Here is a 72,089-nt window from a genome sequence, read left to right on the forward strand (position 1 = left end):
TATAAAGCTAGAATTCAGTTGTAGCATTACATATATTACTAGCATTCAGTTGGACCATAACATATATCTCTAGAATTTGGTTGGACTATTGCATATATCACTAGCATTCAGTTGGGCCATTACATATATTTCTTGCATTCAGTAGGACCACTGCATATATCACTAGCATTCAGTTGGACCAGGACTTATATCACTAGCATTCAGTTAGACCATTGCATATGTCAATAGCATTCAGCTGGACTATTATATAAATCACTAAAATTCAGTTGGACCATTTCAAATATTGCTAGCATTCAGTGGGACCATTACATATATCACTAGTATTTAGTTGGACCATTGCATTTATCACTAGCATTCAGGTGGGCAATTAAATGTTTCACTTGCATTCAATAGGACCATTGCACATATCACTAGCGTTCAGTTGGACAATTGCATATATCACTATAATTCAGTTGGACAATTACACATATCACTAGCATTCAGTGTGACTATTACCAATATCACTAGCATTCAGTGTGACAATTACACAATACTAGCATTTAGTTGGACCCTACATATATAACTAGCATTCGGTTGGGCAATTACATAAATAACTAGCATTTAGTTGGACCATTGCACATATCACTAGCATTCAGTTGGACCATAACATGTATCACTAGCATTCAGTTGGACCATAACATATATCACTAGCATTTAGTTGGACCATTGCACACATCACTATCATTCAGTTGGACAATTACATATATCACTAGCATTCAGTTGGACAATTACATATATCACTAGTATTTAGTGTGACTATTAACAATATCTTAAGCATTCAGTTGGACGATTACATATATCACTAGCATTCAGTGGGACAATTACATATATAACACTAGCATTCAGTTGGACAATTACATATATTACTAGTATTTAGTGTGACCATTAACAATATCACTATCATTTAGTGAGACATTTACATATATCACTAGCATTTAGTTGGACCCTACATATATAACTAGCACTCGGTTGGGCAAATACGTACATAACTAGCATTTAGTTGGACCATTGCACATATTACTAGCATTCAATGAGAAATTTACATATAAAATATAATTAGCTATCAGTTGAACAATTGCACACATCACTAGCATTCAGTAGGACAATTGCATACATTAATAGCGTTCAGTTGGACCATTGCGTATATCACTAGCATTCAGTTGGACCATTGCGTATATCACTAAAATTCAGTTGGGCACTCACGTATATCAATAGCTTTCAGTTGAACAATTGCATATATCACTAGCACTCAGTAGGACGATTGCATATATCACTAGCATTCAGTTGGGCATTTACATATATCATTAGCTTTCAGATGAACAAGGGCATGTATCACTAGCATTCAGTAGGACGATTGCATACATTGTAAAACCGAAAGGGCGTCATCATTTACAAGAAATAAAAATAAAAATTGGCATACCGGGTGAAAATACCCGCTACTTCTTTACAAAAAAAACTACACGAAAACGACGCCATTTTGGAACCAACCTAACTTAAAACCGGTAAGCTCTCGTACACGCATGCCGAAGGGAGATGTCCGAGTAGATCCGACTAATTCAGATTTTCAAAAAATACCTACATATTGAACCAATAATAGCAGTTAAAAGTGTTGTTTTTTTTACAAGTAGAATTTGATTACATTATTTGTAGAATCGATGAAATGTTGCATAAGCGGTTTTCAAAATGTTGCATCCCGACCCCAACAATCATCTTTAGAATTAGACAATTAGAATAAAATCTCATTTCACCATTTCCACGTGCAAAAGTCGTATTCGATATATTTTAAGATTATATGGGTAATAAATGTATGCACATTATCATAAAATAACATTTCTAAATGTTAAACATAACATTATGACATTGAGCAAAACAATAAAATACAATTTGTTTTGATAAATTAATTACAAATTAATGTCAGAAGTAAGGCTTCGGCTTGGGCTTCCCGTGCCATTTTTTCTTCTTTTTCTCTTTTGCTTCAGGTATATCGTCTTCGAAAGCAGATCTAGCATGCTGCAGACGGAATTGAAAAAAACAACAAACAACAACATATATTTATTGGCAGGTTCGGACGCACGTATTAAAGGACGTGACAACGATAAGTGAAAAACTAACAGTACGTCCTTTTTTATCGGGACCGAATTTGATGCGTTATTAAAGTGATATTATAGGCATTTTGCATTGTTGAATTGAGCTAAAAAGAATTAACAGGTCAAAAGAGTTACTTAAAATGTGGTAACTGGGTAACTGACCAATTATATGCAACTCATCTTGCTACCAGTTTTTTCTTATATATATATATATATATATTCACAATCTGGATTATTACATTTTACTTATATAACTATATATATATATATATATATATATATATATATATATATATATAATATTAGATATATATATATATATATAGGATCTGGCACGAGTTGTCATATCATACCATATTTTATTAAACGAGTTCAGGAATTTTGTTAGTAAGCGAACCTTTGGCGAGCTTACTAACGAATTTTCTGGGCGAGTTTATTAAAATATGGTATTATATGACAACGAATGTCAGATCTTTTTTATCACATGCTATGAGCAAATTAAATATATATTAACGCAAACATAATTATAAATCCCGAATGTTGTTTACATTTCGTGACGTCATTTGACGTCATTTCAGCAAAATAACAAAATGCGATTGGTCGGTAAACGAAAACTAAGCCAATGAAAACGCTTAACAATATTGTATTACACATGTGTAATAAAAAAAAATATGTAATGGTTGTATTACATGCGAAACAGGGTATAGCATGTGATAAATTACATTACTGTCCCAGTCCTCTAAGCCGGGCGGACCTGTCTTTTACTTTGGATCGGAGTTAGTATTCGTGTGTCGTATGTATAGATATCGTTGCAGGAAATTAAAATGATCCGTAAAACACAATTGTGTCTTTGTGTCGTTTGAACGAATCTGCACTAAAACTAAATTTAGATTCACCTCGTACATCGAATCCTTTCCGTCGTCAGTTGTCAAAACGAAAGTACCGTTGATATTCAACTGCATTATTTTACTCTGTCCGAGATATTGTTTTAGTATGTTGATGATGCATAAACAAATATAAGTGTATTTAAAGTGAAAACACCAAAAATAAACAACGGTTGCGATAGACACCTAAAAACATAGCTTTTATACTGTTAGATGCGCATACTATCACTTAAATATACAACTCAAAATATATTAACCTTTTAAACTGTCTAATGTCATTTGATAATATATAACAGAGTTTTAATGCGTCTGACTCCTTTTAATTAATGATCTAACATACGAATAGCAAATACCTCAATCTATAACAGTTTTAATCAATTTTAAACCGACAACGTTACATTAATTGGTTACAGCTCGTAAAACGATGGTGGTGTTTAATTAAATGATTTTAATCAATTATACAGAAGCAAACTAAAGTAATATTCAACGAATGAACCGATACTTTATAACAGCTTTAATTAATTCTAAGCCGACACAGTTACATGAATTGGTTACCATTAAAAAATATAATGCTGTTCTATACAATTTAAAAATATCTATGAATAAACAAATGGCCGAATAAGCCCCGTTGATTTGGGACCGAATACGCTAGGGCCGAGTAGACCCAGGTTTGCTTTCGTCTAAGCATGCCAAAATCAATACATTTTTTTTTTTACAAAACATGCATTTTCTAAGTTATGGTCAACAGCAAAGGAAATTATTTCTAAATATTCAAAATATTTACACTATATTAATGCAACCGTTTTTATTGAGCTTGACACTATGCATGGATGTCATAAATAGATACACCCAATTATATCAGACACATGCATTAATTAATGATCAACCCAGACATTATTTTGATTTACTTTTTACCTGTCATCAAAATTATTTTAAGCCAGTACTACAATCGGCGATTATAGTCTGAATTGCATAAATATTTCATCGTCTATGATTGATTCGCTTCCTCAAAAGGAAAACAAATATTTAGTGTTTACAATGCGAAATGTAATGCATCCAGAGGGTATGGGCCGGGGGGTCGGTGTATATTGGATGCACTCTAAGGTAATTCGGTCCCAAGATATCGCTTATTTTCGCAACAGGTCTGCCCCGACGTACTTGTCCCAATCAAGTAAATTGTTTCCGTCATGTATTTATGTCGCCGGATACACAATTAGGGCAATTGACCTCTGATAAAGCGCGTTTTACTGGTTATATCAGACCACAGATGCCCTCGAGCCTCATGAATTTCCCGCGTGAAATCGAAGTCAATTGCAAGATCCATGTAAATTGCTCATGATTTCCTCGATTTCCTGTCATAACAAAAACTCACTATAATCGGTCTGTTTTGATGGAATTGCCTCATATTTTTAACAAAGGCAATGTGCATGATCAATGTAAACATAACTTGAGTAAACATCCAGATTGTTTTTCCAAAATTGCTCTAGTCATTTACTAGTATATGCCGTCACTTTAACGGTAGGCGACATTATAGACTTGCTTTGCACATTCAGTAAAACTGGTGCGTAAAGTTTCAAAACATTTCGACAAATGAATTGCCCGTGGCAACGAAAATGCCGCTCCCATGATAAGAAATTGGAAGTCCCGTCTACGGTTTACATGGGCGCATTCAATCGATGCCTACGTGCGAAATGTTTCTTTACATTAAATTAAAATTAATCAGGATTGGAATTAGTATTATATTGCGACACACAAAGCGAGATAGGCAAAAGTCTCCCGACGTCAACTTGCGTGTTCTGGCGAATAAGACTTCAGCGAAATTCGTTCTCATTAGTATATGTACGTTGCACATCGTTGGTGGTGTTCGTATGGATGCGTTTGTGAGCTTTTGCGTCCGTTGCGATTAGTTCTGTTCGTCGGAAAATTTTAAACATGTTCAAAAATTGTTGGAGAATAAAAGTTTCGTCTATCGTTCGTAAAAATTCGTTTCAATACGTTAGCCGATCGGAAAGTCTTCGCATAGCGTTCGTCAACTGGCGTTAGAGGTCGCAGCTCTCAGCTAATTTGCATATCATGATTACTTGATTTGCATATCAAGCGAAAGAGGACGATCCGAAAACAAATCTTAGCGATAGCTTGCGAACTTTTGCGAACTATAGCGAGGATTTGCGTATTGTAACGAATTGAATCCGACGCATTTAAGCGATTTATAACGATAAGTTAACGTTCAGAAAACGAACGGTATACGCTCGTATACGAATAAATCCGAAGGGTAACTACGATAGGCGAATCTATGCGAATCCATCCGAATAATAGCGCTCCTTATTGGTTAGTAGTGTGTGCAGACATATGCCTATATTTCATATATATATAATTTTGAAGGTATCATTATTTCTTCGTCGAATGGAAGATATACAACGCCTGAAACTTCAGTATGTTGCTGCTATTGCCAATCAAGAAGTAAAACTAAACATACACCGCTTTCTCAGAGGCCAATTAAGGTGGAGAATAGGAGCCTGAGCACGCAATATCTATAGAAGACCATGGTTGCATTCCGGGAGACGACGCCAATTTGGCATCTATGATCCGCTCATGGTTGAGCTCAGAAGTGAAGATCCTGGAACATTTAAGAAATTCCTCCGCATGCCTACTGCAATTAACGATACAATTTTGGGAAGGTTCGTCATCGCCTCGTGAAGCAACACACTCGGTACAGGGAGCCCTTGGATCCAGGGCAAAAGTTAGCTGTCACACTACGTCACCTGGTTTCTGGTGTCAAGTACTCAGACATGTAGCATTCCAGGCGGGTCGCTGAGAATACCCTCTCTGTAGTGGTCAGAGACGTGTGTCATGTTATATGTGAAGAATATGTTGATGGGGTTATGACAGCCCCTCCACACCTGAAGAATGGAGACATCTGGCTGATGGTTTCCTCAAGAATTGGAACTTTTCTAATTGCGTTGCTGCTATTGATGGCACGCACATAGCTATCAGAAAGCCTGCCAGCTCTGGTTCCTTATATGATAATTATAAGGGATTCTTCAGCATCATCTTACTGGCCATTGTCGACTCGGACTACAAGTTTGTATGATGTGATCTGGGTTGCGAGTATTAGTCTACATTAATTTACCTGCATTATTTTTTAATTACATAAATTATATACATTTAGTGCTGTTTTCAATATACAGTTGTATACTGACGATTTCTTATCCTTTTGTATTTTCAGGATAAGGTTCAAGTGGAGATGCCAAGATTTATAATGAATCAGAATTCCTTTAGATGGTGCAGGATGGTTCCATTGGATTTCCAGACCCACATCCCTTTCCAAATGACACTGTCGACATGCCCTATTTCTTGGTTGGAAATGACGCTTTCAGCCTTAGCGAGAACATGTAGAAACCCAATGGACATAGAGTCCTGACAAGAGACGATAGAATCCTGAACTACCGGTTATCCAGAGCTGGGCGAGTGTCAGAAAATGCATTTGGGATTTTGGCCAACCGATTCAAGGTACAGTAAAGTTCCGCTGTTAAGACCAGGCAAAATAGTGATCTCAATACCGAAATGGTCTTAATATCGGACCAGTTTCCTTCGTAAATTAACCATTTGGGACTTGAATATTGTCAAAAAAACACGCATATTTTTTTTTAATCTTCAAAGTGGTCTTAATAGCGGAACTTTACTGCAATACCATTTTTCAAAACACAATTTCATTTATAAAAGAAATGTTCATGTTAAATTTTAACACATACCAATACTTGCCATCTGTAATTTCAGATACTTCTCACAAAGATGAACCACAACCCATCCACAGTAAGGCTGATTGTAAAGTCATGCTGCATTCTCCACAACTTGATTAGGATCAGGTACGCCACCATGCAGAATGCACTGGTTGACCATGATGATATTAGAGGCGATCTGGTTCCTGGGAAATGGAGAAGAGGTCGCAACTTGGAGGATACCAGGAATGTCAATATTAGGGGCCACAACACAGCAATAAAAAAGGCAAGATCGTGAGAAACACTCTGAAGCCCTGGGTCAACTCTCCAGCGGGATGTGTGTCATAGCAAGACAGGATGGTGCCACATTAAAGATTGAAATAAACTGTAACATATAAGTGGAATACATTAATAAAGAGTATTGTTGTTTTAGTATTGGCCTTATAAAGGGAAGTAATAGTAAAAGTAAGACACGAAATTTACGCAAAATCTTTAATGAAAAAGACTTCATGCATAATCAACATGCATAGTCGAGTCGGAAAAAAAGTTAGTCTATATCAAAACGCCCGGATGCAGAAACACCGTTTCGGATATATTCGGCGGTATGCGCAATTATGCGCAAGGTTGCGCTTACATTCGTATCTTTACGCTCTTAATAGCTCATAATCGCTAACCGAAAGAACGAATATTATTTGCGCGTTCTAACGCATTCTAGTGAATTGAAGTAACTGTTCGTCAAACTTCGTAAATCATTCGCAACAAATAGTTCCTCTACGTTCACCTTTCGTTATAATATTACACAAAGCAACAAATTTTCAACCAATTTCGGTAAGAATTCGCTAGAATTCATAAATTTTCCCTTTTCGCCAGGCTTCGTCATTTAGATTCGTCTATGTGTGAGGAGGCTTTTAATTGTTAGAACATCAACGCGTCAAAGCGATGCCATGCAAATTCATCGAATATACCGCGACACTCAGCTTAGTCGTCATCTTGGTTGGTGTCTGTACAATTCAGCTCGTAATAAGCTTCATTTGGGATTCTGGCATGCAGTATACGTTGTATGTCTCGACTGGTCATCTTCGGTTGGTTACTTCTTAAAAGTACCCCCGGCACTATAAAGTTTCCTAAAAATATTCTAAAACGTACCCTGAAATACAAACGCTAAATTGGTCGTTGTCGGATCATTGGTTAAAATTAGTTATGTTCTTATTGATGTCAATGTTCTGTAAGATGAACTCTAAATTATAGAAACTCAACAAAAAAGCATACTAGGGCATGTTTTTTCAAAGAGAATTTTGTTTTGTAATTCGCGACATCGGATTTTTAGCGGCAATAAGACTCGGGTACAGTGTACTATTGGTCGGTGCATTTGCGCAATTTCCTAACCCTGGGTACATTGTAGTGCATGTATACTTAAGAGTACCCGGGGTACTTCAAAGTCGTACCCGAGCCGACAATGACAAATCGAGCCGTAGTATTCTAACGAGGTTGGAATCATCCTTTCATGTACCCTTTCGAATTATTGCTCACAGCGCCGTTGAATTATTACGCACGGACTTTGATTGAATGGCTTTATATGAACTTGATATTTTTTGCGTATATATTATAGACCAAAAACGAATTCGACACACATGGTAAATATCGTTTACACGTGGACTATTTTGCAGTTATGTTGATATACTTTTTGGGTTTGAAAACTTACCTCGACATTTTTATTCGATTTTTTAGATAGTGTATTTTACTTCAAAATGATCACAGGAACCCCACAGAACAGTGCTCGTAGCATCATTAAATGAATGTATCATCACAGGAACCCCACAGAACAGTGCTCGTAGCATCATTAAATGAATGTATCATCACAGGAACCCCACAGAACAGTGCTCGTAGCATCATTAAATGAATGTATCATCAATCTTTTATAAATTAAATCTCTTCTATTTCACAACCACTTGCGTATTTTCAATTTCTCGAATCTACCAATAATTTTGACTTTGTAAATGTTGTACTAAGGTGTACCATTTTCAATTGTGAGGCCTCTTTCGTATAAATATAGGATGTTAGAAACGCACTTTTCAGAACTACACAGTTCCAATGAGATCTCTTGAGGTAAAATCGAAACTTAACATTGATTCTTACTGAGCGCTATTTACGATATTTATCGTTGAGCAATTCGTTCAATTATAAAGCGATGCTTTTATTGCTGAAACTTGTACATACTTTTCACACCGGTCATTCAAATGATTTTCCACTTTAAAAAACATATGATTTTCAGTTGAGCTCAATTTCTGACTATATGAGTGCACACTTTGCTCTCCATAATTGTCATTTTAGCAAATAGTTTTACATTCGTGTAAATTTTGTATAGTTAGTTCATTTTAAATGAAACAATTGTTTGTGTATACTGAATGAAAAAAGAGTGTTTATGATTTTGTTGTACGAACTTTGGTAAATGAATGTAAAGGTCGGCAACGGTTTATCATTTATTTAACTGGCAGAAAAAATTATGTTGTACACATCGTTCATTATATTATTTCATGCTGCAATTCACACAGCTTGGTATTAGGTATGGTGAATGTCGAGCCAGAGTCGTATACCCAGCTGACAATCTTTTTGTCGAACGTGTCGAATATCGAACCAGGGACGAGTATTCAGATTGGTATCGGGTATTCAACAAAATATCGGACAAGGTTGGAATACACAGCTGGTTGTTGTGTATGCAAGCTTTTACAAATAGCGAGCTTATTCCGAATACCTAACTTGATATTGCTAAGCATGCAACAAATATTGAGCCATGGTCGAATATCAAGCTTTGTATTGGGTATCCGAACATAAGGAATTATCTTTGAATTGCGAATTTCAAGGTACGGTATTGGTTGTGGGTATTTGTAGTATTGCAAATATCGAGCTAATGATGAAAACATAGCTGGGTTTTGGGTATTCGAACGCAAATATCGAACCGAGGTCGAATACCAAGCTGACTATTGGGTATTCTAGCTGATGCGAATTTCGAGCCAATGAATAATATCCAACTGATAATAGGTAATAAGAATTATTTCAAATCTCGAGCTGGGGACGAATAACCTGCTAGGTATTGGGCATTCGAACATTATCAAAGTTTGATATAGGATCGCATACTCAGCTGGGTATGTGTATTCTAACTATTTAAAATATCAAACGAGAGTCTAATCGGGTTTCGATCTTTATCGAATATCCTTAAAAGAATATCAATGCTCGGATAATATGTAACCGCAATATTGCGACAATTAAATCTCGCACTTTTTCTTAAATTGTCGCTTGTCGTTTAAACCGTAACTTATTGTGACGTGGATCATTTTGTGAGTCGAGTGTTTATCTTTAAGGTCAGCAGGCGAAACCGCAGAAACCGGTTTCGCCTGGCTGTGCTAACATATTTCTTACAATTTAACCATGATTAAACATGATTAAACACAATTTCGAGCATCTTCCCCATTTTCTCCCAGTTTACCAAATAGGTCGTTGAAAAGCGCCGGTAACTGGTATCCATCATGCTGCAGGCACGGAAGGACGGGAAGGAAGCATATATCAGGGTGGACAAACATTACATATGAAAAGTTTTCGATCAGCTGAAACGTTTCGTATTTTAGTAAAAGATAGTCAACTACACTTGCACCCCTTGAGTTACAAAAAGTGAACTCTCCTTTTTTATCGTTGCCTAAGCCCATTGACTATTACAAATCCCGTAGCACGACATAACTGTAACAAATGTTTACCATTCGCATCAATGACTGGGTCTTTACTACTACGCCGTTGAATACCATTATGTTTACAAAAAAATGGCTGGTGAGAATTGGGAAGAGTGCCATTATCAGTTCACCGTAAATATATTATGATAAAATATTGGAGAAAAATTATAACTTTGCCAGAAAGCAGTCCTGTAAAAAAAGACATATTATCTACTTAAAACAGATGATTTGAATAACAAAACATAAAAAAATAAAAATTGGGCTACACAAATTAAACAATATTAGATGAACATGGTCTGAGTTCAATATGGATCTCTGAGGAAATCGATGACAACTGTTTAACTCTTGTAAGACAAAGGATATATGATTATTAAAAAAATATTTTCAAAAAAGGTACTCTGACATAAATAATTCATCCAAACTAACAACTTACTCAAAATTTAAACATACATTTACCCGTGAAAAATACTTACACGTAGTCAAAAAAAATTACCTTAAGCGATCACTTGCTTAACTGCGAACGTCATCACACCAGTTTGCTTTAGATACTGGGCGATATTCAAATACTCCGCAAAATGAACGGCTTTGCATTTTTTGCAATATGAACGCGGTAGAATCGGAATATCACTTTCTGTTAGTTTGCCCAAAATACAAGGATCTCAGCAAAAAATGCTTCAAACCTTATTTTTGACGATGGCCAACTGTAAATAAATTTATCGCACTTATAAATTCAGAATTAAAAATTGTACTGAATAATTTAGCAAAATTCATATTTTTGCAAATAAGTCCAGAACATTGCAGAGTGATTAAAACACAATTATTACAATTGTTAACATCATTTTATACACCATTGTTTGCATATGTACTGACTATGCTCTTGTTAATCATTGCTGTTAATTGTATGTCTTACCCACTGTATATTTGTTCTATATACTGTTTGCTATAAAATTGTATATTTTTTATGCAATAAAGAATATGGTATTTTTTTGTTTTTAATTTGTCCTTTGTATAGAGATTTAAGAAAACTAGTGTTACCTAAATATTATCTACGCTGGTCTACTATTATAAAATTTAAGCAACTGATGTCTACTTCGAATAAAAAAACATTAATTAACTTGGCTAAATTTACTAGAATGGCATTTAATTTAAGATCTAGTCACAATTAGTATTATGTATGTATAAATGTATATTGTTTATTGTTGTTTTGTGGTTTTGTCAACATTCGCACAACCATTAATCATTATTTCATGTCCATCATATACACCATACTTTTCATCACAATTGTTGTATATGCATTTATTCACACCGTCATTACATGTATTATGTATGTTGTTTGGCTATGTACAAATGTATTTGCCAATAAATTGACTTGACTTGACTTGACTTGGTATGGTATGGTATATAAGTATATATGAATATTTACGCGTGAATATGTTAAAGTGTAAGTATATGTGTACGTTTGTAGGGGTGTATATGTGAAAAGATATGTACATATGTATTTGTATATACATAGAGATATATGGAGATAATATATTTTGAATTAAAAATTATCTTCCTCAACCTTATGTGAGCATTTAATATTCGTTTAGGAAACAAATCCCTATGATCAACTATATTTTCGCTTTTCGTATAGGTGCTCAATCAAAGGGATAATACAAAGCATAAAACTTAATCTTAAACGAGGTGTAGCATAGATATAGTAAATATTTATATGATATCGTCTTAACAGAATCAACAGTTCCCAACTCTAAATATATATTAACCTATTTAACTACGATTGATTTTCTGACAGCTTTTTGAATCGTTATTTCACACGAGCTTTGCTCCATTTTATTTAATTAAAAAGAGACGTAAGGAGCATATATATTATCCAAGCACTGAACCTGTTTGTATTTATTAGTAGATATAGTATACAATTATAATAGTTCTCTTGCAAAAACATAGGTTCATGATATTGTAATATATAATATTCTTTGCAATTTTAAAACTATGTTGGGCATTATGTGGTTATTAGGTATTAACTACCATGTGACACTCTCACGAAAACAGTTTTATTTGTTGTATATTTAAATTGATCTTTGTTCGAAATGATGTATTTGATATTTACTTCAAACGCATGCTATTAAGGTATGTTTGTTTATGACGATGGGCTTTATATGCTTAAGTCAAATAAAATATTCTGTTCTGTTTAATTCACATAAGTACGCATCTTTCATTTGAATGTCGAATGTTGTGTTAATTTGAACTTATTACAGTCCAAACAACGTGTTTCACACATTATCCTTACAATGCATGGGTCTGTTGATCCTGTCCCCAAGCACTGAGCAGTGTTAAGTGCTCTGTTGTAAGCGGACAACTAATCCGGCTATTCCAAGAACAGTAACATGATAACAAAAACGGCCGTGTATGTAGTAACTGAAGCGGGACGGAAATAATTGCAATCAGTGAAGTAAACGAACCGACTGATATCCGTTCAGACTGAATATACAATGATACTAAATCAAGTTTCAATCATTACAATTGTCGTTGTACTTTGTATTTGGAATCATCATGGCGACTCGAACGAACAGAAAAAAATTGCAGGAGCAATTTAAAAAAGAAGGAAAAAGGTAATGTTTTTAATTATTTGATTGATTTACGTTTATATGCATATTATTATACGCAATACGAACTGAGTAATAAAACTGCAATCCAAAACCATAAACATCAAAGTAAAATATATATTAGAAGTGATACATTTTGAAGATGCTGCTGTGCTTCTTCGTCTTGTCGTTCTGTAATAATAATGATAATGATACTATTATTATTATACTTAAATATATGTATTAATCGTATGAAAATGACAAATGTTATGTAATTATTTTATAGTTGAGTGATATTTACATATGCTGTGTTTTTGAAGACCACATTGTAAGAAAGAAATGCTATTTCTTAATGTGTTATCTTCGTGAAATAACATCATTATTATTATTTTCATTATTATTATTATTATTATAATTATTATTATTATTATTATTATTATTATTATTATCATTATTATTATTATATTACATCATACGCCAGGGCTGGTAACTCTATTTGAAATTTATCTAACATATTAACAATTTTACACTTAGAAATTTAAGTAAGAAATAAATAGACAGATGTCATTTTTTCGGTCAGTTAGTTTCTCATAAATAACTTCAAGGATTTCATTTAAACTTAAAACATATATGCCCCCATATTAAAATGACCACAGAGGCATCGTTTGGTATAAAGTAATGAATTATTCAGAATAAGGGGCAATTTAAATGTTAGAACTTTAAATGTGCATTATATGGGCAGGTTTAAGGTTTTCGGCTAGCTTGTTTATCAGAAATGGCCCTGGGATTATATTCAAACTTAAGGCATGTATTACTCATATTAATATGACCACACAAACACACACACACGCGCACGCACGCACGCACGCGCGCGCACGCACGCACGCACGCACACACACACACACACACACACACACGCGCGCGCGCGCGCACGCGTGTGTGTGTGTTATATGACATTCTGATTTTAATTAATTATTTTTGATATATGAAAATTATGTTAGATATGCTTACTTTTCTTCTTCTACGCATCTTATTCACAAGTTAACAACCACTAAATATATATCCTTAATTCGTGCGTATAAATGACAACTGCATTCAAACTTTCGGGATTTGTATTCATTATATTTCTTATTGTTCCTATTGCATTCTTTGTTTTACCATGTGCGTTTAACTTTGTTGTTACTGGATGAAACAAGCTGTTAATGACTTTGTAGATGTATACATGTATTACTACTTACGTCGGTTGCTATTGCACTTCAGAATAACAAATATTCCGCTGCATACACCGCAATTTTGAATATTTCACGTTTTTTAAAAAGAAACCAGTGTTAAAACAACAAATGATAGCGCAAATTACTATAAACGGGAGATCACTATCAGTCGCAAAATCAGTCCTCCGGTATTTTCCGTACTTTCAGTTGAAAACTTCCCCGTCCATTTCGTGTCTATTGATTTGATGAATACTTTCAAACTCTCAACACCTCACTAATGAAATCGCTTTGAAAGTTCTACTTTTCATGATTTATTTACGTCGTGTTACATGAATATTTGTGTGCACATGCATTGTATGGAGCTGACCTCCGCACACGTGATCATGGTGAGTTTTTTTTTAAGCATTGTGTTCGTCGTGTGTCGTTAGTCGTAAGTCGTCAACATTTACCCTTTTAACGCTAGAGGCCACATTTATTGTCCAATCTTCCTGAAACCTTGTCAGAACACGTGTCCCAATAATATCTTTTATTATTTCGAAATCGGATAACTTGAGGTCAAAAACTAGGTTACTACCCAGTAAGTCAAATTGAAAGAAAAGCTAGTGATGTCTTGCATGTATTCGAATACAATCTAATTTGAAATTACTAATAAGATTATATTCGAATACAGGCTAAAAATTGTGGCAACATTTATTTTGCAGAATATTACTGGCGTTGTATCGATTGTCCAACATTTAAAAATCCAATACCCCGTTCAAGAAGGTGTGGAGTAAAAGTTATAAGTCGGTTCACGAACCTCATTCGAAGTATTGGACAAACTTGCATGAGTAATAAACATTACACAGATCATAACTGGGCTTTAATTTGATTAAAGTATAAAGCGATAATTATATATTGTTTGTTTGTTATATAAATACAATATAAATAAAAAAGGAAACCAATGAAAAGAACAAACTATTATTTTAATTAAAAAACGGTCGAAAATCTAAAACATTCATTATTAAATAAATCGATAAATCGGGAGCGACCTGTCCGCCATTTTGCAGACAAGCCAAATGTCTATATAGTTCTCTTCTTTTAAACTAGATTCATTATAACTGTTCGAAAAAAAAGGGAAATGAAATCTGGTAAAACGTTGTAAATAGGGTTTACGTAACTCGGACAGTCGGTAAAAAGAATTAAATCAATACCATTTCCAACGCGAATATGTATTCTTGACTAGTGCAAGTGGAAATCTTCACTGTGTAGAACAATAGAAAATTAATATATTTCAGAAACTGAAAAAGTCATATAAGCAATATGAAGTATGAATTAAATCACGTGCATATAGAAAATAATTGGGAATTTTTGTTTCCGATGTGCGTAACTTAACGAAATATCCGTTAAAAATCGTTCGTGTGTTTGTGTCTGACACAAGTGAAAACAATTCATGTTACTTTTTTAATAAAAACGTATCGATAACTGCCATCGTTGAATAGTTATTACTGATATCACCAATATACAAGGTAACTTGGGGAAAGTCGGTACTCGCGCGAGCGTCTGATACTGGTAGCATATTAAGTAGGCTGACCGAAATCCCCTTGATAGAACCTTAATGTAAATCAGAACATGACCAAATTGATTTTGTTGCTGTGCATTTTCATTTATAATGATTGATAAACGTTCCATAAGCAATCTTTAATATTATTAATATAACTTTTATATGTAATCACATGGGAGATTTCGGTATCCGCTCGGCGTCAGAAAGCGTGTTAAACTTAAAAGACAACCCAGTTATAAAGCTATTTCGTGTCAAATACAGATGGAAAATTTTTCATTAATAACATTGCAGTGTACAAGTTTTAGTTTATTACTAATACATGTAATACTACCATTACACGTTGTAACAGGTAAGATTTCGATAAGCGCGCAAGCATTTGAGAGCGTGTTTAACGTACCGCAATACCCGTTTTAGATAGCTACTGTTTTTTAAAAACTATTATTTTTACATTTGCATAAGAAACATATTACATACATACTTTTTCCAGTGTTATAGGCAAAAGAGCCACTTTGGTTTTAGCTTGTCTTGTTTTTCTTAAACGGTAAGTCACGTGATTAAGTTGGTGGAGCGATCATCGTCTAGGCGAGATGTAAATCGTGTTTGACCCCTAACCATGAATGAATTTCTTGTCAGGAGTCAACTCTTATCTCTCCACCAACCAATTTCCACCCGATCATGTAAAATTAGCTACTACCACTAGAAATTTATTAGACTTTTTAGTGTACTACTACTACTAATAAAAGGTGCCTTTTGTACCGCGGTAAACTTTTATTAGTAGTGCCAACACTAAAAAAGGCAATGAGGACACCTCGGACAATTCCGCCATATCGGCGATCGACGGTGTGGTGTAGCCCACTGTCCGATGCGTTCAGATTGTAAACAAGGGCTGTTTGTAAAACATGCATGCCCCCCATATGGGCTGTCCGTTGTAGTGGCAGCCATTGTGTGAATACGATTTTGTCACTGTGACCTTGACCTTTGACCTAGTGACCTGAAAATCAATAGGGGTCATCTACGGGTCACAATCAATTTACCTATGAAGTGTCATGATCCTAGGAAAAAGCGTTCTTGAGTTATCATCCGAAAATCATTTTACTATTTCGGGTCACCGTGACCTTGACCTTTGACCTTGTGACCTCAAAATCAATAGGGGTCATCTGCGGGTCACGATCAATGTACCTATGAAGTGTCATGATCCTAGGCAAATGCGTTCTTGAGTTATCATCCGAAAATCATTTTACTATTTCGGGTCACCGTGACCTTGACCTTTGACCTTGTGACCTCAAAATTAATAGGGGTCATCTGCAATTCATGATCAATCTACCTATGAAGTTTCATGATCCTAGGCGTATGCGTTCTTGAGTTATCATCCGAAAACCATTTTACTATTTTGGGTCACCGTGACCTTGACCTTTGACCTAGTGACCTCAAAATCAATAGGGGTCATCTGCGAGTCATGATCAATCTACCCACGAAGTTTCATGATCCTATGCGTATGCGTTCTTGAATCATCATCCGGAAACCATTTTACTATTTCGGGTCACCGTGACCTTGACCTTTGACCTAGTGACCTCAAAATCAATCTGCAAGTCATGATCAATCTACCCATGAAGTTTCATGATCCTAGGCGTATGCGTTCTTGAGTTATCATTCAAAAACCATTTTACTATTTCTGGTCACCGTGACCTTGACCTTTGACCTAGTGACCTCAAAATCAATAGGGGTCATCTGCGAGTCATGATCAATGTACCTGTGAAGTTTCATGATCCTAGGCCCAAGCGTTCTTGAGTTATCATCTGACAACCACCTGGTGGACGGACCGAATGACCGACCGACAGACCGACATAAGCAAAGCAATATACCCCCTCTTCTTCGAAGGGGGGCATAAAAAGGATTCTGTCGCTAAAAGGTGCATGTTCATTTTGCAGACAATGTTCTGCCAGGTGTAGGGAATTACGCCGTAATTGCATAGCTGGTTTTACTTTCTACCTTTAAAATGTACACGTGAATATGCACTCTGGATGTTGGGTTTCAATAAATTCACTCGATTTAAGCAACATCTGAACATTACTTATGATGAGAATTCTGTTTGGTGTTCCTTATAGAATAATCATATTAATATATATAGTTTCCTGATATGTATTATTATGAATACACTTTCTTGAAATATCGCTGTATTTTATTTATATTATAAATAACTTTATTTTTCATAAAATTTGTCTGAGCATTGATAAGCGTTTAAAAGCTATTCGTTCTATTACGCATCAGCTTTACTTTTAGTCTTAATCTCTCCGCAAATTGAACCTTTTTAAAGGCGCATACACAGCCAATCGTCTGATAATGCTGAAGTTGGTAGTTTTCGCGGGAGATGTTTGTTTTTTTTTTATTATAGAGTACCACGGACTCTAGATTACATACACTCCGTGAGAGTACTCAGTACTTATATTTATAGATAAAAAAGTGATCAGCCTAAATTTATATCATGCCAATGATCCGGAGGCGAAAGCGTCATTCTATCCGAATTGTGTATGTGGGGAACACTCGGCGAACTGTACATGGTCACTACCTGTCAGTGAGACGTGGGGCAGTAGCCTGAGTAGGCAAACGCTGCCGCAAGTACAAAAAGAAGTTCAGATTGAGTATCCAGAAACTAACTTAACTGCTGACTGTGCACCAAGTACCAGTTCAGTATCAGACGTGGATACTTCGACTACATTTGGTCAGTAAACGATAAATGGTGCATTCAGATTTATTCCAAGGCCGGATCTAGACACGTTCAGGGCTCTCGATCTGCATTTTCCCCGCCGAATAATGTGGCCCACATCAAAAGTGTCGTGTAGTATTCAAGAGCATAACTTGGAAGAGCTTTGTGATGAGTTCAAGGGTCTTAAGCAGTGAGCAATTTTGCTAAGACTGCGATGTTTGAGGTCTTATTATTTGTCAATTATTGAAAATATTTACTATCAACTCGCAATTCCCAAAATATAAAAGAAAGATACTTATGCATTGCAGATGGAAATACCGGTAGAAAATATGATACTGAGAAGGCTAAACGTTTTGAGGATTGGAAAAATATATCTCCAGAGATTTGGTCTGCTTATGTGCAAATGCAGACACCAAATAAGCGCCAATGTGCTGATTGTCATCTCTCCACAGATGAACTGTACAGGTGTTGTGATTGCAGTTCATGGGAGACAACGTGCCTCACATGCTTGCGGTTGAGGCATAAACATCCGCATCTGCATATGTTTGAAATTTGGAAGGTACAATTTTATTTAATACAAGAAAGGCCAGGGCTTTTTTCCTTCTTTGGGACCCGCCAAAAATCGGCCCTTTCCCCTCAGATTTTATTTCCCCTCAGCAGTTAAATTTTCCCCCAGACTTCATTTTTTTCCCCTAAAAAAAAACAATTTTTTTGTTAAACTTTTAATACATAAGTTAACCTGATCCAGTGTAGAAAATATAACATATTGCATAATTAAATTATCTGTTGCCTTGATTTTGTTTAAAAAAACAGCAAAATATGTTGAATTGATTATTTAAGACTTTCCTTATTATCCCCAAAATCCGGCGTTTCGCGTGATTTTTTCCCCCAAAATTCGTCATTTTGCGCGATTTTTTTCCCCTAAAAAAAGGCCAGGCCCTTTCCCCAAAATCAGATTAAAACCCCTGAAGGCATGTATCATATTCAATTTGAATGTAAATCATCTAGGTGCACATTTTATTAATATGCTCCCCCAAAAATATTGGGGGAGCATATGTCGCCGCTTCGTTGTCTGTCCGCTTCGTCTGTCCGTCCGGAAATTTGTCCGGGCTATTTCTCAGTAACTAATTACCCGAATTCAATGAAACTTTATGGGAAGCTTCACTCCCAAGAGGAGATGTGCATATAATCAGCGGGTTCTGGTCAGATGATTTTTCACAGAGTTATAGCTCTTTAAAATTTTCCATTAACTGTACATATAGTGCAATTCTTGTCCGGGCTATTTCTTGGCAACTAATGACCAGAATTCAATGAAACTTTATGGAAACCTTCCCTACCAAGAGGAGATGTGCATATTATCAGCCGATTTTGGTTGGATAATTTTTCACTGAGTTATGGCCCTTTGAAATTTTCCATTGAAGTACATATAGTGCAATTCTTGTCCGGGCTATTTCTCAGCAACTTATGACCGGAATTCAATGAAACTCTCTGGGAAGCTTCACTGCCAAGAGAAAAAATGCATATTATCAGCTGGTTATGGTCGTATGATTTTTCACAGAGTTATCAATATGGCCCTTTGAAATTTTCCATTGTACATATAGCGCAATTCTTGTCGGAGCTATTTCTCAGCAACTTATTACGGGAATTCAATGAAACTTTATGGGAAGCTTCACTACCAACAGGAGATAGTATAATCAGCCGGTTATTGTCGGATGATTTTTCACAGAGTTATGGCCCTTTGAAATTTTCCATTGTACAAATAGCGCAATTCTTGTCGGAGCTATTTCTCAGCAACTTATTACGGGAATTCAATGAACCTTTATGGGAAGCTTCACTACCAACAGGAGATGTGCATAAAATCAGCCGGTATTGGTCGGATGATTTTTCACAGAGTTATGGCCCTTTGAAATTTTCCATTGTACATATAGTGCAATTCTTGTCCGAGCTATTTCTCAGCAGCTTATTACGGGAATTCAATGAAACTTTATGGGAAGCTTTACTACCAACAGGCATACATGCCAGAATTTTTCAGGTCCAAATCGGGACATTCCATAAAAAATTGTCGGGAAATTTGACCAAAAAGCAGGACACCTAAAACGATCAATCATTCCACCTTTACTTTAGTAAGCAGTCAGTATATTACTTACAAAAACTCTTAATTTCTGCCCAATTTTGACAATACATGTGAAATTCATGAACACAGCGTTCGCCATTATCCGTAAGTAAACACAATCCATAAACTGATTTGTGGGGTTTCCCCGTATGCCTCGATTTGACATCCAATCGGTACAGGGATATCCCCTTGAACATATGCAAATTGTGTGACGCAATGTTAGCGCATCGAGCACTTTTCTTATTCAACCAATCCTTAATTAACTCTATATTTAGATTGATGAAATAGGTTACAAATTATTTTTTGAAAATCAGTCAAAAAACGAAAGTTAATGTATGTTAAACATCAATGCGTATGGGTCAGCATCCAATTTGTTTGATGTACAAAATCTATGTTTTGACAGGTTTTATAGCCTTAGGTGGTATAATACACCGGATAATAGTGTCATTGGCGTTTATTTCTGTATCATACATCTTTCGAGAGACCCCTATCATAAAAACACTGCGGTGTGAATGCCTGATAAAAATCAATAATGTGCCGATAAATCGCCGATAAGTTGTGAAAAACAACACTGTTGCACTCGAGTAGCAGAAGCGGGTTGTTAATTGGGGGCAATAAAGGGATAAGCAATGGTAAGTTTTAGCCAGACCGAGCTTGAATAGCGAATTTTATTGGGAACTTATAGACTTTACATCGTTTTTTACGAATGTCGGGACAAATCGTCTCATATTGGGATGCCGGGACAAAGGGCCCTGAAGCAGGACTGTCCCGCCGAGATCGGGACGTCTGGCATGTATGCCAACAGGAGATGTGCATATTATCAGCAGGTTATGGTCGGATAATTTTTCACAGAGTTATGACCCTTTGAAATTTTCTATAAACTGTACATATAGTCCAATTCTTGTACGGGCTATTTCTCCCCAACTACTGACTGGAATTCAATGAAGCTTTATGGGAAGCTTAACTACCTTGAGGAGATGCGCATGTTATTAATGGGTTCTGGTTAGATGATTTATTTAGAGAGTTATATGGCCCTTTGAAATTGTTACTAAACCATCCATCGTATTATTTTGTCGAAAGTTATGCCCCTCAAGACGTTTCCTTTTATCTAATATAGTGCAATATTGTGACAAAAAAAAACTTTGGGGAGCATCACCTGTCTCCCACGGTTTCTTGTTTTTATTTCTGAAAGTGTTATGACTTCATGCATTTTTTAAAATAACTGAATGTTTTTAGAGCTATTCAAAGTGCAATTATAGTAAATTATTGTTGCATTAGCTTCATACAAATAGGAGCATTTAATTATGGTCTTTTACAATATAAGGTTTCAAAACCAACCAGTTCCAACTGCCAACAAACTCAGAAGCAGTACCTTACCTTGAACTTTTAAACTGCCAAGTTATTTGTAAATGCTTATTTTTCCTGGCCAAAGGGGGGTGGATATAGAATTGGCATCCGTCCGTCTGTCCAAAATTTTGTAAGGGCTTTATCTCACAAACTATACAAGATATCAACACAAAACTTCATGGGTGTGTAGATATCAACGAGGAGAGGTGCCATGCACAAGAAGCATAACCCTAGACTTTCTTTAATACAAGTTATTGCACTTTGTTTTTTGTGTGTGATGTAACTTTTCAGGGCTATATCTCAGATACCATACACGATTCTAACATAAAACTTCTTGGGTGCTTTGACGGTGTATTGATATCAATTAGTTATTACCATAACTCTACACTTTATTGAATTGACCTTATCGCGATGACGTCACAAAAGGGGCAGTCCCTTAGCGACGGTGAAAACAATGCCCTAGATACGGTCGATTTACTACGCTGATTTAGCACCTCTGCTGATATATCGTCAATTGCATTCCTATTGGGAAGTCGATAGGTAATTAAATGTTCTGTAATTGGTGTTTAAAATGTCTTTTGACTATTATGAAGGGTTAGATTGCACTTCGAAAGCCCGATATGATCAGAAAATAAAACTAATTGGACTTAATGAATGTCCGTACAAATTGCAAGCTGGATGTTGGAAAAATGACCCGACCAAGTGGCCGATGATCGAGTACGGCGACATTCATGATTAACTTTCTCTCTGAGACACCGGGTAAATTCGTTTATTCTGTAATAATGGGAGTATCATTGTAGATGTTGATGTAATGAGTATTGTCGTTCTTTTCAGGGTCCATTCATCTTCGAACATTATAATTATATTTCTACTATGTCAATTTATCATGCTAATGTGAAGCTGTAAAATACGTAGGGACATCGGGTACATGACTTACTGAAAGCCTTAGTTGTGTTCATTGTAATGAGTACGAGTGACAAATATTAAAATTAACACACATATATCTGTATAAATATTTGTTTTTCAAAACATATTTACCCCCGTTGCTGTCAAACGTAATTTATTTTTTATGATGTCGATCGTTTATTGTCGTAACATTAAATCTTAATACGGAATGACGTCTTTTTAATTAACTGATACACGCTAAATACGTTACTTGTTTTTACGTAAATTTTATAATTATTAAATACTTTAATAAATTAATCGGGCTAGTATCTTTACGGTGTAAATTTCTGATAATCTAAATTTGACATGACTTTATATTTGACCATATGTCACATATCTAATTTAAGCAACTGTTAAGTACATCGGCATTAATTATTCATCCAAATGACTGCTTAATACTACCAGAAAGAGGAGACATGGTGGCATCTATCGTGTTAAATGACACTGTCTGGACCACCCAGTGTGGTTTATGACACCTTTTTGTCAGTTAAGTTTGACAATATTTGATCAAAACGAGATAATAGGATTATGCAAAACAAAGGGGCAATTAAACACCAGAATACAAAAGCTTACACGATTTTAAGACTGATGCAAACAATCAAATGAAAAATATTGCATTTAATTTAATTAAATGTTTATTTAAGGTGTCAACGTGTTTTATAAAGCAACTGTATATTCAATTATTTCGGCATTAAAAATTTGGCTAAAATGACTGCTCAGTATGACAAGAGATGACATAGAGGTATCATAAATTGTGTATAATGACCACATGTGGTTTATGCAGAGCCCCAAGTATAGGAACAGAACAGAACAGAATAGTTTATTTTTGACTTAAGCATGTGAAGCTCATCGTCATTAACATACATATAAATAACAGCATGCGTTGAAGTACACACAAAAACACACATCATTTTAAAGAATAAATAATCTAAATAAACACGAAATAAACATAGTTCGTGAGCATATTTCGTGAGAATGGTACATGGATGGGTTTAATACACAGTGGTCACACAATGTTATGCATATAGGTTTACAAATATAGGTATAATTACATATTTCTGACCTTATTTTTTTGTAAAAATGTATTTGTATTTAACACTACATATATATGACATTTTCTCTTATTTTAAAGCATGTTAAACAATACATGGCTAGCTTTCTTAATACAGTTTTGTTTGAGCTATTAAGTAGTTTAATAAACTTGAACATATTTGGCCGGATTCTATAATAGTTCGGAATTAATGCATTCCTAACATCATTATAATAAGGACATTTAAGAACAAAGTGAAATTCATCCTCGATGTCATTAAGGTTACATAATATACATTTGCGTTGATCTCTGTCAATATTCTGGTGTCTGCCCGTTTCTATGGATAATTTATGAGAGGACAAACGTAATTTTGCAATAATGTTCCTATGTTTTTTGTTGTCAACAATATCAATTTACGATGATCTTTCAAAAACCGGTTTGAGTTCCTTATATAGGATCATTGAGCTACACGACGTCACACTGACATCCCAGTTGGTAATATACTGGTCTCGTAATCTGTTTTTGAATAACGGGATAAAGTGATCATTGTTAACAGATTCGGGGAATAGCCATACATCGGTGAAACCGGTTTGGTTAAGAATGTCCCGTATTTTCGATGACCAATTGTTAGCATTATTTTTACGTTCAATTTCTAATCTTTGTAAAACTACAACTTGTTTAAGAATACAATTTCCCTGTTTCACAGTATGTAATTTCAAAAAATATTTAACCATCCTGACATATCTGTCGATATGCAAGGGAAATCGACCAACTTCGGCATATTGCGATAGTGAATTTGTTGACATTTTTACGTTCAATAGTCTTTTACAAAATTTACGGTGAACGCGTTCAATATTTTCCGCTTTGGTGGATCCCCAAACGTCGCAGTTATAGTTTAAAATGGATGAAACATATGCGTCAAATAAATTAAACATGATATTTATGGGTACGTTCATATCTTTCGTTAGGTTGAACAAAGAATGCATCGCTTTTAATGCTTTGCCATAAAGTGTATTTGTTGCGGGCACGAACGATCCGCCACTTGACATCACAATTCCAAGGTAATTAAAATTATTCACAATTTCTAGTTCTTGACCTTTATAAGTCCATTTGAATGCTTTACTGATTGAACCCCCTTTTCGGAATACCATGACCTTTGTTTTTTCAATGTTAACTGTTAAATTCCATTTATCGCAGTAGGCTTCTAAATTGTATAATGACTCTTGAAGACCCTCTTGTGTTTCAGAAAATAAAACCGCGTCGTCTGCGAATAATAAGAGATAGATAGATATTTGTTCTAATGTCATGCCGGCGTTTATTCCATTCTGCAGACTTAATTCGATGTCATTAATAAAGAGTGAAAACAATATGGGCGAGGTTATCTCCCCCTGAAATAGACCAACGTTACTATTGAATATGTCTGACAGTGAACCCATGTGTTTAACCTGTAATTTGACTTCGTTGTACATGGATCGAATAAGGGTCAAGAGTTTACCGTCGATGCCCATATTAATCATTTTACTCCATAATTGACCGCGATTGATGACGTCATATGCTTTCCGGTAGTCAATATAGCAACAAAATAGTTTTTCTTTATTCTGCAACTGCCTTTCTATGAGGGCATTAAGAATAAATATTGCATCTACTGTGCTACAGTTTGGTTTAAAGCCGAATTGCGCATTCGTTAAAATGTCATTAGTTTCCGCCCATTGTTTAAGACGTTCAAGAAGTATACTTGTAAACAGTTTGGCAAAACAACTAATTAACGTAATTCCCCGATAGTTATTTGGGTCTGTAATGTCGCCACGTTTATGTATTGGTATGATAACTTCCAAGTTTCCAAGTTTATTTATTTCAAGCTCATTTCATGCATAACATGACAGTGTGAGCAAAAGTTACACAAACATAATTTAAAAAATACATAGTTGAAGGGGCCATTACATAGCAAACTAAACAAAAAAAAAAAAAAACATTTAAAGGGAGAGAATGTTTAGAAGTTAAGCATCAATCACGTGGGGGTAACAACATACACTATTTGATTGTATAGAAAAACAACACCAGAAAAATATAAGTTCTAAATTAAAACTGTTTCAATATTTCCTTAATGAACATACATAGTTTTCTGTAATTACTGTTAGTATGATAATCGATGGACATTAACAATTTAAATTTAATAGTATTAGGTCTTGTGTAATATTTTTTATCAATAAAACGTTTTCTTAGATCTTTAAGGGCATTACATTCAAGTAAATAATGGAATTCATCACCAATGTGATTATTGGAGTTACATAAATTACACAGTCTTTGGTTCGATTCTATTCCGTACCAACTTCCAGTTTCGACAGGTAACCTGTTATTTCTTGTCCGAATTTGTATAATGTATTTTAAAAATTTATCTGGAGTTTTAACAAGGTATGATTCGAACCCAAATGTGTCTTTAATTAGCCTATAATTACTGCATTTACTAGAATTATGTATATCTGAGTACCATTCATTAATAAACAGATCTGAAAGTTTTTGTTTCACGCTTTGACTGAGCCAGGTGCAATTCGGAAAATCATGAGACTGCCAAATATTCATCATTCCGCATTTAACAAAAAAGTTTCGGATGCACTCTATCCAGTCAAATTTAGCATTTTCTATTGCATGTATATTAAATAAGGTGTTGTAGATTTGATATGACAATTTAAAACACAATGGATGGACCAATTTAGACCAAAAGGAAATCATTCTAGTTTCAATGTCAATTTGGAGGGGCTTTACTCCAGTTTCTCCGTATATAATGCAAGATGCCGTACTGGCTTTAACCCCTAATATAATTTTCAGAAACTTCAACTGAACTTTTTCTAATATATAATTATTTCCAAACCCCCAACATTCACAACCGTACAAAAGAATAGGTTTAATCTTATTAAAAAGATCAATTTTCATATCTATTTGTAAAGCGAGGTTATTGCATTTATTAATCAGACAGTACATAGCTTTTGTTGCCTGTTCGGCTAGATTCTTTTTGGTCTGGAAAAAAGAGCCACTGCTATTGAATAAAATACCGAGGTATTTATAATTTCTAACAACTTCAATGGGATGATCTTTATAGTAGAATACATAATTAGATGGTCTACCTTTACTAAAAATTACAATTTTTGACTTGTCTATGTTAACAGTTAGTTTCCATGCGTCACAATATTGGGAATACACATTTAAACAATTTTGAAGATCGTTAGCTGACTCTGCTACAATAACAGTATCGTCAGCGTACAGCAAAACAAATAGTTTGAAAAAATTTAACATATCGTTTTCATTTGACTGAACATGAAAATTTATTCCGTCTACATCACTGCTATTATTGAAATATGAATGTAGGTCATTCAAAAAGAAGGAAAATAGTATGGGGGATAAATTTTCTCCTTGCCTTACCCCAACTGAACATGAAAAATAGTTAGATTTTTCGCCATTACACATGATACATGATTTTGCGTTGTTGTACATATTTTTGACAATATTTAAGAACTTTCCATTTATACTGTACTTGCCTAACTTATACCACAATAATGACCTATTAATCGTATCGAATGCAGCCTTTAAATCGATAAATGCACAAAACAGTTTTTTCTTTTGAGTTCTAAGAATGTTAATCAGCGCATATAAGACAAACATATTGTCAGCTGTTGAAAAATGTTTACGGAAACCCGCTTGATGCTTATCAATAAGGTCATATTTCAAAATAAATTTTTCTAAACGTATGTTTAAGACTGAAGTGAATAATTTACTCACACAGCTCAACAGAGTGATTGGTCTATAGTTAGAAGGATCGTCCAGACGCCCAGCTGCGCGGAAAACACTTTTTATCCATTATGTAATTAAATAATATTTCAAGCGGCTTTGAAATCACATGTATTGTTTCAGTAAAATATTCATATATTATATTGTCCTGCGCATGCGCTTTATTGTGTTTCAATCGTTTTGTTGCCTTTATTATTTCTTCTATCGATATGGGGTTATCTAATTCGGGGTACGACGGGTGTGTGTTTTGCCTATTGTCAAATTCATTTAAGAAAGTTTCGGCGTCAAAAGAATTTTGATTTACACTGCTTTCGTCGGCTAATTTACTGAAATAATCACTAAATTCGCTTAACGGTATCGTGTCTGAGATTTGTGATGAAGGTTTTCGCTTGAACAGTTTCCAAAATTCACGAGGTGATTTCCGTCTCATATTATTCATTCGCTTGCTTTGGTCACTGTTATATTTTAATTTTGTTTTCCTACATGCATACTTGTAATCCTTCTTCATAGAAATCATTTGTTCTCGCGTACGTTCATTTTTATTTAGATTGTACTCGTATAAAGCTCTTGTTAGCTGAGATTGTTTGTTTTTACACTCTTCATTAAACCATTTTTGTTTATTTTTATCAGAATATAAAAATCGGTTATTTTCAGGTTTTATAATGCGCTTAAAATATTTTTCCCCCTTTAAATTTAAATATTTTGAGAATTCTCCCACTAAAATATCAGGGTCAGCGTTTGAATCAATTTGCGATAATAAAGTTTGTTCCAGATTCTGTACATCGCACGATACATCCATCACGCACAAAATCGCATTTGTTCTCTGGTTTCCATTTAAAATAAACAATCGGATTACTATTACTTGTTAAACCCGCGTTACTCGTGCGGAGATTAAATGTTAGCGGCGCATGATTAGAGAATTCCGTGAAATTGTTAACGGTAACATCTAAAATATCACTGAAATTTGTACGCGCAGTTAATAAATAGTCTACCGCGCTTTCACCATTATGTGTACAGCATGTTATATTCCCTAAATTGTAGTCGTTATGTAACCGTCCATTCACGATACGAATATTGGTTGCTTTGCATATGTCTAACAAGTAGTCGCCAAATCGATTCGTAACTGGGTCACAATTTGAACGCGGGATTAGGGTTTCAATATCTGGGTCAGAAACAAAATCAATATCGCTTATATACCTGTCATTTTCGATGTAATCTGCTTTGTGTCCCGTTCGCGAGTTTGTATCTCCCGTTAAAAACACTTTACCTTTAGTTTGATAAAAATTAATATCACACTCAATCGTTTCAAAAATATCATAGGTATACAAAGAATGAACAGGGGAATTTTCTGGTGCAATATATACAACACATAGATATACATCAAATTCAATATTAAAAAACAGCTTATCTAATTTTAGCCAAACAATGCAATCAATATCATTTTTTACTAATATGACACCTTTACGAATAGAATCTTTAATATAAATAATAATACCACCACTTGAGCGCTTCGCTCTACGGTGTTGCAATCGTCTATAAGAATGAATTGGTTTGCTGTAGCCTTTTAAATCTATTGTAGAATCTTTATTTGTCCAGGTTTCAGTTAAGCATATAATGTCATGATTGGAAAGAAAAGTTGTAAACTTACTATTAGAACATTTAAGTGCACTTAGTCCTTCCACATTCCACGTGACAATAGGTCCCCAGCTGGCTTTCTATGACACCGTGTTTTCTTTGTCTGGACAGTATCCGATCATAACGAGATAATCGGTTTGTGATGAAGAAAGGGGCATTTAAATACCTAACATGCGGAAACAAAAAGTGTCGAAATTGGTGTGAATTAAATAAAAACAATAACATTTATCATGAGAATTTATTTAATACGTAACAAGGTAATAAGGTAACAAACATAGAGGTTCAAATCAGCTAATATATGTTGCATATATTTAAAATTTATTGGTTGTTGTTTTCATCCTTATTTGTGTTTGTTCATTAAATTAAATTTATTATGAAAGAATGTCTATTTCTGGGTATTTTTATTCTAAAAAATGGTCGCGAAGATGTGCCTTTACTTAAGAAAATTGCGAGCAGTGTTAAATATTTCAATGCAAATAAAATGGCGACAGCGCTTTTGTTTTTCACTCATTCTCACGGGAATTGGGATTTTAGTTTTCAATGGCTACAGCTTGAAATAATTCTTTTGACAGGCCAACTTTCTTGTCAAATATTTTGTATCTTTTATATCAATAAGAAAAACTACAAAAGAAGTTGTCGGTGATACTTACATGGCCTTAAATAAGTAAGAATGATACCAAAATTAAATGTTCGAGACTGTCATCGGAGGAAAGCTCTCTTTTTACATGTTTACTCTGACATTATGGCTGTAAAAAAATAACGAGTTTCCAATATTTTTAGTAAGAGTCGGGTCTTTGGAGCCTGCCAATCGCAAAACAAGTAAAAAGTTAGTAAATATCTAGTTGAACACGCAAACTGTTTAATGTCGTTAAACATAGAAAACATATGAAATGTCCGAGACCACACATTCCAGAGCTACTTGAAAGAACGTTTATACACACATGAAATATATCCGATTTTGTTTGGCAGCTCTAAGAAATGCATCATATGACACTTTAAGTTTCACTTTGCTTATTACCATTAAAAATCAGAATTATACACAAGAGAGTGAGTTCAGGTGTCTTAATTACCTAAATCTGAAATGTCCGATACGACAATTATATTCGCTGTCAATAATTGTATGGTTAATGTATTATCTCTTTTAAAATGGCTTGACATAACAAGCATTTATAACCAGAAAAGACATAGATGTCCGGAAAAGTATTCAGTTTAAGAAAAGAAATAAGTGTGCAAGAAATGTCCGAGACTGAAATGTCCGATACGAAAACTTGTAATTCAATTAGCTGATGTCATAATTAAGAATTACGTGAAATGATATGACGTCATCGTTATTCCACATGTTCCTGGAATAACAAGGTTGTTTATCTCCGCTATATTTGTATGAAGACGCCCGGGAAGGTGTATTGAAAATAAGTGGTAAGTTGTTAAACATTTTTGTCTGATAAATGAAATTGATTGTTTGAAGTTTGATCATGTTTTGCAATTTGAATTATTGATATTTAATCAATATGATACAAATGTTTTTTGGACAGAAATACTTTCATTGTCCGTAAAATAACCTGTGAAATGTCCGAGACATTTGGTATCGAACATTTCATTCAACTTTGTGCCCCCATGTTCAACAAAGTTCAGATAGTAATAATATATATCGTACACATTGTGATTTCTATTTAGATTTTAAGTATTCGCATCAGGAAGATTGAAAAATGATTTAATTTAAAACAAAACTATGCTACTTTAAACTTGTACCAAATACCATTGTTATAAACAATTTTATATCTCTATAGCTTTCTGGAAGTTTTCAATGAATCTGTTCATTTTTCAGTTTTCCTTGCATAGAAATTGTTAGTATATGGTAAAACGGTTTAAATGTCGGAAATATATTTCAGGGCCCTCACACTACTTTGGGGGAAGGGGTCCGCAGCCCTTAGGAGGGGGAATTTTCGCGGCGTTTCCCTTTTTGGGGGATTTTTATACTTAGTCCATCATTACTTCATTTGTACATGTTTGCACTATATTCATTGCATTTTTCATAAGTTAGTATGTATGAAAAGATTAAATTGAAATAGAATTGAGATATAATAATCATGAGACACATCTTTCTATTAAAAAAAAAAAAAAATTTTTTTTTTTTTTTAAGGGGGAATTTTTCCCCCCAAAAGGGGAAAAAAGTATACTTTTCAGGTGGGGGACTGCCGCCGAAATTCGGCGGCAGATTTGGTAGATTGAGGGCCCTGTATTTACAATTCAAATTATATTCTACACAGAAAAACATTGATACAACGGTCTCGTACATGTCAAAAATGTATCGCATTTGGATCTAATAGCGATTATTTAAAACTCCATAGTACTATCATCATAAATTATGCATCAAGTCAACAGGGAAAACTTTGCCTTTATTATTGTGCCTTGTTTTATACCCAGGTTAAAATGGGTCATACCATTGGAACACACTTGGTGTTCAGGTGGCTGCGGCGGTTGACGGGCTTTTACCACCACAGTGTTTTGTACTGTTTTCTCTTTAAATCAAATAGTTTTCATCCGATCTTCATCAAATTTGAACAAAATGTGTGTATCAATGATATCTAGGTCAACATAGAATGTGGGTCATGTTATGTCAAAAACTAGGTCACGGTGCTGATTAGCCATTCACCATGGTTTCAAATATTTCGAATATTATTTATTCAAACTTAGTCAGAAGTTGTATCTTTATGCTTTTTGGGACAAGGTCGAACATGGAACATGCAAGGTTAAAAACTAGGTGACAGGGTCACTTAATGCATTGCCGGTGTCTAATTCTTTTGAATAATTACCACATCTTAGCTTAGCTTATTTTGCGACAATTTGGTATTCTTGCAAGCATGTTTGTCCTAATTAAATCATTTAAAAAGTATAAGCGGAACAGTTGATATATTTTTCAACGTTTGCCGATTTTCTGAAAATGATTGTCTGGTTTATTTTTTTCAGTTGACCATGGTGAAGTCTAGGGTTGACATTTGCTAGGACTATACTAGGAAGAGATTAAAAGAGAAGGACTATGCGGGGTACTTAAAAAAGAGAGAGAAAGAAGAAGAAAAAGTTACATACTGTCTTCGGAATTGTCCCAAACAGAGCGAAAAAAAGAGAAACAAAAGAAGCCTATTAACATTACAAATACACAGACATAAGAAGAGGCAGTGCCTTTTTTATACCCAAGTTAAAATGGGTCATACCATTGGAACACATGTTGTGCGCAGGTGAGCGACGGGCTTAGTCCACAACAGCGTTTACTCTCTCTAAATCGAATACTAGTAGTTTTCATCCGATCTTCATCAAAATTGTTCAAGCCGATTGCAGTTGATTTTTGCACTACCTTGGTGTTTGAAGGTTTTTATATGGCATGCAGTTTATTAACTGTTGTTTGAATATATCAAGTGTTCATGTATTTCATTGAGGATAATGTTTAGTGAGCATTTATAATGCATAATTTAACAGCATCGGGTATCGAACATTTCGAAAGTAGACTTCAAGGTTTTGTGTTTATTTTAAAGCTACATCTTTATATTTATCAAAACATATCATTGGGGCTTTCGATATGATGTCGCGTACAACTTCAAAACTGTTTTGAAAACGTATACATTGAATTCAAAGATCCATATGATTGTTTTTTTGTTTTGCACATAATCATGTGTATTAGTCGGCGTCTGTACGTTATGTCGAATGTTGTTTTTTCACTAAGTTTTAAACTTACAATATGCAATGACATTTTAAACACAAAAACAAACACAGAATACATGTGACGATTTGTTGCCGATGGTTTAAGTGCTGAAATCTAGTTTTGAAATGTTCGACACATTTGTATGAAATGTTCGATTCGGTTTATTTTTTTTATCACTCGTTAGATATTATTAGAAACTGTTTCAAAGTGTTCAGTTCAGGGTTGGCATATTGACCGGTCAATTGAGTATTGACCGGGCCGGCGGTCAATACCCGGTTAAAACCGGTCAATACTGGTCATTACTGGTCTTTACTGGTCAATACTGGTCGATTGAAAATTTTAGCATTTAAACATTACAAAGGAGCCATTTTATATTAAATCAATAATTATTCTGTAATTGATAAACTTTTTTCTGAGTTATTTATTGTAAAAAAATCTTTAAAGCTGTAAAAAGTTACTTCTTTATTATTTATGGAAACAGCCTCAAATACATGAGGACTAAGGCAATATCTTTATCTCAGTGTATCACATCTGTTACTTAAGTATTATTACTATTGTAGGTACCATAGCATTTCACTTATCTATTGATATATCTATTTGATAAGCAGATGGACAAACAGAACTCTTGTGTATTCTAGGGTTATAAATCTAGCCTCTTAGTTGGTAATAAATTGCATGCAGTGTTATGTCTCTGATATCGACAATTAAGCAAATCTGCCCTTAGGCTATTTCATATCACTCACACAAGAAGATTACATTGTACTTGCTATTAATTTAATAGTTACTTCTAACTTGTTTCCTTTCTGTATTAAGAGGTGTTTTTCCCTTTCATATTAAAAGTTCAATTGGTATTTAAATGAATAAACAATCAAAGTTCTTGATTTTGCCAACAAATAATGTTTTCCAATTGTGGGTCTACTTTTCTTTTTAATTATTTTTTTCTTTTAATAATTATTTCTTATTATGTTTTTTATTCTTATATCAATAAAAATTAAAGTTTTTTTCACTATTTTGTTTAAAAAGTATTTAAAGAAATCAATGCAAAAATACATGACAAGTAAGGATTGTGTCAAAAAGGTGCCATTTAAGGCCTTATTATCAGTTTTGGCTGCCCCAACCTGTATAGGTGAGAAGACCGTTAGAAGACTGTGGGGACAGTGGGGTATGAGGAACAACTCATACACAGTAATTGACAGGTTCTTGTTGAATCAAGGACAGAATTATATGAGCATCATAATTCATTAAAAATGAAAAAAAAATCAATCAACCAGAAAAATCAAATTGACCAACTTTGACTTATTTGCAAAATTTTGAGAGATTGGCCTAAAAATTGCATGAACAGGTATAAAATAGTGGGTATTAATAGCTTAAGACATTATTGGCAACATGTCTGTTTAATTTATATTATCAATATTGTTTAATTAGGCATGGAATATAAATTAAAATTGGGGGTAAAGTTCAATCGACCAGTATTGACCAGTAATGACCACTTCGGGAGTATTGACCGGGGCGGTTTTAACCGGTAAAAACCGCCGGTTAAAACCGGGGGCGGTCGATTGGTGCCAACCCTGGTTCAGTTGTTTCATTGCGGTTGTTGTTGTTGAAGTACCCATATAAACTATGTAATGTGAATACTTACTTTGTAAACGCACAACTATAATTACTTCTGTATAATGGTTTCGTTTAGGCATAGAGAAATAGGCGAAAATTTCTGTTCTTAGTTATCAGACTTGTTCCAATGTTTTACAATATTGATTTGTATTATGAAAAAGTTCAGCAAAATATAGTATTGTTATACTGAACTATTCTCCGAATGATTATCCGTGAAATGTTCGTTACATTTTACCTGCAAGATTGAACCTTACCTCAACTTAAGTATATGTATATATCGTCCTTAAGTGGATTCGTTTCTGTTTATACATACATGAAAGGTGAAAAGTGAAAGGAATACCTTGAAGGGAAACCGTAATGTGCAACAGCGCACAATTTGAACTTCGACCTATCGGCATAACAGACAGAAAGTCGATTTCAATCTGTTTCAATGATCATCTTAAAGTTTTATTTCTGAAAGTTTTATGAAATATTTGAAGATTGTGTCTTCGATTTACGTTAGTTCAATATGTTAATTTTTGTAAAAGAGTTACTAAATACTTGTATGTCTATACAAACAAACAACTCAATGCATTGAATTTGATGGCTAGAATGTCTCGGGCATTTCATGAGAGTAAAATAAACCTTTTAGCGCGGTTCTACTTGGCAAGCTACTTCAAGAAAAGTACATTTTTTGTAATTGCATGATGATGCCAGCGTCTTTCCCTAATGTTCTTAGATGGTCGAAGTAAACAAATAACAGGAAAAAAAAAAAGAAATTGCAGTACTTTTATTTTTTTCGTTTTCTGTTTCTAAAATCCCAATTGCCGTGAGAACGAGTGTTTACCGTCGTTAAGGGGCATGTTACTCTAACTGACGCAAGTGCCCGGATGTTGCGATAAGGTCAATAAGAGTTATTGCCCTTTGTTGTTTGTGTATGATGTAACATGGTAGTGCTATATCTCAGATACAAAAGATTTCAACATGAAACTTCATGGGTATGTAGATATCAATGCTCCTCACTTGCCGTGCACAAGAACCATAACCCTTCACTTTCTTAAGTAAGAGTTATTGCCCTTTGTTGTTTTTTGTATGATGTAACTTTTCAGGGCTTTATCTCAGATACGCTACTGTATTTCCACATGACACTCCATGGGTGTAAATATATCAATGAGGAGAATTGCAATGCATAAACACAATAACCCTACACTTGATTATATATTTTTTAATGATTTATTGATTATACCGTATACATAGAGATTTGCAGTGATTTTTCGCCCATCCATAAGCAAAATTTATTTGTCGGGAGATATCAATTTAATAAATTTTCTGGTTGAATTTTTGTGTTAAATGCACTTTTTTTTAAAGAACATGGCTTACCTTTCTTTCTTTGATGATGATGAGGCTTAGAAATTGAATGACCATTCCTGTAGCCACGGAGTGTAAATTGCTGTAGCACTGCCTACCTTAAACAACTTGTTATCGTCGATGATAAAGGTAATTGACCAGTCGCCAAATTATCGATCGCTCCGCCCACATAGTCATGTGGTGTAGTGATTAGAAAACTCCGACAAGCAGATCGCAATTATAGCGGATTACGTGAGGGAAATTCTATATTTGTAATGATGTATTATGCTCTTTTCTATAATATAAATTATTTAAGCCGCATACTAAACTAAACTGCTTTGTAAAACGTTAATACAATCATAAATACTTTAGAGAGAAATGGCGTAATCAAAATAAATGAGTTAACGGCAGACTGACTATCAGAAACGTTTCTCATACATATTATATAGGGAGTTGATGAAAAATCCGTTGTAAAAATGAGCATTTATTATGCCCCCCTTCGAAGAAGAGGGGGTATATTGCTTTGCTCATGTCGGTCGGTCGGTCGGTAGGTCGGTTGGTCGGTCGGTCCGTCCACCAGGTGGTTGTCAGACGATAACTCAAGAACGCTTGGGCCTAGGATCATGAAACTTTATAGGTACATTGATCACGAATTGCAGATGACCCCTATTGATTTTGAGGTCACTAGATCAAAGGTCAAGGTCACGGTGACCCGAAATAGTAAAATGGTGTCAGGATGATAACTCAAGAACGCATACGCCTAGGATCATGAAACTTCATGGGTAGATTGATCATGACTCGCAGATGACCCCTATTGATTTTGAGGTCACTAGGTCAAAGGTCAAGGTCACGGTGACCCGAAATAGTAAAATGGTTTCCGGATGATAACTCAAGAACGCATACGCCTAGGATCATGAAACTTCATGGGTAGATTGATCATGACTCGCAGATGACCCCTATTGATTTTGAGGTCACTAGGTCAAAGGTCAAGGTCACGGTGACCCGAAATAGTAATATGATTTTCGGATGATAACTCAAGAACACATATGCCTAGGATCATAAAACTTCATTGGTAGATTGATCATGACTCGCAGATGACCCCTATTGATTTTTAGGTCACAAGGTCAAAGGTCAAGGTCACTGTGACCCGAAATAGTAAAATGATTTTCGGATGATAACTCAAGAACGCTTTTGCCTAGGATCATGACACTTCACAGGTACATTGATCGTGACTTGCAGATGACCCCTATTGATTTTCAGGTCACTAGGTCAAAGGTCAAGGTCACAGTGACAAAAGTCGTATTCACACAATGGCTGCCAGTACAACGGACAGCCCATATGGGGGGCATGCATGTTTTACATACAGCCCTTGTTTCATTTTGATTTTGAACTTGTATTCAACCGTCTGAAAGTGAACCCGGTGGCTATTTATATATAATTTTGAAAATATTTTTATTAAATGCAATTTACATACACATGTATCCATATCATGATGGGTTTTTTGTTATTTAAAAATGTTTAGATCTTTGTTTTATTGTGTTATTTTTAAAAAGACACCGATTTTTTTATTTAGATTAAATTAAATTTTGATTGTAACCATAATTTAATACAGGCCTAATTTTGTGGTTTCATTAACAGATAGTCTAATATGCATTTTATTTCATTTATGTTTAATGCGAACCTGTTACATTTCACTATCAAAAAATGAAATGTTGGTATTACGGTGCTGTTCACGAACATTCGATTTGAATACATTTAGCATATTATGCATTTGCTTATTTATAACAAGATGGCCCTTATATGTTAATTGCAATTTTCACATTTCTCCCAGTATCAATATATGTTGTATTAGAAATGTTGTTGTTGTATTATAAGCCGTACATTTTACACTTGAAGTCGCTTTAAGCTGGCTAAGCCGCATTGAAATCACCTTTTTGTTGTTTTTACTTTAGTTAAAACAATATTTAAGTAAATAATTTATAATGATTTCCCTTGTTTTTGATCCACAGAAAATAAATATATAATTGAAAATCATTTAAGTAATTAAATAGTTTTCTTTTCTTGTGTACAGTACCTAACAATGCCTTAACCTGTACGAAATGTTCCGCCCGGAATCGGCACGGAATCGCAAACCAAATTCCGGGCGTAAAAAATATTTCCGGGCGTATTTTTCTATATATGATTTTAAGAAGAGGGGCGGATTCCGGGCGGATTCCGGGCGTAATCCGGGCGGAAAACAGGGGCGAAATATGTAAATGAGGTGAGACGGAATTTTAAATTACGGGCGGAAAGCAGTTTATGGGCGGAATTCAGATTACAGGCGGAATGTTAAAATTACGGGCGTAACTTAGATTACGGGCGTAATTTAGATACTGGGCGGAAATCGGATTACATACATATTGTAAATATACCCATATACCCATATAAGGACAGGCCATTTGAAAAAACAAAAGGCGATCGCAAAAGCTCAACATGAGCACTTTTTGCTCAGGTTAGCTAAGAACTAGTCAAAATTATGACAAGATACATTTAACATAGTATCTTTATATTCATTTTAAGATAATACATTTTAAAAACATGGATCACCATTTTATACTTCTGCAAATGCGGAACAAATGCTGAAAATCCCCGCATTTTTTCCGCAGTCACAAAAAATGTGGAACTTATGCGGAAAATGTACGCATTTTCGTTCCGCATTTTGATGATTCTTCTAAGATACAATGTAGCTTTTAAAGACAAACAACAAAAATATTCAATATATATACATAAAAAATAATTTGATAGACATGCACTTTTTAAAAAACAAACTGTTCTTATACACGGCCAAAATAAAAAAGTTCACTCTTTCACATTGAATGCGTTTTTTAAACTGCTTTCTTGAATAGGATTTCCTCTCTATCACAGTATTGTTCAGGTCCACGATTCTCCCCCATCCTATGTCATAATCTGAAATGCAATTTGATATTTAGTACAACTACAGTTCACCTATTGCAAATACTGTTAACAACTTATGTAGAATTAATTGCTTTTTCACACTTTTTATCTAATCCAGGGCCCCAGCTAGGATTTGAAAAAGACAGGGTCCAAATTTGGCAACTAGCACACTTTTGAACGTGCTTGGATATTTATCCCTGTGGAATATTTTCAAATAACCTGTGCTATATATGCGCATATTATTTAATATTACATGCATTTTCATTTTAAAATATTTTTTTTTTATTGATAAAACTAGTTTCACTGTTAAAATAAAATTAGTTTATTGAAAATTCATTGAATATTCTGTAAAATAATGTGATCAGAACCAATTAAAAACATGTTGGGGGTCAAAGGGGGCAGGTTTGGATCTTAGTCCGGCAAGGTACTGAGACACTCTGTTATTGACAGGCCTAGCCCTGAGGATTACTAATTTTGAACTTAACTATTTCAAACTAATAAAACAATAACTTGTATAGTAAAATTGTGATTTACCTATCATCAAATCCAGCTTTCCTTTGTCAAGGACCGCTTTGTGCTCATCATCCAGGCGCACACACAGAGCAAAAATTTAATTTTTTCACATGTTTTTTTCAACACTGTGCTTTCTTGCAAACAAATTCTTCAATTTGTGATGTGGCTTTTGAGGTCCAAGAAGAGAAAATTTGTTATGCCACCAGCAACCTTTCTCCCTAATCCTATGACATAATCTGAAAATGAAATGTTAATTTAAGTACATACTATATATTTTAAAGAAATTTGTGTATTTCATGTTAGTTTCAAACTGTGTTGTTTTTCCTTCAGATGCCCGTCTACTTTTCATTCATCCTTTTACATTTCCCACTGGGACAGTACACAAATACAATTACAATTATATCAGTTAATAATCTAAATAATAGAAGAATGAAGGAGTAAAAATACAAACCTTTTATGCTGTTTTGCAGTATTCCAAAAACACAAAAATTTGGTGAGACAAAATCACAGTTAAACCTGAGCCAATTTGAACCTCTTTTGCAACAAACTTATTGTTCATTTCCACATTATGTGGTGTATTAAATACAAATTGTTTTTGACACAGTACTCCCTGCAAGACATTTTTTCACTACAGTTTAGTCCTCATTTTGCTTAAGTATTATACTGACAATTTAGTTCAGAGTCAGTAATTTGCTTAACCGCTCTTTTCAAACAGCAACTTCTACCACTCACTTCCTGTACCACTGACCAATCCACTGAAGCCTGATAAGCCCAGATGTTTTATAAACATGTACAGATGTGACTCAGGGTATTGAATGGGCAGCACAATACCTGAGATCAACTCAGCTGGTTGTCAGTATTTATCTGAGATTAAATTAACATTGGTATGTTAATGGTCTTTTCAGACTGGAGAAATCTTAACTACTATAAAAAAAAATAAAAAAATATAGAGTAACATGCAGAGAAACTGCATTCATATTGATGATATTAAACTAGACTGTTGTGTGTTTAATGTTAAAGGAAACCTTAAAATGATGAAAACAATACCAAGTCTTGTTCTTTATTAAACTTTACAGTCATTATTGTCATTATGAAATAAATATTAAAAGCAAAATTTTCAAAAAGAAGAAGAATTAAAGGAGTGAATTAAAAAAATAAGTGCAAATAGATTTTTAATGCATGGTCATCCCTCAGACTTAGAATTATTGTAAAAGTATTGTAAAAGAAACTGTAAAAGTCAGCAATAGATAAAATATATTTAATTAAAATGTGTTATTGTTATCTCCTAACATTTTTTTTTACCAGCAATATTGCCAATACTAATGCAAAATCTAAGAGTATAATTCATGATCACAAGTTCACAAGTCTGTCTCCTGTTCAGCTTCTCACAAATAATTTTGTATAAAAAAACTACAAAATATGTTTTAGAATCTGAACATGAAAATCATAAATTAGATCAAAGCTTTATGCTGCATTAATTTTACTGTGACTGAAATAGTTGTGTCTATAATGAATGTTCATTGATTGTACAAATGTATAAATAAAATTAAATATTTTTATTTAAGTTATCAGTTACTGGTAATATTTTGTTCAGTACTTTGGTTTAAATTAAATTTATTAAGTTAAGCTTCATAGAAATTTGCTAAGTCCAATATTACTCTCTGTAAAAACTACTAAGTTCAAAATTCCATCATGTGGCTTCAAAAATATTTTATAAGTATAAAATTCTGCCCCACGAAAGAAACAAAGTGCAAAATTCCGTCCACAAATCTCCATCATACAAATTCTAAGTATAAAAATACGCCCGGATTTGTTTTACGCCCGGAAAAAACAGTTGAATTACGCCCAGAAATAATTTTAGTTCCGGGCGTAAAACTCATTCCGCCAGTTGTACGGGCGTAATTCCAACATTACGTGCCAATTCCGCCCCAATTACGCCCGGAATCCGCCCCATTATTTCGTACGGGAATGTTCCTTCATTCTGAGATCCACGCAGCATACTGTTATTTATTAATCATCGACAATTACGCTGAGATTAATAAGCACGTGTGGCAATTATTATGTTGCCCAAACTGCTTAATAATATTGTGCATCAAACGGTATAACACGTTTTATACGGCATAACACCTTTTATAGAACACACACCTGGTGTGGTTAAACTATATATTGTGTTTGTTTTCTCATTACTCGTTCATATGTTCAAGAAATACAGATAAAATAATAACCTCTAATAAAGTACAGTACACTCCACGCGTTTTCCCCAAAAAACGCGCTCCCTCCATGTTTTTTTTCTGCTAGCGAGTTTTCACGCGACGTTGAGAGAGCGAGGTGAACTCGATAACGTTACGCCGCGTTCGCTAATTCCCGCGGCGTGTATTACTTTAGTCTAGTCGGTAAATGCAGACAATTTCCGTTCTTATCAATGTTGCAAACTGTGTTTATATTAATTGGTAAGTATTAGTTAAAAGACGACGTTTTGTTTGTCGTAAATCAACGAGTTTTCTATACAACAACAACTACTTCTACAACCACGTCGGGATCGATCTATCTTGGTTGTTTTTTTTTAATTGTAAATATTATACTACATGTACATGTATGTACTTGTAATAAATGTAATTTTATTTGAAAATCAGGAAGTCAAACAAAATTAAATTGATCGTAATCTCGTAAAACGCGGAGTTTCCCCCGCGATGCCAACGCCGAGGGCCGCCGCGTCGGCTTATCAGTTTTGCCGATCGTTAACTGCCGCGTCCAAAATCATGCAAACGACGCCTCTGGCGGGATTTTCTTAATCTCCCTCCAGGTCAATCACCGCGGAGTATGAAGGGAAATTGGGGAAAACGCGTGAAGTGTACTGTATGTATAGCACCTACAGTTTTGAATAATGATCGAACAGTAATGATCATGCATTAGATATAAAATCTCTGTAAACTCTTAAAAATTACGTCCATTCCATATGTACAACATGCTTTGTTTGTCGGACAAAATGGCGGCCAGATTAGCGTTGCTGAGGGGTGTGTGTAAAAAATCGATATCTGATTGGCTGATCGAAAAATGTGGGCGGAGTGATCGATACTTTGGCGACTGGTCAATTGTTCTAATCTTATATTGTACATCATACATGTTTTTTCATTAGCTTAGACAGGTCTCACGCTGACAGTATTTATTCATATTAGGTTAGTAAATGTCCATAGAAGGTTAGTAATGTTTAATGACATCATGGAAGTAATTAAAACAAAATCATCCAATTCACTCAGTGTAACTTTTCTTCTGTCATTATTTTGATGCTGGAAAAATAATGTAACTTGGTAAGATAGATTTGTTGCAGGGTGTTTTGCCGTCCCTGTACATTGTATTAAACAGTTGTCAATTTATATTGGAATCGAGCTTCATTCTCGCCCAATATTAATTTAGCCACTGTATCACACTCGGTCAGTAAGACTCCATGACGTAACTAATTATTACAAGTCGAAATAAAATTCTCTAAATACATATTAGTATGGTTACAACTAAGTTGCAAGTTTAAGTGAGTAATATTTTCCCAAGAAATCATGGTTTGCCACTTGTCAATTTGCAATTACTAAAACACTTTTCTGTAGTAAACAACCATAAGTTATTGTAAACACCTTGTTTGATCATCTTTAGGTCGACAGCATTTGAAGACCCTGCAATTTTGCAAGTGTGAAGGTGAAGCTGTACGCTTGATCAGATTTAACCTATGGCCATCTTCAACTAAATTCCCAAAGGTGGCATTTCATTTTGACTTTATGCACTGGTTATGTGGTCTTCCTCTTAAAAGCTCAGTGTCAGTTAAAAGTTTCTGCTCCGCATTAGACGCGAGGACACCAAAACACATGAAGACCTCTATTCATCATCTGGTATGTTTGTGAATGTTTTTTGTTTTAATTTCTTCAAAAGTAATACAAAAGTGTGATATTGTCATATCTAGAGTTTCTTTACAGATTAAAATTTAGTATAAAAATCTGATTTACTCATTCATGTGAATGATTTGCCATTATAATCAGTATAACTGTACTGTAACTGTTATGTACTCACTGTATATCTATGAAGGGATTTAGCTAAAGCAGAATAGCAAGGAGCAGGGCCTTTGTATGCCTGCCCCTTCCATTTGTATGCCCAACCCTTTAAAAATATTTCTCACCCTTTTACAGAACCTCCCTCTGTGTTACTGTGGTTATTGACAATTTTATAGATAACATACAGTATTACTTGATATAAAAATTATCAAATTAAATTAAATAAACAGCATTATGGAATTATTATGAATGGATGATTGAATATAAGTATTTAAGTGGAAAGACCATAATGAAGTCCCTTACAATGTACAAAGTTTAACAGTTCACCAAAAAGTTCACCTTTTCCTGACAATCGTGCAATTTGGGGATATATGTCAGATCCTTTGACAAGCCTTGTTTTTTACCGCAATGATTAATTGCCTTATGCGTATGCTTTGGTGTACCGAAATGTTGTTCATAATAAGTTATTACAGCTTGCTTTATGTGTTCTTATTTTTCTCCAGATTTTATCTTGTTTAAAAATGTTTTACAGGTTTTTTTTATGGCAATTTCGGGGCCGATATTCGGCCCCATTCCCCTCAAAAGAGAGTATATATTTTTCCCCCATTTTGTAAAAAAATATCCCCTCCAGAAGTAAAAAAAATAAAAAAAAAAAATTTTTTTTTTAAAAAAGAACTGTCTCATAATCGTTATAAATATATCTCAAATTTATTTCATAAACAACTAACAAAGTATATAACTATAATTTTTATTAGTTTGAATTATTATAAAGAGTTATATTAAATAGTTTTTCCCAAATCAGTTGACTTTTCACATTAATTGCATTTTTCTCCCAAAATGGCCAGGAAAAGGCCTGATGTATCTATATTGTGTCAATATTTGTTGATAAAATCATTCCAATTTGGTCCATTTTATTGAAAAAAAATGCTCAAATTTGCCATTTTATCGATTAAAAAGATCCCAATTAGACTCAAAATGGCTACGAAAACTAAGACTGTGCATGAAGGCTGAACTGTCTGAAACTAATGTTGAAAAAATAATTGATATATATTTTAATTTTAAGATAAAGAGAAAAAGGCATTCAGCTGTCAATATTATATTCATACAAACATGTGTATTAATATAATAAATATTACATGTAAACAAGTGAATTTTAATTTTCCCCTTTTCCCCAAAAAACGACACATTTTTCCCCTTTAGACGGGCCCCGCCACCATTCCCCTATATTGAAAAAAAATCACTGTTTTATTAAATGGTATAGTCACGTTTGTATTTTTAGATCAAAGATATGTACAAAGTGCTTGTAGGAGGAACAGCCGATGAATTTTGACATTTTATCTTCAAGACTGAAAACATCCATGATCTTCAAGACTGAAAACATCCATGATGATGGATCCAAATGTCCAGCTTGTCATGAGGTTATGTTGTATAAAATAGTGTTTGTTAGAGATATGTATCACATCCTTTTACATTTACAGGTTTTTTAAGCAGTCTTAAAAATATCATAAAGTGTCTATGAGCATGACCTTTCATTATTTTCCTTTTACAGAAACAGAATGTGTGAAAGAAAATGCTCATAAGAGTTATCTTACCTCTTTAAGCAGGGAAATGACATATCTTTGGATACAAAAAAATCTAAGGAAAACTGATATATTGGGAAAAAATGTTTAGAGGGGATACTGCCTAATCCAACAGAAAAAGCCCTGGTGATAGTTCTATTCCATGACAATGGTTAACTGTTACTTTAAGTTTACAATCAACATGTTAAAAGAACCAAAAGTAGCTTGTACAATTTTCCCGTTAAGCCTTGCTGAACTCTATTTCCACCCTATAAGTGTGAAAATTACATGAACCGTATTATATTTTCTGATATGTTTGTATTTGTCAGGAGGTTCTAATGATATCAGGAGCTTGTTCATTGTTGATAACAACTTTCAGTGACCTTGGTTTTGCCTATATTTTAGCAAATGTAAAACTATCACAACAACAAAATAATACCATTTAGTGCAGTGTTTTTGTCAGTGGTCAAGGGTGGTGGTGGGTGTAGCATGAGTGATTTTATTATTTGTCCATAAGTTCTGATGCTTCAAAAGATCGACCTAACTGTAAATAAAGCATGGAAATGAATCTTATCAACAAACAATATTAATTTAGGCTTTTATCTTTTTCTGAATTATAATGCCCCCCTTTGAAGAAGAGGGGGTATATTGTTTTGCTGGATGAAAGTTGGTCTGTCGGTCGGTCTTTGTGTCTGGGGGTAGACCACTTAGTTTCCGATCAATAACTTTTGAACGGATTGACAGATGAGCTTGATACTTCGCATGTGCATTGGCCTTGGACAGTAGATGACCCCTATTGAAAATGGGGCCACTAGGTCAAGGTCACTGTCACAATAAGTGAAAATCGTTTCCGATCAATAACTTGTCAACGAATTGACCGATTGGATTTACCAGTATACTTGACATGTGCATTGGCCTTGGACAGTAGATGACCCCTATTGAAATTTGGGCCACTAGGTCAAATGTCAAGGCCACTGTCACAATAAGTGTGAAAATGAAGGCATATGTCTCCGACTGCGGAACTCTTGTTTTATTTTGCATTACATTATTTAATCGTTCTATCAAGGAATTATTGATTTGATTGTTATGGGATTAAAAATCACAATTAATGTAATCATAAAGACCAGGTTTATTGCTGTTTTGTTCACTTTTTTATACTTAATGCATATACACATTCATTTTTCAGTCGTCATCAAAGATCTACTGCTGTGATGCCGATTTCCAATTAGTGAGAAAAGAATCTTCTGGAAAGAATTGGTTAGACCCAAAGCACAGCAATCATTTATTTGTAGATCAAGACACAGTAGATTTATTTATCTATGAATATTCAGCTGATAAACAAAAACAGAAATGGTTTGTGACTTTATTTATAAATATTGATATTTATGCCCCCCTTCGAAGAAGAGGGGGTATATTGCTTTGCTCATGTCAGTCGGTCTGTCCGTTGGTCCACCAGGTGGTTTCCGGATGATAACTCAAGAACGCTTGGGCCTAGGATCATGAAACTTCATAGGAACATTGATCATGACTCGCAGATGACCCCTATTGATTTTGAGGTCACTAGGTCAAAGGTCAAGGTCACGGTGACCCGAAATAGGTAAATGGTTTCCGGATGATAACTCAAGAACGCTTATGCCTAGGATCATGAAACTTGATAGGTAGATTGATCAGGACTCGCAGATGACCCCTATTGATTTTCAGGTCACGAGGTCAAAGGTCAAGGTCACGTTGACCCGAAATAGTAAAATGGTTTCAGGATGATCACTCAAGAACGCTTATGCCTAGAATCATGAAACTTCATTGGTAGATTGATCATGACTCGCAGATGACCCCTATTGATTTTCAGGTCACTAGGTCGAAGGTCAAGTTCAGGGTGACCCGAAATAGTAAAATGGTTTCCGGATGATAACTCAAGAACGCTTATGCCTAGGATCATGAAACCTGATAGGTAGATTGATAATGACTCGCAGATGACCCCTATTGATTTTCAGGTCACAAGGTCAAAGGTCACAGTGACCCAAAATAGTAAAATGGTTTCCGGAGGATGACTCAATAACGCTTATGCCTAGGATCATGAAACTTGATAGGTAGATTGATCATGACTCGCAGTTGACCCCTATTGATTTTCAGGTCACTATATCAAAGGTCAAGGTCACAGTGACCCGAAATAGTAAAATGGTTTCCGGATGATAACTCAAGAACGCTTATGCCTAGGATCGTGAAACTTCATAGGTACATTGATCATGACTCGCAGATGACCCCTATTGATTTTCAGGTCACTAGGTCAAAGGTCAAGGTCACGGTGACCCGAAATATTAACATGGTTTCCGGATGATAACTGAAGAACGCTTATGCCTAGGATCATGAAACTTGATAGGTATATTGATCAGGACTCGCAGATGACCCCTATTGATTTTCAGGTCACTAGGTCAAAGGTCAAGGTCACAGTGACAAAAAACATATTCACACAATGGCTTTCACTACAACGTAGAGCCCATATGGGGGGCATGCATGTTTTACAAACAGCCCTTGTTTATATGTTAACACATTTCCGGTAACTTGCATTGATGCTCTTTTTGTATTCTTACTTTGTATGCACCATAGTCAGTTGGCTGCAAATGGTGCACCAAGTGCAATATTTATTAATTCTAAGACGTATTCTTGTCTGATTTTTTTTTCTTCAGAAAATGAAGTAGAATAAGTGCTTGTTATCTTGCAAAACATCATATGCAGTCCCTAATGATTTGAAAAGGTTTTGGAAAAACAAGATGTGCTTTTACAAGTGATCCATTATAATTTTGATAGGCAAAACATTTCGGAAGTATGTACAGAAGTTTAACAACTGCAGAAATAATGATGTTTTCTAAATTTGGTTTACATTTGCATTTATTACCATAAAAGTTAAGCTATATTTTCATGGAAGTACAACATGACATCATAGAAACATGTGTTTATCTGACATTTTTGCTGAAACAAACCAGTATAGACTCTTATAGTTAGTTTAAACGTATGTATTTAAGCTTGCCTGCATCAAGACACTAAAGCTTTAAAGGGACTGTAAACCACGAATGACGAAAAAAGAAAAGTTCTAAAATACCGTATTTTTTACAATTATTAGTTTATGTTGATTAAAATATCATGAGTGGTATATAACATTACTTGAAAAAAGTTCATATTTTCAGTATATTCGGTAATAAAATTTTGCGATTTGAAATCGAAAGTACATCGCGAAAATAGGTGACATAATGATATACACACTATAAATAAAGCAAGTAGATTGATCATTTTATATATAAAATATATACAATTCACTACGCATACACAATTTGCATTCCTGGGTTTACCATGTGACGATGATGATCAATCTACTTGCGTTATTTATAGTTAACTGGTATTTACCTGGTATACATACCCTGTAAAAATAAAATAATAAAGTAAAAATAAAAAAACTACTTTTTTCAAGTAATGTTATATACCAGTCATGATAATTTAATCAATATAAACTAATAATTGTAAAAAATACGGTATTTTAGAACTTTTCTTTTTTCGTCATTGGTGTTTCACAGTCCCTTTGAAGATTGATATACTATAGTCTGTTTCCTGTCTGTTTCCAGTACTTGACTGCTCCTATCGTCGGGATTTAACCCAGATTTCCTAATCGCTAGACAAACCTCATATTTACTACGCCACTATGACCTGATAAATATTTATAATTCTTTTGTTAACAGCAGGGACCAGTTGCTCAAAACTTAAATAGCCAGTTTAGCTAACAGCTGTTTATTTTCTAATAAACATAATAAAGACAAAAAAAAGAAACACAATTCCTAAACAACAATGTGTTTCTTCAAACATTTTTTAATATAAAACAAATATGTGACATTGTGTTATCCTGATGAAACTGCATTGAAAACAAAATGTGTAATTTTGAACCTAACCAAAAAATACCTAAATTTATGAAGGTGCTAAAGATATCTTTGTGTTTTAAAACATTTATTTGTTCACATACTTTGTGTTTCAGAATTGCAGTGATTTTCAGGCTGGCAACAGCTTGCGGTCCAAATACAAAAATAAGAAGTTATCAGAGACGGCAGTGTTTGGATGTGCTTGTCGTCATGAGTGTCCAAAAATGTTCTTCAGTTTGAAGCATGGTGAAAGGTAGTTAAAAATGCCTTTCATTCCATTTTAAGATGCTAAATTTAGTAATTGATGTATTGTAACATTATTGTCACGTTTTGTCAATGAAATATGCTATATTTATCAATTATGTCATCTGTGTATTGCCTTTAAAACTATCAAACGATAAGTTTTTATTTGTTGATGATATTATTCAGATGTATTCACTGTTCACTGCTGGTGCACAGTAGAGTGTCATCACAGCCCTTGGTATGTTGAGTTTTCATTAATATTTTATCAAGTGGTATTGATAAAGATATTATTATTTCAGGCTTGGTTACTCAGTATTCCTGTTAAACAAACTGTTGGAAGAAGAAGGCGAACATGGCAAACTATACCTGATGTATGACATTGCTTGCAGTTTACATCAGCATTTGAAGGTATGTTGTTATAGGTTATTTAGGTGATATCTGTTATATCTTACCAATGTATACCATGTTAGTCTGATGAAGAATGGTCTTCAAATATTAGTTTATCCGAGAAATGGAATAATAAATATTTTCATTGTCTGCTTCAACCATCCTCTACATGGCTGAATTAATTTTCTACTGTTTCCAGACATTTACAATATTATTATTTTTTCTTTGCATCACCTTATTAAACTGAGCAGAGGATGCACATTTTTGTAGGTTTGTGGAGTAAACAACTTGTTGAGATATTAAATGCAAACTTGACAAGATATCACCCTGCATGTTAGATGTTAGAAGACACTTTTCATGCCCACTGCTCCCTACATAATTTACCCTTAAACTAATGGCAGAAGCATAATTTTTTCTTAATTTGTGAAGCATAAATTGTTCTTTATTAAAAAGAACCACTTGCACATTTCTCAAACGATTGAATGAGAGAACTACTTCAACATTATTGCAAGCAATTTATATAAAACTTGAAAAATGTGATCACCATGACCTGTAGCTATGTGCCCTTGAATTAAGCCATTGGTATGGCTGTTATGCCTGTGAGACACCTGTGCAGGTTATTTTTATCATGGTTGATTGATTAAGATTTAAAATGTATAAATAAAACAACATGTTGTCTTTTGATATTCAGAAAAACCAACAGAATGCTGTATTAGAGAGAACCAGATTTGCTATACCAATGTTCTAATCTTATGGCCACAAAGTGGACTGTCAGGTACTTTATATTATTTTAGACTGATTTAAATATTAAGGCTAAAAGGGTGCAACATAATATGCACATTTTTGTTTTCATAGTGTGTGCAACCAACATGAGAAAGCAAAAATACTACATTATTTTCCCTCGCCAGAGGCGGAGGGATATTGTTTTGGCGTTGTCCGTCCGGCTGTCTGTCTGTCCGTCCGGCACTTTTGTGTCCGGAGCCATATCTTGGAAGTGCTTTGACGAATTTCATTGAAACTTGGTACAAGTATATATACGCATAAGAGGATGATGCACGCCAAATGGCATTGTACACCATCTGTTAAAAACAGAGTTATGGCCCTTTATATCTTGAAAAAATGCTTTTTACTATTGGCACTTTTGTGTCCGGAGCCATATCTTGGAAGTGCTTTGGCGGATTTCATTGAAACTTTGTACGAGTATAAATACGCATTAGAGGATGATGCACTCCAAATGGCATTGTACACCATCTGTTAAAAACAGAGTTATGACCCTTTATATCTTGAAAAAATGCTTTTTACTATAGGCACTTTTGTGTCCGGAGCCATATCTTGGAAGTGCTTTGGCGGATTTCATTAAAACGTGGTATGAGTATATATCCAGAGGCGGAGGGATATTGTTTTGGCGTACGGCTGTCCGTCCGGCACTTTTGTGTCCGGAGCCATATCTTGGAAGTGCTTTTACGGATTTCATTGAAACTTGATATAAGTATATATATGGATAAGAGGATGATGCACGCCAAATGGCATTGTCCACCATCTGTTAAATTAAGTGTATATTAACATTGAATGTTTTTGTGAAAACGCACAACTTTTTAATTCACCTTAATAAATTTTGAAGGCTCAAGAACCTTCCTCTGTCTTAGTTTTGAGTTATTGTCCTCTGTCCGTCCATCTGTCAGTATGTTCGTCCGTCCGATTTGCAACCATCCTCAGACAAAGCATATGTTGCGGAGGATATCAATTCTACGAATTTGCTTGTTAAATTTGTGTTACCAGCTTATATCACAAATTTCACCCAAAGTAATAAAATGCAAACCATAGATATACAAATAAATGAACATGTGATTTAAACCCTCAGACTACCGGTATGTTATAAATACACATGGACAACTTGCACCTTCACATACTATTTAATTTGCACTATAATTTTTACTCATGAATTCATATACGTTATTTATGTTTGCGAATTGCTACACTACCAAACAATAAAAAATTTATATGTGGAAGAAATATTAATAAACATTTTATAAATTTTGCAAACATTTCCACTCTGAGTGTACCACTTCTAGACAAAAATTTGTTTGAATATCTTGTCTTCTAAACTGTTAATACACCCTATTTATTCCTGGGTAACAATTTAGCATGACAACCAGATCATCTTTCATAATGGAATGTGTAAATGTATTATGATTTTTAAAACTTTGAAAAGTGGTTTAATTGGTAATAATTTACTTGTGCATTTTACTTTATGTCCAGGGTTTTCAAATCTTGAGTTATAAAATTGGACATTGTACAAAGGATTTCTTAAGGATGATTTCCAGTTTTTCTCTATGTATTTCTGTTATATGAATATATATTGGTTTTTATGTTATTGTATAGATTCTATACAGTTGTAGACGTATAGAAGGTCTTGGATTAACTGATGGAGAAGGTATGAAAAGAATTTGGTCGTTCCTAGGAAAATTTTCAAAGATCACCAAAGAAATGGCTCCAGAAAACAGAATCGACCTACTTACCGATGCCCTGCTGCATTTTGGCCAGAAAATGAAAAATATACTAGGTATATAAAGTAAAAATTGTAATTGATGTTTTGCAAACCCATCTATAACATTTGTCTCCCAACTGAGGCTTGCTAGCTGAATTGGTAGAGACTACGATTCCAAAGATAAAGGGTTATATTCTGTGTCTTGTTACATGATGTGTGGTGATAGGTCATGAAATCATTGGGAAGTTGTCTGTTACTGGCATGTGTATTATACTAAGTAGTTCTGATATAATCATTGTGAATATTTTATGAGTAAACTGCAGTTGCAAAAGAAGGAAAATGCTATAAAAAATATAATACACAAAGAAATTATCAATTAAGCAATAGATTTAACCTGGTCCTCTCTAATGTGTGTCCATCTTTCTTCTCTGTCGATAAGACAAACATAAAACAAAGCGAATATAAAGAAAAAAACGTGTACATGTACTTCTATAGACTGATAAGGACAAAAATCAGCTTAACAGTTCACTCATACTGAGTGTGTAGTTCAACAATGATGGGCTCATAATTGGAGCTTCATGTGCTAGCATTTAAACCTATCTTTTTATGAAAGGGTAGATAGCAGTTAACTTTCCCACCCACAAAGTCATTAGAAGTGTTGGCAGTTGATTGCTCATGAAAGGTGTGATTTTTTGAAAATGGATCCTAGTTTTCTGACACAATTTAAACATCTGGGTATTTTCTTATTCAGGATCCTCCCTCCCTGATAAGCTTGCTAGAGCAGAGGAAAGAAAAAGCAAGGAGGCTCTTCAAGAGATTTTGGAACCTTTTGCAGGTAAGAAGAAAACATGAACAAATGCAGATTTTCTACAAGTGTTTGGTCAAGATGTTTGAATCATTATTTTCAATTACCATCACAGATTTATTTTGCAGTACCCAATGTGTTTCAATGATTTACGCTTCAAATTTCTTTTACAGAAAATCACTCCTTGTCACCTGCAGAAAGGTATTGTCTTGCCCTGGAAGAGCTTACAAAATACAGGTACTTTCAATAGGAATAATGCATTTTATCTACATTATTTAATGAAGATTTAACGTTGTGTTATTATTTTGTATCCAGAGTCTCTGTGTTGATTACAAAATAAAGTGAAGCTGTTATTTGCAAAAACAATGAGTTTTCTATCATAATACTTAACATTTTTGTCTTTTTCTCAGAATGTTCTTTTTGGGGGGATTTTTGTTTGTTTGTTAGATACATGGTATATTTGAATAAATTTTCCTGTAGAAGCCAGTGGTTGAAATGTATGTTTAAAAAACAATTATATCACAAACAATTGTGTGCAATCTTAATTTCAGGGTTGTGTCTGTGGCTGATGAGACCAAAGATAAGAAAAGGTATACAGCATTGAACTACTATGCATGGCTGTTCAAATTTAAGGACTTTAAATTGAACTATTCCCACTTTATACTTATTTAAAACTATAAATCTGAACATTAAATTGCTATTTTCTGTCCTCTTAGTAATTAAACACTATCCACTTATTAAAATAACCTTATGGAAAGTACTAGTATCCCACACAAGTAGTTTTTAAATGGTCAAAGATTTGTGTGTAACTGTATCTTTTATATTATTTATTTTACAAATATTAATTTGATCTCAAATAATGGTGCATAATTAATGCATGTTATAGATTCTTTCCCTTCTAATGGTGACATGTGTCTCTAAAATAATCTCTTTAAAAAGTCAGCCCCCACCTCATTAAATGCCAATGTTACATGTACATCAATAGACTGTAATTATATCCTATGAAGGCTAGAGACACAACTGAAAAAGAAGGGAAAGAATGCTGGTGTCAATCGAGAATTTCTCACTCAATTGCATTTTATTTTTCTGCAAATTATTATAGTCTTACTTAACTAAATACAATTTGTCAAATTATGTCCGGATTTAATTACCACTGACAAGTAATTTTGGGGGTAAGCGAGCACTGTAACAAGTGTTCATTTAATTGTTCAGGACATTAATAATATTGATGTATAAATAAATTGTCCAGGTTGTTGTGGACCTTTCCCTGTCTTTGCATATGCTATACATGTACTTCTCTGGTATAAAAGAAAAATGTTTTTCACTTAAACAGTTGTCATGGTAGGTTTAGTTAATACTTCCTTATGTATTTGAATAATGAAGACAGATGTAGTAAGTTGATAAGTCTTATCATATTAATTTTTTTCTCAGTAAATGTTATTCATGCTCTTCTGTGTTCACATGATATTTATCAAACAAACAGTTACCTTTAAAATATTACAGATAATAATTTCTCCTTCATCACCTAATTCTTTGTTCTATAGAAGTGTTATATGCGGATAAAACAAACTCTCAGCAGAAGGCTTTTGTGTAATCATGATCTGAAGCTGCTAATTTCAAACAATTATATATAGTATAATTATGCGACTCTGTATTTCTTGTATGGTTCTTTAATTTACAAAACATTTGTGTAGATGTTCAAATATTCTCATGAGAAATTTCGTCACATTGAAATACTTGTTGCCTGTAAATAAATATAATTATTTATTAAATATATACGGATGTAGATATTAACCAACATTTCAATGACAGTTTATTTTACGAAATCTCTTCCACATCTGAGTACTGTATCATATGTAAATCATGATTTTGTTGTATGCTTGTGTTTTTTATACACATGTTACAAAAACATATTTTATTGTTCATGCTTATATACTTTTGCTTCAAGTATAAGGTCATTTGAAATGATGAAACAGTTGCTATTTCACTGAGAACAATAATCCTAATAGATCATCTGTAATTTTGTTGCGTATAGATGATCGTTAATTGGGTAATACTAACTTTTCCTTATACTCGTACCAATATGTAAACAGACATAATTCCTAAGGATAAACTTTTATCTAATCAACAGAGAAAACTATTCTGTATAGATCATCTATAATTTCTTTTCGTATAGGTGGTCGTCAATACGGAAATACTTAACTTTAATTGAAACTCATGCTAAGATTACTATTATCCCAAATATATATCAATTTTGAAAGAAATTAATTTATGTCTCACAAGCTTCGTCCTTTTTATGCTCCCTGGTAGGGCGACATATAGCAGTTGAACTGTCCGTCTGTCTGTCTGTCCGTCTGTCCGAACACTTTAACATTTGTCATAACTTTTCAATATTGAAGATAGCAACTTGATATTTGGCATGCATGTGTATCTCATGGAGCTGCACATTTTGAGTGGTGAAAGGTCAAGGTCATCCTTCAAGGTAAAAAAATTAACAAGGAACTATAAACTCATTTGATATATGTCTTTTGTGATATCATATTACTCAATTTGCAGAATCATTAGGCCCTATGTCGCTCATTATGCCCCCCTTCGAAGAAGAGGGCGTATTTTGCTTTGCTCATGTCGGTCTGTCCACCAGGTTGTTTCTGGATGATAACTCAAGAACGCTTGGGCCTAGGATCATGAAACTTCATAGGTACATTGGTCATGACTCGCAGATGACCCCTATTGATTTTGAGGTCACTAGGTCAAAGGTCATGGTGACCCGAAATAGTAAAATGGTTTCCGGATGATAACTCAAGAACGCTAAGGCCTAGGATCATGAAACTTGATAGGTAGATTGATCATGACTCGCAGATGACCCCCTATTGATTTTCAGGTCACTAGGTCAAAGGTCAAGGTCACAGTGACATGAAATAGTAGAATGGTTTCCGGATGATAACTCAAGAACGCTTAAGGCTACAACCATAAAACTCCATAGGTACATTGATCATGACTCGCAGAATACCCCTATTGATTTTAAGGTCACTAGGTCAAAGGTCAAGGTGACCCGAAATAGTAAAATGGTTTCCGGATGATAAATCAAGAACGCTTATGCCTAGGATCATGAAACTTCATATGTACATTGATCATGATTGGCAGATGACCCCTATATATTTTCAAGTGTCTAGGTCAAAGGCCAAGGTCACAGTGACAAAAAACATATTCACACAATGGCTGTCATTACAACGGAGAGCCCATATGGGGGGGCATGCATGTTTTACAAACAGCCCTTGTTTTTATACAATAAGAATTATTAAAATTACTAAATATGATAATTTATGCCCGAATCTGATATATATGGATATATGTTCACCGGACCTGATGATACCAGATTTAAGGTTGTGTGACTTGGGGGCCGGGAAAGGCCGTGTCAAATAGGGGTACCATCGCCTACAATGAGATTCAGTGTGTTTTTGTGCTCTTTTTAAGGTTTAAACTGACCAAAGTTGGCCATTTGTTGACTTATATGCTTCAAACTTGGTACAATTATTTACATCTGTATGCTGGACCGGAAAAAAATTAATACGTATGTCCATTTGTCAGTCCGTCCGTGGTATGCCTTGGACATTGAATTAATATGAGAAGAGTATGCGGGAAAAGATGTACGAAATTACAAAAACAAAGAATTTTCCGTGTACATGGACACTTAGTTGGTATTCAGGGAACCCCTATAACTGTAAAATAGCTCAAAACTGATTTCAGAATTGTGTTAAGCATCCAATTTGATCCTGATACAACTTCTCGTCTGTAAGTCCGCCGTGTAGATGGGTGAAGTCCAGGGAACCCTTTTAACTTTTTCAGTTTATTTTTACCGAAAACGTATTGCGGAGGTTTGCTCAGTGAAGTTTTCTTCCATATTATACAATGTTATAAACAAAAAGTTGGTAACCTTAAAATTCACCCTATAGGTACGTACGATTAGGTGAAATATTGAGTAAAAAAATGACCTCGACGTAAAATCGAAAGATATGTTCAAAGTTATGTGACGGATTCATTGCTGAACACGAATCTGAATGCCTTTTGATACTATATTGTACCATTCGAACGTTATCATATTTTTGGACACAATACCCTTTCGTTTTTTACGATCAATACTAGATGATGACGAAAACAAAAGCATAACTCCTTGACTTAATACTCATTGAGGTCGCAATTGCATAGAGGCTATGGTGTCCGCTGAGCGACCGGAAGGTACCGGGTATGATCCTTAAACTGAAGTCATTATACTTGAGGAAATTCTGTTCAATATGTTAAATGGTCTGTTTATTGCAAGAAAGACAAAAACAAGTGAGTGTCGGTACTAAAGATTTAAATATATATATTTAAACATACGACGTACAGACAAAAGCCAATGAACAAAGATTTACGCCAGTGTTTATAAATAGAAAACATACAAACATTTGCATATACAATTTATAAATGGTAAAATAATAGTATGTAAAACCAAATAGAAAGCAAATATAGCCTCGGAATTTACTATGGACAAACAATTGAAAGTATAGTATAGTATTTTATAATTTGTATGACGGTTAAGGAGACTGGGTATTTTCATATATATTTTAGACGTTTCAACGCAACTATACATTTGTATGGTTATCAAGTATCTTTTTTTTTAAATAACGTAATCTGGACAAAAAATCCATGAGGAAGAAAAGTAAATATTCAATCTATGTGATGGAATACGTAACTTTTATAAACTTCATTGAAACTTTTGTTACTCGACATATACTAGTATTCAGGTTGTTTTCGACTTCAGAACATCAACAAAAAAATGTCTATAAAATTGCCCCTATTAGAAATTCGAAGTATCTCATTCCGATTCTGGACCAACTTGCTAAATAATCTTTGCCTTACGACCTATTACAACTAAGTATTAATTAACGTAAGATATATTTGTCTTTAATTTATAATTATTTCATGTGATTGCCTTTGATTTGCACAACGGTACTTAAAAAGGTAGACCTTTGACCTCATATTACAAATAACGGAAATAAGGCTTTGATATACTGTAGTATGAACCTTAGGTTATTAAGTTTAACTAAAATAAAATGTGCTAGTTATAATTTTGTTGTTAGCTATTGAATCATTTGTCTGTAACGCTCTCAAAATACTGTGCAATTCAATTGGAGCCTTTTTGCACACTCAACTTTATGAACAGAAGCATTTTTGGTAATATAACTGAATTGTTAAAAGGCACTAATTAACAAAACACTTTGAAAAAAGCATTCAGTTTGTCATATTTGTAACAATTAAAATAATACATGTATCCAGAAGAGAATATATACTCCCAAACAATAATTCAGACTTTCATGCTGTCATGCTCTTCAATATACATACATACAATGGTTTCAGCATCGCGTATTAATGGTGTGTTTTGTTTCATTTCAAGAAGAGAATGACAGAATAAAATTCTGAACTAATTCTCTGGGAATATTTTTCTTCTGGCTCCCATGTTGGTTCTTCATAGTTTCTCCTTTTCACTTAGAAATAACGGCTTCTGTTTTCTTCTTTTGTTCCAATCAACTTTTCAACAACATAAAGCTTTCCTGAAAAAGAGAAAATTTGCAATTTCAATACTACAATAAACACGAGATGAAATGAAAGTGAAGAATTATTCATACACACATTAATTCAGTATAATTAAAATACAATTAATATAGAACAAAACAACTGTATTTGGATAGATGTTCTTAAAAAAGCCTGAGACGTTTTGGCATGTGATTGGATGAATGTAACTTATAGTTGCACACAATCATAAAACAAATAAACATAGAGGACAGTTCATTAAACATGATCATGTTATATCTATTTTCTTTTGAATCATGTTGTTCTATGCAAGAATGTATAACATATGATGTAATTTCATATTTTGGTAAAATAAACGCTTGCAAAATAATAGCATTCCGATTGGGTTAGACATTTTACAGCTCCTATTTTTGTCCGTTTTTCTCTTAAAATAATTTACAGAATCCAATGTTACATTTTACCTGGCGATTTCTGCTTTCTCTTTTTAGGCTCCAGTTTCATCTGTGTGCCATCTGTTTTATCTGAAAGAGATATGCTTGATTTAGTTTTGGAGACAACTGTCTAATTAGCTGTTATTAATATTTTATTACATCACAAGACTTTGGTAACAGGAAAGCAGATTTGGAATGATTTGAAAGTTATTAATTTAATTCATATATTGTACAGTCCCAAGCTTAGTCCGCATGTGGTCTAACTGCACACACAATTTCAGAGAAATAGCACAGTTTGTCTATTTCCTAGAAATCAGGCATAGACATTAATCTACTGGTGCCAAAATCAATGTCAATTGAGGTCTGCATATAAGTGACCAATATACACAATTTCAAAACAATATCCTCATATCAACTTAAGTTATTGAGAGAAAACAGTTGTTATATATTTAGAAACAGTAACATTGATACGCACCAACTGGTCCAAAATGGAATCCCAAATAAGTGATATATGTTAGGTACATACCGATGGATTTAAAGTTTTAGAACACACTATCCCCATCAATATCAAGTTTCTGAGCTGAAACCGTTTTTTTTCTATTGATTCATACAGTGACCTTGACCCGAACCAGAATTGTCCAAATTAACGCCCATGCTAGGTTTGCATACCGGTAATTATAAGAACATGGATATTTTACATATATCTTCTATGTTTCTTCAGATGCAGCACTTTTTCTCACTATAAAATTTTGTGCCGGCAATGTTGTATCATGTTATGTCTAGCATATGATGTAATTTCACATTCTGGTAAAAAAGTAAAATATAAGATTTGAAGATAATATAATTCCAAGTGGGTTAATGACATTTTACAGCTCCTTTTTGAACGTTTTTCTCTAAAAATAATTAACAGAATCTAATGCTACATTTTACCTGTTGATTTCTTCTTTCTCTTTTTAGGCTCCAGTTTCAACTGCGTTTTAAAAAACTCTGTTTTATCTGAAAGAGACATATCTGATTTTGGTTTGGAGAAAACTGTCAATTAGGCATTTATTAATGTTAACAAAATTTCATAAGACTTTAGTAAAACTTAACTGAACAATATGTAAGGGTATAAAATAATGGCATATAGGCAAAACCGCTCATAAGTATTGTTTTCACGATTTTGGGAATGGGGCCAGGTCTCTTTGAATTGGGAAAAAATCGAATCGTTTTGTCTTGAATTGGGAAATTAGTGTTGTTGTTTTCTTTTGCTAACAAATACTTAAATTTAAGAATAAAGATGATTTCAATACAATCGTTTTTATGGGAAATTTTGGTCCCATTTTAGGGAAAATATATTGTTTTCCACAGGGAAAGGGACCATTGCTTCAAAGGACCCAAATTTTAACGAAAACAAAAAGTCCACTGTCCATTATAACAGATTCACTCCCTCTTTAAATAAAAGCAATACACATATGACAACTCATGAAATGATGTAAAGTTTAGCCGTCTCATGCAGGTTGAAGGCAAATGTGTAGTAATTTATTTGTGTTGAATACACTATAATTCTACGTGAAAACAAGGTATGTGTTTGTGAAACACTAAGTACCCTATTGAGCGATTTCGACCCATATATTTGACCTTTGACCTTGAAGGATGACCTGGACCTTTCACCACTCAAAATGTGCATCTCCATTACACATGCATGCCAAATATCAAGTTGCTATCTTCAATATTGCAAAAGTTATGGCCAATGTGTAAGTTTGTGCAAACCAACAAACAAACAAACCAACAGACAGGGCAAAAAACAATATGTCCCCCAGTATAGACTGCGGGACATAAAAAGTTCTAAATACATTTTGATGGTTTGGCACCAAAGGTCCGTTTTGGCATAAACCAATAATTACTAAGCTTTGCCATAGATTTCATGTAAAACATAATTGTTAATCTTGTTAGTTTAAGGACCAATACTTGAAATTCCAAATCACTTGACTATACTTACAAAATGTTTTAAGGATTCATATTCGTATCCAAATTTTGAAAATGATAATGAATGTACACGTTTAGTTGTCACCCATACATAAAATCCAGTCTTCAAGAATTTAAAATTGTGTTATGATCGGTAATTTATAGTACTGCTAATTGATTCAATTGAAAAGACAGATCACTTTGTTACCCAACACATTTACTACCAGCTAGATGTGCTAGATATAGGAAAAACCCATTTCTCAAAACGAAAAAAATCTAGCTAACCTATTGCTTTGATTATTCATGTCATAATATAATCAGGCTTTATGTGCTGTGGCTTCACTAATACTAATGACAAAAAGTAACACCTCTTTGGCCTTAGAAATTGTAAAAAAAAAATAACAAACCTTTTGGACACATCTGTAACTGCTTCAAATTTTCTACCATAACATCTGTGACTCTTTGTTCAGCCTCTGTAAGTTTAATGCTTGTGTATGTTTTGCCGCACATGTGTTTTTAAATCATGTGACATTAATAAAGATGCCAATCGTACATTGTTAAAGTTGTGTCGACATAAAAAAATACATTAGATAAAATGGCAATCATAGACAAAATATATCTCTTTTAACAATGCTGTCCACAATTGCAAATTCACACTTTAAATGTAAGATTACACGTCCACTTGCAAGCTTTCATACTTGATAGTTGAATATGGTGAATAACTACCATATAAAACTGAATAGTCCAATATTTTCGAGGTGGGATAGCACTTGTGTTGAGAACATTGTTATGATCATATGTAAAACCAAGTAAATGACATGGTACAGATGTGAGAACCATTTGTTTAAGAGGAGTTCAAAACTAAAAGTTTTGGGACTGTACATTCCATATGAAACACAAGCTTTTGGACGTACGTCATACGTAAAGACTGACAATTGCAATTTTTAATGCCTCCCTCTCAAGTGGGACTTTAAGAAATCCCTGACGGAAAGCATGATGAATAACCTCATTTCATCATAGCCCCCTGACAACTATCATAATATTAGTAACTATTATAAAAGTAAAAAGATCAACAAGTTCTGATTTATGATCCAATACAAAATACTTAAACAATGGAAACACTGTTAATGATTACCAAGTTCTACTACGGCTTCAAGTCCAGAAGACTGTTCCTCTTCACTGCATATGTTTTCCCACATGTGCGAATCAATTGAAGCTAGAAGTAAAGGAAAACACAAATATTTCACACACACAACGCTGTGTTACATACATGTATGTAGCCTTCACAATCATTTCTGAATATTTTAGATTTTGTTGTACATTATTGACTATGTACATCTTACACAAACACCAAAACCACCAGGGTGGGGAAAATGTTTTCTAGGGGAATTACGTCACAAATTAGGTAGAGGACCATCTTAAGATGTTACATGCACAAAACAATATCTCAGCTTCAGATATGTTTATGTTGCTCATTATGAACCCATCAGCAAAACAAGTAATCCCTAGAGCTGGGTCATTTTTAGGCATGATTTGAACAAAATTGGTGGAGCACCATTATAGATGCAACATACTTATTCTCAGGGCCTTGCAGTTCCATAGATTTGTAAGCGTTTCCCTATATACATATATGCAAAACAAGTTACCCTTATTTACATTCTTGTCTTATGAGGTAACGTCAAAAATATGTTTCAATATAAAAGGATTCACCAAAACCATTCCTTAACTTGACATTTGTCACGGACACTGCCCCCTCAAAACGAGAACAATACCTAATTTTGACATGGACAAGTGCATAGTCAACAGATAATACAACACATGTTTTGATAAAGACAAATACACTATATTTTCTACAGTAAACAAAAAGATAAAGAGCAATAATTCAGCCAAATCTGGTCGCAGTCAAAATTAGTTTCCTTAGGATCATAAACACATAGAGATGGTGAAACTGTGAAAGTATGAGCAAGAGTCACCCAGTAGTTGGGGGGGGGAAGGTATATATTTTATAGTTGAAAAGCAGACGAGATCCATATAGAATTCTGCAAACACTTGTTGCATTAAAAAATTCCTTCCTAAACGATTATGTACACATATAAGGTCAAGTGGATGTAAAAGTTTGAGCAAGATCCAACAAGATTAGTAGGAGCCACAACATTGTTGCTTCCAAAATTCCCTTCTTAATGATCAACTATCCATTAAGACTATTTCCCTTTGAATCTGTGCGCAATATCTATCTCGTAGTAAATGAGAAGTTCAAAATAAGCTTCAGGATGTACCAATGTATGTCAGACAGACAGGCAAGTGCAATGCCTTCCACTCCTTGGGGCATAACAGACTAAAATTACTAATTTTGAAGCTCACGCAACTGCGAGAGAAAAAAAGCTTTTTTCGAAACGTTGAGCTAATAAATGCCTCTAAAGATATTAATGGGTTTAAGATACCTTCATGCTCAACAAACTGGCTGACATTATCACTGTTGTGGACAGACTCAGCCTGGCTGACATTATCACTGTTGTGGGCAGACTCAGCCTGGCTGACATTATCACTGTTGTGGACAGACTCAGCCTGGCTGACATTATCACTGTTGTGGACAGACTCAGCCTGGCTGACATTATCACTGTTGTGGACAGACTCAGCCTGGCTGACATTATCACTGTTGTGGACAGACTCAGCCTGGCTGACATTATCACTGTTGTGGACAGACTCAGCCTGGCTGACATTATCACTGTTGTGGACAGACTCAGCCTGGCTGACATTATCACTGTTGTGGACAGACTCAGCCTGGCTGACATTATCACTGTTGTGGACAGACTCAGCCTGGCTGACATTATCACTGTTGTGGACAGACTCAGCCTGGCTGACATTATCACTGTTGTGGACAGACTCAGCCTGGCTGACATTATCACTGTTGTGGACAGACTCAGCCTGGCTGACATTATCACTGTTGTGGACAGACTCAGCTGGCTGACATTATCACTGTTGTGGACAGACTCAGCCTGGCTGACATTATCACTGTTGTGGACAGACTCAGCCTGGCTGACATTATCACTGTTGTGGACAGACTCAGCTGATTACAGCTCCTCGGAACATTCTCTAAAATAATATTCATTCAATATTTTTACTTTTTTTGGTAATGATATGTTTTCAAAAATAATACCAAGGTGAGTAAAATTATTAATCTGTTTCATTTATTTAATATCAGTTATTTTCGCAAAGAATATGATAGTTGGTTGTCGCCAATGGAGCCTTACTTCAAGCAATAAATATCGTGTAACACATGAATGTTAATCAGTTTTTAGCATAGGTGCGTTTACGCACCTATGCTTATGGTATATACCACATTTCGAAAATCCACATCTATCGGTTACCCATTATGAAGCCTTACCTGATCAAAAATCAGACGAAATATCTATTTAATTTAGTATATGGTCATTCTTACAATTTTTTTTTGGAAACGTTTTTCTAACGTTTTCTTCCAAGAATATTGCTGACACCGTTTTTAGTGAATTTTTCTAAGACCGTTTTGTGTCAAAAAATCTTCTTATAACCTAAAACAAATTTCGTTCGTAAAACAATTCTATCTGCACTATAAATCTCAAACTCCTACGCAGTGGCCTCCCTTATACGAGAAGTTACTGACCGGGCGAAGCAAGGGAAGTAACTGCTGTGAGGAGTTTCTATAAAAATCTGCATTCAGAAATCTGTATTCAGAACTCAATCTGTTGTGCACGTCTGCATCTAACGCTTACCAAAAGTTTTACGACAAATTCTTGACGCAGACGAATAGGGTAGCGTCTATTTTCATTTGTGAAAAGAATAGTTCGATACAGATCTGTCCGTGCTTAAATTTTGAAAGGCTTGGGTAATTATTTTTCATAAGCGTTTCAAACACTGATGTAAATGGAAAGATCATCTATTTAAATAGTCGGTAATTGTTTGAAATTATTGATTTGAGAAATTCGCGGATGGCGATATCGAACTACATTATACCACGTGACGCCATTCTTCCCTGTATCTTGCACCTATGCTTTTAACGCCATCGGCGCTCTCGTTTATACATGGGTTTTTGTTCAGCTGGAGATGGCACTGTGGTACCAGTGGGATACCTGAAAATTGAATTGTTATATGACTTTATGCAATGATGTCCAAGTTACATGTAATAACAAGAAACCGTCGGAGACGGGTTATGCTCCCCAAAGTTTTTGTTTGTCACAATACATTGCACTATATATTCAGATAAAAGTAAACGTCTTGAGGGGCATAACTTTGGACAAAATAATAAGATGGATGGTTTAGCAACTTAAAAATTTCAAAGGGTCATAACTCTGTAAATAAATCATCTAACCAGAACCCACTAATAACATGCGCATCTCCTAAAGGTAGTTAAGCTTCCCATAAAGCTTCATTGAATTCCAGTCAGTAGTTGGGAGAAATAACCCGGACAATATGTACAGTTTATAGAAAATTTCAAATGGCCATAACTCTGTGAAAATTCATCCGACCATATCCGGCTGATAATATGCACATCTCCTGTTGGTAGTGAAGCTTCCCATAAAGTTTCATTGAATTCCCGTAATAAGTTGCTGAGAAATAGCTCGGACAAGAATTGCACTATAGTTTTATTACGTACAATGGAAAATTTCAAAGGGCCATAACTCTGTGAAAAATCATCCAACCAAAACCCGCTGATAACATGCACATCTCCTGTTGGTAGTGAAGCTTCCCATAAAGTTTCATTGAAATCCCGTAATAAGTTGCTGAGAAATAACTCGGACAAGATTTGCACTATATGTACAATGGAAAATTTCAAAGGGCCATAACTCTGTGAAAAATCATTTGACCAGAACCGGCTGATAATATGCACATCTCCTCTTGGTAGTGAAGCTTCCCATGAAGTTTCATTGAATTCCCATAATAAGTTGCTCAGAAATAACTCGTACAAGAATTGCACTATATGTACAATGGAAAATTTCAAAGGGCCATAACTCTGTGAAAAATCATTTGACCAGAACCGGCGGATAATATGCACATCTACTCTTGGTAGTGAAGCTTCCCATAAAGTTTCATTGAATTCTGGTCATTAGTTGCTGAGAATTAATAGCCCGGACAAGAATTGCACTATATGTACAGTTAATGGGAAATTTCAAATGGCCATAACTCTGTGAAAATTCATCCGTCCAGAACCCGCTGATAATATGCACATCTCCTCTTGGTAGTGAAGCTTCCCATAAAGTTTCATTGAATTCTGGTCATTAGTTTCTGAGAAAAAGCCAAGACACAAATTGTGCACGGACGCACACACGCATGGACAGACGAAGCGGCGACTATATGCTTCCCCCAAAAATTTTGGGGGAGCATAAAAACAATATTAACAAAATGTACAGTTGGATCATTTATCATAGACACTGATCACATAAACTCTTGATTTTTAAATATGATCTTTTGACACGAAATAATCAGTATGCATTAATTCACATAATGCCAAATACTGGTTTTGTTATTCATTATGTTTGTTGAGAGGATATAGAGGATATTTGTTCATGTCAGTGTAAGATCGTTTGTTATTTTACGTGTGATCATAGAAAATATTATTTTTCTATGATCACGAGTGAAATAACAAACGATCTTACACTGACATGAACAAATTTTCTGTTTCTTTTATGCCCCTTTTTCAAGAAAATAATTAATTATAATTTCCCTTTCGCTGAAAAGTGACCCTCTCTCCTGTGGCGTGCCTCAATACATTGAAATGACGTCATTTTTGACGTCATTTGTTGACGAAATGAAGTCATTATTCCAGGGAAATTTTCAGTTTAACTCTTTTATAATGTAAATAAACGGTAAAAAAAGCATCAAATTAAAAGAAAATAAAAGAAATGAACTTACTTTACATCAAACGCCTTCAAATTTGACAGCAAAAATCGCAGATCTTTTCTGCCATACCAGCTTGGTTCTTTGAATGTTACCCCTTCACATCCTAACAAGGTCACCTGCACATGTTGGGTCTTTACAAGTGCATACGGGAGACTCTTTGTTCCAGTGACTTTTTCCGGAATTAAAAAATGCTTGAGGATCAGTACAACTAATATTCAACAAGAACCAAAACAAATATCCTTGCCTGAGGTCCCAGAGGAACTTGCAATTAAAAACACACAAACTATTTTCATTTCTCTTCGATAAACATTAATAAACTAGCGACTGTGCTCTATCTAAAACAAATTACCCGTATTAAGGTAATTTATTGTAGTTATATATAGAATTATGTCTTAATAATAAGTTAATAGTACTGAATTTAAACACATGTATGTATAAGTACTGAAATGTGGTTGTTGGATTTGTTTCTGTTTACATACCCTAACATTCATTAAACTTATGACGAACTTGTTGCCTTAATTTCGTCAGGTCGCCTTCGTTCTTCATCAAGCTGGCATTGGCAACTGTGTGCTGGCCTTTAACACTATAAACAATTTTACCACTTTCTATGCAAAATGGTGTAGTTTTACTAAATAAGCAGAACATATAATGGATACCAACTCTGAAAATAACTGTAACAAGTTCAGAAAACATAGCTATATGTTGGTGTTTTTTGGAAGCATGGGTTTGCTTAGTTTAAACAATTGTCTCAAGATGCCCTGAATTCAAATTTATAATATCAGTGAAACAGATTAATACTTCCTGTCAATTTTAATGTACAAATACATGGAACGCCTACGAATATCAGGCTCTAAATTTATGAAAGCAGGCTGTAAACACCTTTTTTTATGAAAACAAAAGAACAATATAGGAATTTTCATCCCAAAATGAGTTTTGAGCACTTTTTGAGGACAAACTGCAAACTATTGGAGTTTAATGATTTGTGTGTGCTTAAATTGTGATGTCTTCCTTATTAACATCGTTGTAGAATTTCTATCCCAAGAACACATTTTAACTTCAATTCGGTATAGACTACACTTTAAAATGGAACAGCTGTGATCACATTCAAACTTAACAGGCTACTTAAAATCTCAATACTGCAAACTTACAACAATAGATTTTATTGAATATTTTCAATGAACATATTGGACATAGATCTGAGTGGAGGTTTACAAAAAATATGTACTTCAAAACATTACAAAGAAACACAAAAATGATTGGATACTTTAAAAATAAAAAATAAAACACTACTACATTACCACTACTCATCGCTTTTTAAGAAACAGAAAGTGTATAGGAAGCAATTGCCTATACCAATGTAACCAATATGAATGTATACAAAAAAAACAACTTAAAACATGTCATATAAATAATAATTTGAACATGACTTATCAGGGTTTTTTTTTTTACCAAAGGATTGTTTGTAGTTATTTTTCTGAATATTAATATTGTGTTAAAAATTTATAATGATAGTGTATATCTAGCGACAAGGTGATTCAAATATCAAGTTGCAAACTAGAGCTTTGTCACAAATGTAATAATTAGAGAGTAAGTTAAAAATCCCCCAAAAAGGGAAACGCCGCGAAAATTCCCCCTGCTATGGGTAGCGACCCGCTTCCCCTAAAATGGATTGAGGGCCCTGTGAGTCATTTTTCATTTTGGACCTTTTGTTGCCAATCCATGCCTAAAAGAGATATTAATTATGTATTAATAGCTTAATATCCATGAAATTAATATTAAAATAATATTCAAGGATTCCCAATAGTTACTTGTTAACAACCAGCGCTAAATCAGTTACTAGTATTTTCTATTTACAAGGGTCTGCCCCTTTTGAAAGGTTATACAACAAAAGTGTCATGGGCCTTAAGACACTTAACTGAGAACTATTCTGAGAAGGTCCAGTTAAGAATAATAAAAGTACTTTCAAGTCACATTTTTCTATTCAAACTCGGCTTCAATATCAGTAGAAAAAATGTTTTGACCAAGTTTTAGGAAGATTGGACAAAACATGCCGCTTCTAGAGTGTACACAAGCTTTTTTTTGTAAATTTTACCTAGTGACCTAGGTTTTGAGCTCACGTGACCCAGTTTCAAACTCATAAGAACAAATGTTCTGACCAAGTTTTCACTATTATAGCTATATAAGGAAAACTGTCCTGTCCCCTGTTGTCCATGTATTCCGACGAACCACAACCATTTTCGAACTTGGCTGAGCTATCATAAGAACAAATGTTTGGATAAAATTTAATAAAGATTGTACTAAGCATGCGACTTGTTGACTGTTCACAAAGTTTCACTATCGCCATACAAGGAAAACTGCCAGCCCCCTGTTTTTCGACGAATCGGAAACATTATCAAATTCAACTGAGACAGCATAAGAACTAGTGTTCTGGCCAAGGTTCATGGCGCTTCGACTATAATGTGACATATACTGTAGGCAAGCTTTTTGACCTAGTGACCTACTTTCTGATATAACGCGACTCAGTTTAAAACTCAGCCAAGATAGGATGTGGAAAAATATACTGGCCAAGTTTTATGAAGATTGGACAATAAATGTTGCCTAGAGTATTAACAAGTTAAATAATGACGACTCACGACAGGCAAGAGACAATCATGAAAGCTACAAACTACCTATAGTCATGTCAAATAGTAAAATAAATGGTTTGTATTTTACTTGACTTCTTTCAGATGTAGTTTGAAGTTTTGAGGCCACATCAAGGATCTGGGGCTGGCATTATTTTTTGGTGGAAGTCATCCCTTCCAGCCATGCTGCCTCCAACACCCCCAACTCCAATTCCGAAAAGACTTCCCTCTTTCTTTTCTGAAAATATGCATCTAGTATCATACACATTTTTTGTTGTAATTTTTAAAACATGTATGGTTGACAGAGGTTTTTTACATCTGGAGTAAATGAGGCGGGGCAGTTGGGTATCATAATATTCTCATCTGCCGTGTTGAAAATAGTGCTTGTATTTGATTGACAGTGAATAGCGTAAACCTGATCCCAATAAACCCACACGATAATGACTGGATTTGCCCATGCCACAGTCTCATGTTCAGTGCAATTGTTGCCCAGTTGATAAAAGTGAGCTAAGGGAGCCATCGGTAAAGCTGATCATCAATCCTGAATAAGTTCGGTTCCATGATATTTGTCACATTACTATTAAAGTTTTGACAAAAGATTTCAGGTAACTTTCGTTTGAATGGCAATACATAATCCTGTTGATAGTATTAAATGTTATTTGTACCTCATGCGATCTATCGAAAAATCCAGTTCAAACCGAGTTGCGATCACATGTTATAACTCACTATTAACCTTTCAGAAATGACCAATTGTTTACAAATGTAAATTTATTTTATTAACAATCTGGAAAATGAAAAATAAATCAACGTAGGTGTGTATTGTAACTGTGGGAAACTGATAAGCATGAAAGGAATAAAAACTTTGGTAAGAGGTTTGACAATTACGCAATAGAAAATAAATAAGTAGATTCTCATCAAAATTTTGGGTTTAATTGGGGCACGTGGGTGGTTTTTATTTTTTAGTTTTCATTTGATGTGTCTGACCTATATATAAGTAATGAAATGTTCACGATTTTGTTGGTTTATATGCCTATATGTTTGTATGTATGTAAAATTATATAGAATAAAAGAAATACATTATAAAAAATTGACTATTGTGTGTTTTTTTTTACAATTTTAATATCATGTAAAAAATATTCTGACATTCAATAAAACATTGACTAGACAAAGTATTAATGAAAATACAAATCTGTAACAAAACCCTTTACACTATTTTTCAGCATGACTATAGAAGATATTATTGATTAAAACATGGTATGCATTCAATAGACAGCATTTACTATTTCAAGTTCAGTTTGTATTAATTGGATGAAGATGTTGAGAATGAAGATGATACACATTTATTTCATTATTTGGTGCCTTTTCGAGTGGCAAGTGCCTTTAAAGGGGCCTTTTCACAGATTTTGGCATTTTTTAACTTATTCATTAAATGCTTTATATCGATAAATGTAAACATTGGATCGTAAAAGCTCCAGTAAAAAATCAAGAATAAAATTAAAAAAAGGAAAAGAACATTCCCCGGTCCAGGTTTCGAACCAGTGACCCCTGGAGTCCTGCCAGAGTCCTGAAGTAAAAACGCTTTAGCCTACTGAGCTATTCCGCCGAGTACACATGCTGAACGTATTTTATACCTTATATAAGCAATCTTCGTAGTTTCACAAAATTTAACGACAAAAACAGAACTCTCCAAATTATTCAATCGTTTCGCGTTGCAACGCTTTATAATTTTTAGGTTTTAAAATCGTCAAAAGATGCATATAATGGCTCTATTAGACCATGGTAAATGTTCAGTATTACTGTTTCCTCACAAATATCATAACTAAAACGAAAATTTGCGAATCTGAAACAACTTTTTTCAATTTTGTCAATTTACCAAAGCGTGAAAAGATCCCTTTAAGGCAATATTATTGGCTGCTGACATAAGCAAAGCGAAAGCATCTTTTCTTTCCGATGTACCTGGTGGAGATTTATGGGAAGTTTCAGGGGCGTCTCCAATACTAAAGTCAATAAAATTTCCTAGACGGCCGACAGCTTGACTAACTGTAACATCGGGTGACACCTGTGTCAATTCTAATTTATTAATATTAGAACTTTTAGAAGGCACAGACGATTTTCGGGTGGTCAACTTTCAACCATGGGGCTTGATCATACGAACCACAAATGAACTCATCGTACAGGTCCGCGAAAGTTAAAGTTTCTGCACATTTTAACACCCCGTACAAATCTTTTACGGTTGTTACACCGTTTCTACACCTCAAAATAAGAAACATTTCGTTGTTGTTTTTGCTCGATCACTTAAATTTCAGACGACGCTCTTGCGCCGTTAAAATTCAATAAGCGTCTCGGAGATATTGACTTGCCGATTCGCACTTCGCTATTTTTGCGTACTCATTCAGCCGTTTCGTCCTCAGTATTTTGCGGCTCGATTTTTTGCAAAATAAAATACGTTCGGGCGGGACGATTTTCGATGGGCGGGCGGATATGTTAATCTAGGAATTTATTTTCTATTACCTTAACTGTTAAAAACACACTCAAACTTGATTTTGCTATTCTAACAAGCAAATCTTTGGGTTATGCGTATATATGAACTAGAAAATGTGACATAGAAAAACGTAAATTAGTGTGAATAGTATGATAATGGACAAACATGGGCTCCAACTCCAAGGAACGAAATTTTGACTAAGTGAAACCCCTGCTATATATATATATATATATATATATATATATATATATATATATATATATATATATATATATATATATATATATTATCGTGATAATTTTATCTATATATCTGAAGGC

At 34.3% G+C, this 72,089-nt stretch overlaps 1 protein-coding gene and 1 long non-coding RNA gene across 2 annotated transcripts; one reads left to right on the forward strand and one right to left on the reverse strand.

The window, feature by feature from the left end:
- The first annotated feature begins 22,388 nt into the window (after positions 1-22,388).
- Positions 22,389-55,556, forward strand: LOC127859702 (uncharacterized). The gene is made up of 11 exons (XM_052397209.1): positions 22,389-22,488; positions 32,309-32,577; positions 43,068-43,300; positions 46,205-46,275; positions 49,015-49,173; positions 49,463-49,571; positions 50,242-50,325; positions 51,933-52,113; positions 52,790-52,873; positions 53,017-53,080; positions 53,395-55,556. Exons 2-7 carry the CDS (start codon positions 32,565-32,567, stop codon positions 50,296-50,298), a joined length of 642 nt encoding a protein of 213 aa, XP_052253169.1. The 5' UTR covers positions 22,389-22,488; positions 32,309-32,564; the 3' UTR covers positions 50,299-50,325; positions 51,933-52,113; positions 52,790-52,873; positions 53,017-53,080; positions 53,395-55,556.
- Positions 55,557-67,145: 11,589 nt separating this feature from the next.
- On the reverse strand, positions 67,146-70,373 carry LOC127860807 (uncharacterized). Its single transcript, XR_008039932.1, has 2 exons — positions 69,379-70,373; positions 67,146-67,249 (listed from the first exon to the last, which is right to left on the reverse strand). It is a non-coding gene; the product is annotated as an uncharacterized LOC127860807 (long non-coding RNA).
- Between the last annotated feature and the right edge of the window lie 1,716 nt (positions 70,374-72,089).

This window comes from Dreissena polymorpha, chromosome 15, assembly GCF_020536995.1.
Source record: "Dreissena polymorpha isolate Duluth1 chromosome 15, UMN_Dpol_1.0, whole genome shotgun sequence".
NCBI lineage: Eukaryota > Metazoa > Mollusca > Bivalvia > Myida > Dreissenidae > Dreissena > Dreissena polymorpha.

Bases quoted from the DNA above. Each gene is read 5' to 3' on its own strand.
- LOC127859702 (XM_052397209.1), top strand. The intron at 43,301-46,204 runs GTATGTTTGTGA...TTCATTTTTCAG, and splicing joins AGACCTCTATTCATCATCTG to TCGTCATCAAAGATCTACTG. The intron at 49,572-50,241 runs GTATGTTGTTAT...TTTGATATTCAG, and splicing joins GTTTACATCAGCATTTGAAG to AAAAACCAACAGAATGCTGT.